Source organism: Medicago sativa, chromosome 6, assembly GCF_051527215.1.
Source record: "Medicago sativa cultivar Bolivia chromosome 6, Bolivia_mono, whole genome shotgun sequence".
NCBI lineage: Eukaryota > Viridiplantae > Streptophyta > Magnoliopsida > Fabales > Fabaceae > Medicago > Medicago sativa.
The window spans coordinates 43,888,393-43,960,481 of NC_140754.1; the positions used below are offsets into that span (position 1 = coordinate 43,888,393).

The window sequence follows — 72,089 nt, forward strand, 5'->3', positions numbered from 1 at the left end:
TGATTATGAGTCGTATGAGTTGTACACGTCGTTGTCTAAGTTGTTGGAAGTCGAGTTCATTGCATACTCATTAAAGTTGGGGGCTTTAGGCCCGGCAGCCTTTGTGCTCATTAAAGTTGGGGGCTTTAGGCCCGGCAGCCTTTGTGCTCATTAAAGTTGGGGGCTTTAGGCCCGGCAGCCTTTGTGCTCATTAAAGTTGGGGGCTTTAGGCCCGGCAGCCTTTGTGCTCATTAAAGTTGGGGGCTTTAGGCCCGGCAGCCTTTGTGCTCATTAAAGTTGGGGGCTTTAGGCCCGGCAGCCTTTGTGCTCACACGTTGAAGAGCCTATTATGCTCATTTGTTGTTGATTGGTACCACATGCATTTGCATATCAAGAAGTTCATGATGTTAAGTTGTCAAGTTGTTGTTGAGTTGATAGAGTTGCATGGTCAAAGATGAGTTGTGTCGTCAAGCTGAGTGTTAAGTTGATTATGATTTGTGATGAAAATTAGTAATGATATTTGATGATTGTATTTGTTATGAAATGAAAAATATACTGATTGTTAATTGTTGACATGTTATTAATGTTTAAGTTGTTAAATGCATTTTATTGGATTATATGCTTAATGTATTGACTATGAAATCTCACCCCTTCTGCGTATATGTTGCCTCGACCGTGGGTAATGTGCAGGTAATAAAGATTAGAGGCGTTCATGAGTGGACTCTCAGTTGGTGTCTAGGTGCTCTGATACGTAACGGGATGGGGGCTTGCTTTTACTTCTATTCCTTACGTGTCTCTTTTATGAACTAATTTTATGAGATTTTTCAATAAGGCCTGCGTGCCAAGACTTTTAAATGTTGAACTATTTTCCGCTGCAATAGTTTAAGATTTTTCATGATGTTGAATTTGAAGGATAATTATTATTATCCATTTTATGATTTAAATGAAGTATGTGACATTCCGTTGTGATTAAAATACTCTGATTTTAAATGAAATTTTTATGTTGGGAAAACTGGGTGTTACAATTGGTATCAGAGCAGGTCGGTCCGTCCGGCCAAGTAGATGAGTCGATGTGTCGTTTTACAGTTTTGCACTGTATTTGAGTTGTCTTGTTTGTTGTTTGTTGTGTAACCCTTTGTATGGACTGGTTGGAGTACAACCATGTCCATATTAATTGTTTTAGTAAGTCGGTGTATTTCTCTTCTGCCGAAGAAGAAAGTGGAGCGGAGTTTGGTCTATTAAGCAGTTGAAGCAATTAGCACGTGATGGAATTTTGATGGTTTCGTTGATGGCGTCACTATCTATTGAGAATCAAGCAGTGAGTGATAAGTTGCAAATTGTGTGAGGATTTCCCGAAGTTTTCCTGATGAGATTGTTGTTGATCTTACCGGCACATCAGGAAGTGTCTGCCGCCAGAGAGAGGGGTTGAATTTTCCATTAATCTTGTTCCGGAAATGAAGCTTGTGTCTATGACACCTTACCGTATGTCAGCTTCTGAGTTGGCTGAGTTAAAAAAAAACAGTTGGAAGATTTGCTAGATAAGAAGTTCATAAGACCGAGTGTTTCACCTTGGGGAGCGCCGATATTGTTGGTTAAGAAGAAAGATGGAAGTATGAGGTTGTGCATTGATTATCGACAACTGAATTAAGTAACTATAAAGAATAGGTATCCACTTCCTAGAATTGATGATTCGATGGAATAGCTGGCGGGTGCACGTGTGTTCAGCAAGATTGAGGTCGGGTTATCATCAGAGTAAAAGATGGAGATATGCAGAAGACGGCTTTTAGGACGCGATATGGTCATTATGAATATAAGGTGATGCCTTTTGGTGTGAGTAATGCGCCTGGCGTGTTTATGGAGTATATGAATCGCATTTTTCATGCATTTTTGGATCGCTTCGTGGTTGTGTTCATCGATGATATTTTGATTTACTCTAAGACAGAAGAAGAACATGCAGAACATTTGAAGATTGTCTTGCAAGTGTTGAAAGAGAAGAAGTTGTATGCTAAATTGTCTAAGTGTGAATTCTGGTTGAAGGAAGTAAGTTTTCTTGGCCGTGTTATTTCTGGTAGTGGTATTGTAGTCGATCCATCTAAGGTTGAAGCAGTATCACAATGGGAGACTCCTAAGTCAGTTACAGAGATTAGAAGCTTTTTGGGTTTGGCAGGTTACTACCGAAGATTTATAGAAGGATTTTCTAAGTTAGCACTCCCGTTAACTCAGTTAACATGTAAAGGTAAAACCTTTGTGTGGGATGTTCATTGTGAGAACAGTTTTAATGAATTGAAGAAATGCTTGACGACGGCTTCAGTTTTAATTTTGCTGAAACCTGATGAACCTTTTGCAGTGTATTGTGATGCGTCCAAATTGGGCTTAGGCGGTGTACTTATGCAAGATGGTAAAGTTGTTGCTTATGCATCAAGACAGTTGAGAACTCATGAACGAAACTATCCTACTCATGACCTTGAGTTAGCTGCAGTCGTATTTGTCCTTAAGATTTGGAGACATTACTTGTATGGTTCGAGATTTGAGGTGTTTAGTGATCACAAGAGCTTGAAGTATTTGTTTGATCAGAAAGAATTGAATATGCGACAGCGGCGGTGGCTCGAATTGTTGAAAGATTATGACTTTAGCTTGAATTACCATCCGGGTAAAGCTAACGTTGTTGCGGATGCCTTAAGTAGGAAGAGTTTACATATGTCTGCTATGATGGTGAAGGAATTTGAGTTACTTGAACAATTTAGAGATATGAGCTTAGTTTGTGAAATGTCGTCTTGGAGCGTTAAGTTAGGAATGCTGAAAATTGATAACGATTTCTTAAAAAGTATTAGAGATGCACAGAAGGTTGATGTTAAGTTTGTGGACTTGTTGGTTGCTAGTAATCAAACTGAAGATGGTGACTTTAAAGTCGATGATCAAGGTGTGTTGAGGTTCCGAGGTAGGATTTGTATTCCAGACAATGATGAGATAAAAAGGATGATTCTGGAAGAGAGTCATAGGAGTAGCTTGAGCATTCATCCGGGAGCTACAAAGATGTATCATGATTTAAAGAAGCTGTTTTGGTGGTCAGGATTGAAACGTGATGTGGCACAATTTGTGTACTCTTGTTTGATTTGTCAGAAGTCGAAGGTAGAGCATCAGAAACCTGCTGGGTTGATGACACCGTTAGATGTACCAGAATGGAAATGGGATAGTATATCCATGGATTTTGTGACAAGTTTGCCGAATACTCCTAAGGGAAATGACGCTATTTGGGTGATTGTTGACAGATTGACGAAGTCGGCACATTTCCTTCCGATTAATATTAGTTTTCCTATGGCTCAGTTGGCAGAGATTTATATTCGAGACATAGTGAAATTGCATGGTGTTCCTTCAAGCATCGTGTCAGATAGAGATCCACGATTTACTTCTAGATTTTGGAAGAGTTTGCAAGAGGCTTTAGGTTCTAAGTTGAGATTGAGTTCGGCTTATCATCCTCAGACAGATGGTCAGTCGGAAAGAACGATTCAGTCACTTGAGGATTTGTTGAGAGTATGTGTGCTTGAGCAAGGTGGAACTTGGGATAGTCATCTTCCGTTGATAGAGTTCACTTATAACAATAGCTATCATTCCAGTATTGGGATGGCACCTTTCGAGGCTTTGTATGGTCGGAGGTGTAGGACTCCGTTGTGTTGGTTTGAGACAGGTGAAAGTGTGGTTCTAGGACCAGAAATTGTTCAACAGACTACCGAGAAGGTGAAAATGATTCAAGAGAAGATGAAAGCGTCGCAGGGTCGACAGAAGAGTTACCATGATAAGCGTAAGAAAGACCTTGAGTTTCAAGAGGGAGACCATGTGTTCTTGAGGGTTACTCCAACGACCGGGGTTGGCCGTGCATTGAAGTCAAAGAAGTTGACTCCAAAGTTTATTGGTCCTTATCAGATATCAGAGAGAATTGGCACGGTGGCTTACAGAGTTGGCTTACCACCGCATTTATCAAATTTGCATGATGTATTCCATGTGTCGCAATTGAGGAAGTATGTTCCAGACCCGTCCCATGTGATTCAGAGTGATGATGTGCAAGTTAGAGACAACCTTACGGTAGAGACCTTACCCTTGAGGATTGATGATCGCAAGATGAAGACGTTGAGAGGCAAGGAGATTCCTCTAGTGAGAGTTGTTTGGAGTGGAACGACTGGTGAAAGCCTGACATGGGAGCTAGAGAGTAAGATGATGGAGTCTTATCCAGAGTTGTTTTCTTGAGGTAAATTTTCGAGGACGAAAATTCTATAAGTTGGGGAGAGTTGTAACGCCCGTCTTAACTATTTAATTAATTCAATGAAGTTTAGAATATATTTATAAATATATGCTTATATGATTTATAATTTGTGTAATTTATGTGATTTATGATTTGAGTAAGTTATATGATTTATGAATGAATTATGTGGAGTATTTGATGTTGTGAAGTTGTTATGTTGGTGTGACTTATTTTATTATTAAATAAAATAAGATATTAGAAATAAAATAAAAATATTAGAAGTTGGGCTGTGAGGTGGAAAGAGTAAGTTTATAGGTGAGATGAGTAATAAGAGTAAATAAATAATACAGACATAAGTGGGAAACGTTTTTACGTGAAACGCTTTTGGAGAAAAGAGAGAAAGAGTCAGAAGAGGAGAACCAGAGGGAGAGGCTATCGATTCTGCAATTACAAGGTAAGGGTGAGACTAATTCTCAATATTATTAAGAGTATGATTCTATAGGATAAATTTAGCATGATTAGATTAAGTTTTGGTGAGAATTGGGAATTAGGTTTAAGACCGAATTTGATGATTGATTCATGAAAAGATGTTAGGTTGATGTTAAATTAGTGTACAGAACTTAGATACACCATAAGATGATAATTAGATGTTGAATTGAGGATAAAATTAGGAGATTAAGTGAAAAGTTGGAATTTTTAGGTTTCTGGCCGTACTGACATTCATCGCTCGCACCTGCGAGCAAGAACACTCGCATCTGCGAGCTAGAACCCAGAACTCGCAACTGCGAGCAGCACAACTCGCAACTGCGAGTGACCTGTGAGCTCGCAACTGCGAGCAGAGTAACTCGCCACTGCGAGTAAATACGTAGGAACCCAGAATGCACACTTTGCTCGCCATTGCGAGTGAAGTTACTCGCCACTGCGAGTTAGGCTGTTAGTTGCCCAAAATTGTCCCGATGCGATCCTTTCGCACGTGTAGTCTTGAGATGACTTTAGAAGTAAGTTAGAGAGCTGTTTAGGATGCTTTCATAAGCTCCAGAAGTCTGTTATGGTGACTGAAATTAGAAGTGTTACTACATGAATGCTATAATGATGTTTTGTGCTATTTATATTGATGTAATTAATTCTTTATGTGAATGTTAACACATTCCAGTGTTGTTAATTGTTGTATGTTGCTGCTGTTTTCTGTTGTCGACTGTAGTGTCTTGAGGTTGCATGAGTCGGTCTATGTTGTTGGAATTTAAGAAGTTGTCCATGATTATGAGTCGTATGAGTTGTACACGTCGTTGTCTAAGTTGTTGGAAGTCGAGTTCATTGCATACTCATTAAAGTTGGGGGCTTTAGGCCCGGCAGCCTTTGTGCTCATTAAAGTTGGGGGCTTTAGGCCCGGCAGCCTTTGTGCTCATTAAAGTTGGGGGCTTTAGGCCCGGCAGCCTTTGTGCTCATTAAAGTTGGGGGCTTTAGGCCCGGCAGCCTTGTGCTCATTAAAGTTGGGGGCTTTAGGCCCGGCAGCCTTTGTGCTCATTAAAGTTGGGGGCTTTAGGCCCGGCAGCCTTTGTGCTCACACGTTGAAGAGCCTATTATACTCATTTGTTGTTGATTGGTACCACATGCATTTGCATATCAAGAAGTTCATGATGTTAAGTTGTCAAGTTGTTGTTGAGTTGATAGAGTTGCATGGTCAAAGATGAGTTGTGTCGTCAAGCTGAGTGTTAAGTTGATTATGATTTGTGATGAAAATTAGTAATGATATTTGATGATTGTATTTGTTATGAAATGAAAAATATACTGATTGTTAATTGTTGACATGTTATTAATGTTTAAGTTGTTAAATGCATTTTATTGGATTATATGCTTAATGTATTGACTATGAAATCTCACCCCTTCTGCGTATATGTTGCCTCGACCGTGGGTAATGTGCAGGTAATAAAGATTAGAGGCGTTCATGAGTGGACTCTCAGTTGGTGTCTAGGTGCTCTGATACGTAACGGGATGGGGGCTTGCTTTTACTTCTATTCCTTACGTGTCTCTTTTATGAACTAATTTTATGAGATTTTTCAATAAGGCCTGCGTGCCAAGACTTTTAAATGTTGAACTATTTTCCGCTGCAATAGTTTAAGATTTTTCATGATGTTGAATTTGAAGGATAATTATTATTATCCATTTTATGATTTAAATGAAGTATGTGACATTCCGTTGTGATTAAAATACTCTGATTTTAAATGAAATTTTTATGTTGGGAAAACTGGGTGTTACAGAGCCAAGTAACCTGCATATAACAAGAAGGAATGGAGGAGAGAACAGACGATGCAAAAGTCACTCTTCCTGGTTTATTTAGTAGCTTATGCCTCCAAAAGGCCAACCTGGATTGCAATTTTTTAATAATAAAATGGAAATCACTTCGCTTAGCCTTTCCCTTTAGAATAGTAGAGCCAAGATATTTGTCAAGAGAGTCGGTGCTTCTAATACCAAAGATGGAAGTGAGCCTGTTAATTTTTTCTAGAGGAGTACCTGTAGAGGAAAAAGCCTGGGATATTGCAAGATTATTTTTCAAACCTGAAGCCTGGCTAAAACTTTCAAACATATCATTGATAAACTGAAGCTGAGAGTTTTTGGCCTTGGTGAAGAGGAGAACATCGTCTACAAAAAGAAGGTGGGACAGCTGAGGTCCATTAGGTGAGAGACAGATGGGGTCCCAATTACCTTGATTAACTACATTGTTGATGGCAATAGATAGCTTCTCCATGCAAAAGATGAAGAGATAAGGAGATAGAGGGTCTCCTTGACGAAGGCCATGAGTGGGCTAAGTCTCATGGCCTAGTCATATGTTATTCCCCGTAAACATTAGTTTTTTTATCCATATAAAATTGCATTGTCGTTGGCTCACATGCATCAACGGAACATGTTGTCTCATCACTATTGTCAAAAAGACTTTTGATACAATGAATCGGTCACTTTTTGTCAAACCATTCATTATTTCATTTTGACAATAGCCTAAACAATGAAGATCATCATAATAGACCATGGGAAACCACAAGAGTGATTTGGACATCATATATTCACTCAAAACTTTAAAACCTCTCTAAATAAATTGTTGTTGTAGCTGTTGATAGAAAGAAATACACTGCTGCTTAGAAGAAGCTCTACAAGAAACATCACAAGATCAGAGGAAATCTTGTTGTTGCTCTACCTCACAAGGAATACTTGAAGATGAGCCATCAAAAAGTGATTTGGTTTCCACTATGTAGCTAAAGGGGCAATGAAATGAAGATTCAGGTTTTTCCTGCGGATTTTCATGCGAAAGGTAATCCTTAGGAAAACCTCTAAAAGCAGTTAGGTATAACATTGAACGTATCATATCCCTAAACAGCTTCTGATCTACCTTTGCTCCTGTATCTTCTATGGTTAAGGTCGTCTATTTTTTCACCAATGTGAAACTCTTACTCACACTTAAACATAAGCAAAAATATATTATCATACAAAATTATACTTACGATTTCTAATAGACATTGAAATATTTGATAAACAATTCAAAAAATACAAAATTGTAAATGTTAAGCATATGTATGAATTTTTTGTTTTAAATGGAATGTTTTTAGTTGGATTTTTTTTTATAAAACATTGATATAACATTGATATACTTGTAGATATTGTTACCAACTTGGATTGAACTTGTATGTAGAAGATGCATAAGGGAGTTATGAAGTTTCCTAGTAGTTTGATTTTTTTTATAAAACATTGATATATTTTTATAAAACATTGATATACTTGTACTTGTAGATATTGTTACCAACTTGGATTGAACTTGTATGTAGAGATATATTTTTATAAAACATTGATATACTTGTACTTGTAGATATTGTTACCAACTTGGATTGAACTTGTATGTAGAAGATGCATAAGGGAGTTATGAAGTTTCCTAGTTTGATGTATTATGTACGTCAATGTTCAAATTGTTGTAGCATTAAACCTTGTTGAAATTTGGGGTCTAACTCATCCTTACAAAACCGGTTCATAAGGTGTGGAGTGCCTCCTCTTTATAAACTATTATCACGAGTCTTATCCATCCGATGTGGGATTTGGGTTTTTCCCAATACACCCCTCCTCATGCCCAACACTCTTTTTGGCCTTGGTGCGTGGATAGGTAGTTGACCCTTGAATTCGACAAGCTTTGATATCATCTTAGAAATCGTGGTTGGGTCTAACACAACCCCACAAAACCGGCTTGTAAGGTGAGGATTGCCTCCTATTTATAAACACATTGTCAGACCAACTTCTATCCGATGTGGGGCTCTTAAAAAAAACCTATTAAATGATGTATCACTGTTAAATATCATTCCTATTGTCAAATGACAAGTTTGTAGCAATTACCCAATTGATGATGATGATGGTATTCTTTTGCTGCCTCAAAAATTAGTCATATATTGTGCGAAAAAGACCTAAGTTGTATGATAAGTTAGGGTGCCTACTAGTGACTAAAGACTCTAATTATGACGTGTTAGTAGGGCTGGAAATGAGTCGAACTGAGTCGAACTTTGGTTCAGCTCTACTTAACTCGTTAAAAATTGAACCAGTTCGAAACTCGACTCGAGTTCGCTACAAACTTTTTTTTCAGGTTAAACTTGACTCGATTCAAACTCGTGAACAACTCGATTAAACTTGATAGCTCGAATCAAATGAACCCAAATAAACTATAAACCAAAAAACAAACTTTTAGTTTAATTAACAAAATAATACTTCCAATAGGTCTCAAGACCACATAAGTAAGAAAAGCTATACTATAAATTTACCATATCATTATTAATCTTTTGTTACACAGTACGTTGAGTCATAGTATTATTAATCTTCCACGTTTATTTAATTAAATAAAAAATAAAAAAGAATTATATCTATCTATATATATATATATATATATATATAATTATTTTTTACTTTTTATATCGAGCTGGTTCATGAACCAAACGAATCGAACTATGCATAGCTCAAGTTCAACTCATTTATTTAATGAACTTAATTTTTAACTTATGTTCGACTCATTTGGTCAACGAATCAAGTTCAAGCTCAAGTCTCAAATTTTATCGAGTTGGTTCGGTTCATTGTCAGCCCTACGTGTTAGTAAAGAAAACAAAAATGAATCTATTGTCCAATCTTTAAAATTTTTTTTTTTTGTTGAGAAACATGTCTTTTTTCTAAAATTCTACAGATATTTTAAAATATATAAAAAATATAGAACCTAAGTGACCAAATGACTCATTAATTGAGCACAAGCATAATAAGATCCAACATTTAATTCTCAATACATGCCAAATCAAAACTTCAATCAACAAATAAGATCAATAATTCTCAACCGAAGATACAAAAATAACAATAACAAAAAAGGCTTTTGCAGCCGCCATCACAAAGTTTTTGTAAGTACTTTTGAAATTATAGCATATGAACTTGCAAACTAATCAATTCTTGTTTTATCACAAAAGCAAAGCAAAATCCTTCATGGATTATTTATTCTTGATACCTCCAGTTTCCTCTGCAGTTGAACCCGATGTGGAGCATATTTCTACAATATAATCATCCGCTATCATTTGATTTTCTCGGCATTTAAGAGAGCAAAATGCAGAAAAGACACTGCAATGTTAAAACTAATGGGTCAATTGACATGCATGCATATAAGAAGTTTATAAACACCACTCATCAATATGATTATACGTGTATCTGTATATAATCATGTTGAAGACAATTATTCATATATATATATATATATATATATATATATATATATATATATATATATATATATATATATATATATATATATATATATATATATATATATATATATATATATATATATTTATATATTATAATATTGGAATAGGTATTGTTGGAGATAGATCTTAAGATAAAGATTATTTGGTTTTTTAGTGATTCGAAATATAAAATTCGATCCATTGAAAAAAAAAATATAAATCTAATGTTTAGTTGGAGAATTTGATTTTTTTTTGCTCTAATTAATATTCGTCATGTATGTCTTTGATATTGGTGTTCACTTTTCACTTCACCTTTTAGATATATGCATGGCTAATGTTGTAAATCTATGAAATGTGGGAAGAAGAAAGAGAAGAGAAACAATACATACCCATACATATACGTATCCTTCTCAATCTTTTTCTTACACCAGCGACAAGCATGTAAGAATCCCTCTGGCAATGCTGGTGATGTCCTTTTGTTCGGAGCATCTAAGGCTGGCCAACCCAGTGAGAATAAGCGTTGACCTAGTGGCGCCTTAACAAGGTTTGAGGTTGGTTTCTCAATGATTTTTTGATCATTAGTATTCACATGAGCAACATTTGCATCTGAAGATAGATTATCTAGGCAAATGGTTGACTGTGACTTGTAAAATCGACGACGTTTTGGACCAGTCTCCATTAGAGTTGAGAGTTGAAAGTAGATCGTGAGGATTCCTCAATGAAGGAGGAGTTAGGTGTTTGTGATGATAAATCTATGTGTTTTCAGAATGGTATTTATAAACTCAATTGATTCCGTTTCTTTTAAGATTTTCAACAAATATTATCATTAATGTCAGTTTGACCTACGCGGTGCACATGATATTTAATATTGTAAAACTTTTAAAATTTAATTTTTATTTCAATATTAGTATGCATTTAGTTTTTTTCTAAGTAAAATTAAATATTCTTATATTTAATCACATTAAATAAATTATTAAACTTAAACTTTTAATATTAAATTATATTAAAATGCACAAGTCAAATAAAAAGAATATTCATTGAGTTAAATTAATTTTGAAATAAAAGTATTAATTATGGTATTCTCATATCATATTTTTTTGAATAAGCCAAACTAGCTTATCAAAATTTGCATTGGAGAGAATCAAAGACCTTGAGAGAAGCAGACTTTAAGGTCCTAAGAACGCCACGAGGCCAACCCAAGTGGACTTCTCCTATAAATTATGTGGGTGAGTGAAAATAGAGAGACCAAAATTATAATTAAGCTTAAAATCAATTACATTGAAATAGAATAATCTACAATTTATCTCAGTTAATTTATTTTTTAAAATAATATTAAATTGTTTCTACATAAATAGGTACATTTTTTTAGAGGGCATAATACATGTATATTTACTTTTTTTCTTGATAATTATTTTAATTAAAAAATATTAATAATTAACTTCCTTTTAATCTTTCAAAAAAAAATTTTCCTTATAAAAATTATAATTAATTTAATTTCTTAAATATGCGTGTATTAAATTTTAAAAGAATTATAAGCTTGTGCATGAACCAAATTAAAAAAACATAAATATAATAATATTATACCATCTCTTTTTTGTCACCTCGTCTTATTTTGAGGAAAATATTAATAATATTATTTTCTTTAACGAGTACATATTAAATTTTAAAAGAATAATAAGTTTGTGCATGAACCAAATTTAAAAAAAAAAAACAGAATATAATAATATTATACTATATTCATTCACAAAATAATAATAATAATAATAATAATAATAATAATAATAATAATAATAATAATAATAATAATAATAATAATAATAATAATAATAATAATAATAATAATAATAATAATAATAATAATAATAATAATAATAATAATAATAATAATAATAAGCCATATGTGAAAGTGTATTTGCTTAAATGAGGACATATTAAGTTTTAAAAGAAAAATAATATTGTGCATGAACCAAATTAAAATATAGAATTATTAATATAGATTCAAAACATATAATATATACCTTATATAAAGAAAACAGTCTTTGCAAAATTACCTTCAACTTTCAACACAAATAACGCATATAACAAATAGATAAGAGTAAATTTAAATATTAAAATAAAATTGTAAAAACACAAACAAATAGATAAGAGTAAATTTAAATATTAAAATAAAATTGTAAAAACACAATATGAGAATATATATGTCCATTTTTTTTCCTTTATCCTTTAAAAAGTGTAACAATGTAACAAACTGGATGAGTATATATTTACTTACTTTTTCATTATCCTAATTATACCCTTAAACAACTTTTTCTATAATAAAGATTGTTGTTGGTGTCAATGAAAAATAAAGAATTTAGGTTATATTTTTTCTTATATTGTTGGTGTCATTGAAATAGATAATCGTGGGTAGTTTGATTTGTTATAATTTGAAAGCAAAAATCATTTATATATTTACTTTTAATTAAAATCTAAATAATAAAAAAAAACACCGATCATAATTTTCAAACGTTAACGCAAAAAAATTACAGAAAGATGGGCACGTGAGTGCCCATCTTTTCGCTAATATAGGATAATGTGAACAAATGAGCGTGTTGGCGGTTGATCCATTCGCCAACTTAGAACCCTTATTGATCTCTACAATGTTCACTCTTCATTTTTTCTTTTTGTAATTTAGTTTCACGCCCGTTCGTGAGTTCGCTGAGTTGTGCATGTGAGGAGTGTTTGTTTGGTTAGGATTGATTAAGGATGCTCCACCTTGTTTGGTTTTACCACGTTCTATTCTCGATATGGGCTTTATATGGGTCATGTCTAATGCCCCTAGCCTCTGCATCTCTTTTTTATTTGATCTATTTCTCCTTTATGCCTAAAAAAATTGTTACTTGCAAAGTTGAAGCCTAAAAATATTAAGATAATTATGATTCAAAACATATAGATTATTAATATCAAATCTAAAAACATATTTTAATTCAAACGACTTAGACTAATAATATCCAATCTAAAAACATATTTTAATTCAAACGACTTAGACTAGTGACCATTATTTTTTTAAAATGAAAATTGCATTGACTTATACTTCTTCTTTTTTAGAGAATTTTATAATTTATTAGAGAAAGTGATGGCCATGAGGATCGAAGACATCACATTGATATGAAAAAAGGAAAACCTTGCCACTACACCATGTACATGTATGTGACAATTTTTATTTTATTTTTTAACAATAAAAAATGGCATATAATAACAGAGGGCAATCTCCAAAGCACAAGGTGTATCAAGGAGACCCCAAATAATTACATCTTGTCAAAGTTTGAAGTTTTGGTTAGCCATGCCCAAACATAACAAGGGGCTTGACCACCAATAGCTAAAACCATAAATAAAGTTGGCGTTACTAGCTTTTAGCCACCATAAGGAATAATGCTTCACTTTATCTAACAAATGAGCTATGGAATTTTCTACATTTTAAAATAATCTATGATTACGGTAATTTCATTTAGTCCAAACACTAAGTAACCAAACTAGCTGCAAAAAGGAGCGTCTTGCATGCAAGCCACCTGCCGAATGAGTAAACTGATAGAAGTGTTCAGAAATGCTGAGAGGGTCTGGTCCTGATACACCGAGCCAAGACCGCACCGCCTACCATAAAGAGCCATAGAAGTCACAAGAGATGAATAAATGTTGAAAAGTCTCCCAGTGGCCACACCCTGCCAAACACCCTGTGTCGACATCTGTAATGATACCGCAATCCACGAGGTTTGACCTTGTAGGCAACCAATCCCGCAACAGCCTCCACACAAAAATATAAACTTTCAGAGGGACTTGTTTATGCCAAATCAGATCCGCCGCATGTGCTACCTGAGGAGTATCTTGAGCGGTTAGAAGCTCATAAGCGCCCCTAACCGTGTAGCCTACAGAAGGGTCCAACAACCACCTCCAATAATCTGTAATATTAGGCTGCAAAGAAACACTATGAAGTAAAATGATACACTCTCCTAACATGTCCTCCTCCCACACCCACAACCGTCTCCTCTACCCCCACGCAGCCCCCTTCCTCCCACCCGAGAGCTGACATATGCGACACCGAACAAGAATTATCTATTGCTAGCTCATATAACCGCCTAAACCGCACACGCAACGACACTCCCTTTAACCACGAGTCGTGCCTAAAGAAGGTATCGACACCATCACCCACCTTCCGAGAGACAGTATCCTGAAACCAACCTCCACCTAATCCACCTAAACCATCCCTAATTTTTTATATCTCCCGCAACCAAGAAGAACGACTCCGGCCCCCCACCTCCAACCTCCCCACCTCCTCACCATACCTTGCAACCGAGACCCTATACCAAAACCTCCTTCGCTCCACTAATAAATGTCAAAACCACTTTCCTAACAACGCATGATTATACTCCCTCAACTGCCTCACCCCTAGTCCTCCATATTCCTTACGTGAACAAACATTATTCCAACTAATCCATGTAATTTTTTTGTGATCCTCACTTCCCCCCCCCCCCCCCCCCCCCCAATTTTTTTTATTAAAAATAGATTTAATGGAAGAAATTATACATGCTGGAACCTTGAAGAAGGAAAGAGCATAAACAGGCAGAGAGGTCAAGACAGACTTGAGAAAAATTAAGTGACCACCAAACGACAGGAACCGACTTTTCAAACCCGACAGTCTAGACTTGATGCTACGCAGAACCGGTTCCCAAAAAATCAATCGTCTTGGATCACCGCCGATAGAGAGGCCCAAATACACAAACGACACTTTACCCACTTTACAACATAAAACAGAGGCCACCTCATTTAACTTGGAATCAGAAATATTGACTCCCACCAACATACTTTTATGGAAGTTGACTTTCAGACCAAACAAAATCTCAAACAGAAGCAAAATCGCCCTCATGGCTCGAACATTTGCCTAGCTCTTGACACCCAAAAGTAAGGTATTGTCAGCAAACTGGAGGTGAGTAACTAATACCGAGGATGTTGCACCAAACTTATAACCAGCATAAATATTCTTCTCAACCAAAGACTTCATCATAACATTCAACCCTTCCGCAGCCAGCAAAAAAAGGAATGGAGAATGGGGATCACCTTGACGCAGACCCCTCTCTAATGGAAACTCATCGTTAGGGTTGCTATTTACTAACACATAAGTTGTAGCAGTTGAAATGCACTCTTTAATCCATTTTCGCCACAAAAACGGAAAAGACATTCTGGGCATAACCGAATCTAAGTATCCCCAGTCAACAGAGTCATATGCCTTCTCAAAATCGACCTTATATAACAATAATTCCTTATTCAATATGTGAGCCACATCCACTACTTCATTAGCTATCAATATTTCATCTAAAATTTGTCTATTTTAAACAAAGGTTGACTGTTCTTCCGATACAACAGAACCAATCACAGAACGTAATCTATTGGCAAGTACCTTCGACAAAATTTTATAAATGCTCCCAACCAGAGAAATGGGACGAAAATCATTCAATTTATTAGGGTTATCAATTTTTGGAATGAGAGCAATAAAAGTAGAATTAATAACTCTCGATAGTTTTCCATTCCTATGAAATTCCACTATAAAGCCCATAATGTCTGATTTCATATCAAGCCAAAAATCCTTAAAGAAACCAAAGTTCACACCGTCCGAACCAGGACTTTTGAAACTGTCGCAGTCCCATACTGTTGCCTTAACTTCCTCTTCTGAAAAAGGTCTAGTCAAACCACTTCCTTCAGCATAACTTAGAGTATTAAAAACCAAATTGTCCAAAACCGGCCTCGCCTCCCTGCTCACTTGAAAATGCACCAAAAAATGAGAGAACACGCCTGGCGGATGGATTGCACACCCTCCACCACCGCGCCATCAACCATAATAGACATCAACGTGTTGCACCGACGGAAATATTTAGATTTCGGATCCCCTTCTCGGAGCCACTGTAACCTTGATTTTTGCCAACAAATACTAAAATTTGCACGGGAAAATGAATGAATATCAGAAGAAATACCATGCAGTTCCTCAATTTCCAATGCAGACAACTCCTCAGTTTCCCCCTTGCCATCCAAAATTGCTTGACGTTCCTTTAAATAAGCTATTTTTCCGGGAAGATTTTTGGTGTAATTAAGATGCCATTCTTTTAACGCCCCTTTAATTAACTTCAATTTCTCTCAGAGGACAAACCCCTTGCCAACATTTCAACATTCGAATAGGCCGAGGACCCCAGTTTTCCTCATCCACCGACAAGGTAAGAGGACAATGATCAAAAAGACCTCGCAAGAGAGTCGTCTGAACGCAGTTAGGTCATTGAAAGCACCACTCCTCGAACAACAAGAACCGATCAATGTGACTCATGGAACTACTGTTACCTTTAAACCAAGTGTAATTACGACCATAAAGTGGTAAATCTAACAATGTATTGTCTTCGTTAAATTAATTGAACGGAACATGGTCCATCGACACATTATCACCCCTGTCTGAACGTCTTTCGTCCACACTCCGCACTACATTAACGTCACCACAGACACACACCTCTTTTCCCCTCAACAATTTCAATCAAGAGGATAACGAAGTCCACAACACATCTTTAGCGCACAGGCCACAAGGAGCATACACATTGAACACATAGAATTCTTCATTGGACATGATGAATCTGCCATGATTAAGAAGAAAATGATGACTGCTAACAGACGATCACACCTCCACCTCCAAACTATCCCACAAAGTCAGAAGGCCCCTCTGACGCCCCTTCAGAGGGATGAAAGGAGAAATTACAATTCGAATTACCCCATAACGACAAGCACAGAAAATCATCACAAACTGACAACTTCGTTTCTTGCAGCACATAATAAGCGGTAATTTCTCCCCCACCAACATGCGCACTTCTCTTCTTTTCTCGAAACCTCCCAACCCCCTGACATTCCATGATAACAACTTCATCTCCCTCACCCACCCTCACCACCACACCACCTAACCCCCTCCCCACCCATGACACCTCCCCTTCTTTCCCCACACCCTCAGCCGACCTTACACCCTTACCCACTCTAGACAACACACTAAACATGTTATTTGAATCACCTTTGAACTTCACACCTATAGCTTTACCGAATCCCCAGACATCTTCTACGACCACCTTCTCACTCCTACACAACACCACCCAATGTTTCCAGTCATTATTCACTAATGAAGAAGAAGAACTGCCATAAGAAGGATCTTTATAAACTACCTCCACCGATTGCTTCAAGTTGAGTTGACCTTGTTGTTGACGAACTTTTTTCCTCAGAATTTTCAACTCCTCAGAGCGGTCCTTACCAGGCATCCGGGCCACCTTTTTAAGGTTGTGAACTGAATGACTTGGCACACCACCTGCTTTCTTTCGAGACGAACCCTTACCAAATTCAAGACGTTTGGCAACTGGCGAGCTCGTAGACTGAACGACCTTCATGTGTTTAGAGTGATCATTTAACCACTCCATACTCCACGACCAAAAATTAGAGGAATGAGCATCCCCTAGTGGACAAGATGATTGACGAATATGTCGTTCTTTTGATATAGTTGCTTTTGATGGAATAACCGCTGAAGGAATCGGTACCTCGACCTCAGAAGTTTGCGTCACCTCAATGCCATTAACAAGCAGCCCAATCGATTGAGGAGCATCCAGCTAACGGGCAAGCTCACTAGAGCCATCATTTTGCATCGCACAAGGCAATGGTACGGCCATCTGCGACTTCGGCACAATACAATCTATATTTTGATTATGAACAACACATGTATCAAGCACATCAATATCTGCCTCAGTATCAGAAGCATGTTCCACCATATCAACGTCAAGATTCTTGATTGATTTTTTCAGTTCCTCGTCCGCCAGATCATGCGCTATTTTATCAACCGAAATTTCAACATTATTAGCCACCTTCAGATCTGCTTGCATGTCTGCATTAGCACAGTCGTATGTCTGAGACTCCTCCTCTTTATCAAATAAGCAAGCATCCTCGCCCAAATTAAATCCCCACTCCTCAATTTTTTTACCTCAACAAAAACACCATTAATCAAAATATGATCCGTCTTATTCACAATGTCCAAACAGGACATCGCGATCAACACCCTGGCATAATCAAACCTATCTCTATTTAAAGTACCACTACTAGTACGTAAATATCGACCACAATCTAGAACACAAAGCTTGAAAGAATTTTCATGCCAAGCATGTATCGGTAATCCATACACCCTCAACCAGGAACCTCTCTGAAATGGCACCACCGCCTTATCCCACCGCACAATATTAGAAAATAGAAGGTCAAAAAATTGCTTAGCATCAGTAACCAATGTCATGATATCCACCTTCGATAAACTATGAATAAATAGCTTGTCTGCCCCCAAAGGAATAATATCTAAATCATTGAAACCAACATCCTCCACTCTTGTTTGAACAACTGGTACCACCTCCCCATTGATAATTGTTCCTACTAAACCAATTCTTGCCCATTTCAAATCCTCCTCATTAGATTGATACATTCTAACCAACTTATTTGCTTGTTGATTTATTCCTAGTGACTTTAGAATCCTAGGCTGCCCCGAGCTACCTCCCACCACAACTGACCCACTCCCATTTGTAACCTCCACCACCTTCTCTCCCTCACCCGTTACATCCGTAGCCTTCTCCAACCCCTCACCCTCCCTCACCTCTTTCCCCATCGGAGCAACTCCCCCTCCTTCCTCACCCCCGTCACATCCTTCATTCCCAAGCTCTCTCTTTTTTCTCCCTCACCGTCTAACCCCTTCCACATAGCCACCGGAACAACATTCTTCCCCTTCACCCCATCGTCCTTCACAAGACCCCCCTCACCCTCCCTTATCGTCCCCTTCGGAGTCACCTTATGGAACCTTGTCAAAGTCGCATGAACACACATATGACCAAAAAATATTCCATTGACATCCCGTAAAAGCTTGTCAACATCACGTACGTTCGAGTATCGCACAAAACCATATGCCTCACTGTTCACATTTTGTTTGTTAGGAACAAAAACCTCGTCAAGAATGCAACACACCTCAAAACCTTGCCTCAATATGAAATTAGGAGCATGCATTGGAAAGTTTGTAAAATAAAATATGACGAACCATTTAATTCGTGGAGCATCCAAACCTTCATCCCTCGCTACTGAAACCGTGCACGATCGCTACTTAGGAGGTGTCGACCGATCTTAGGTTGTTTGCATAACCGGGTACTGCTGCTTGTTGTCCATAGGGATTTTGAGGAGTTTTATAAAAGTTTTGGTTTTGCCTCATCCCTTGGTTGTATTGAGCATAATTCATTTTCTCAACACCTTTAACAAAACTACCTAGTTGGCATTCAACACCAGTATAGCCAAATATACCACAGACTTCACATGGAGGTGAAACAGGAGCATGTGTGACAGCACTAATATTCATTTTGTCAAATTTTTGGGAGAGTGCGTCCACCTTAGCAGCTAGATGATCAAAGGAAGAGACTTCGTACATACCCCCTGCCTCTTTTAAAGAGGGTGAAGGAGCAACAGTAGTGATGACTCTTTCACTCGTCCACTGGTAGTGGTTTTGTGCTATGTCCTCGATCAAAGCATATGCTGCTGTGTAATTTTTGTTCATTAAAGCTCCACCTGCAGCTGCATCAACAGTCATTTTTGTGGTATACAAAAGACCATTATAGAAAGTATGGATAATAAGCCACTTCTCTAAACCATGATGGGGGCAAACCCTAAGCATTTCTTTGAAATGCTCGCACGCATCGTAAAGAGATTCCCAATCTCTTTGAGTGAATCGTGTGATTTGATCCCTCAATTGAGCAGTTTTAGAAGGGGGATAGAACCGGGAAAGGAATGCTTGCCTCATTTGGTCCCATGAAGTGATAGAACCAACCTAAAATGAATGAAACCATGCACTAGCTCTATCCCTCAAAGAGAAAGGAAAGAGGTGCAGCCTGACGTCCTCTTGGTTTGCTTTCAAAGTTCAACTGAGTCTTAAAAAAAGTTGAAATATGAAGATTCGGATCCTCCGTGGGTGATCCGGAAAATTGATTTTGCTGCACCAAGTTAAGAAGTGCAGGCTTAATTCAAAATTATTACTCTCAACCGTTGGGTACACAATAATAGCATGTGGCACGGTTTACCGATGCCTAGTCCTTAAGAGTGCGTTCCTCAGCCATAACTTGATGTAGTAAATCCGCAAGTGCACGGTTTACCGATGTAGTAATAAAGATTATCGTTCTGACAGGGAGTTATGAATTTGATTCACTTTTAAACAATGATTAGATTGAAAGTTCAAAGTTAAAAAAGTTGGGATTTTTGTTTGATTTAAAATAACAATAATAAAAACGCCTTGGGATTATCGGTTCATCTTGGTGACAAATCCTTCGCAAACCAAACCCTAAACCTAAATCTTACGTTGGATCTATTTTCTAAAGACAAGTTTCTCTTTGGCTTTTCATATCTCATTTCGGTCTCAATGAAAGTATTTCAATAGCAACCACGCCTATTCTCATGGTTGATTGCTATTGAAACCCTTTGAGAACGAAATTTTAATGTCTCAAGGTTTGCTAGACTATTCTCATGTTTCGCAATCCTTGTCTAATTTCACTTGTTTCAATATCAAAACTTTATCTTTCGATCCTTCACTTGATATTTGTGATGATGAAATAACAACTATTAAACTTCACCTTTCGGTCCTTCGATTAATACTTGTTATTCCATTAGAAAAATGGTGAAATAGATTAGAAAATAGATTTACATAAAATTAGGGTTCTAGGCTTGGTTTGATAGGGATTAGGTTATTAGACTCATCCAACAATCCCAAGACAAAGAAGTCTACTCACTCATGTTCATTGTATACATAGAGAAGAAGAAGAAAAAGAACATGAAAGTAAATAAGAAAATAAAAAGAAGAACTTTTATTAATGGAAACAATTGTCACATATAATTCCCAAGAACAAATGATGAAAGATATATGTTTGCTAGCTACTCTATTTATAGCCTAAAACTAACTTAATCCCCAAGAAATACATCAATAGAATGTTCCACAAGACACCATGGGCTTTTAAGTCAGAATTACACTAAAAAGGCAGCTGGATCAGGAAGTAAAAGCAGCAAAAGGAAAGCTGCCAGTCGCGCACGGCCGTGCCACTGGAGGCACGGGCCATGCCAACCTCTCTGGTTGTTGGCCTTGCTTCAAACTTTGGAGGCACAGCCACTCCATTGCCATCTCAAGAAATAAATATTTGTCTGTATGAATTTGAAGGTGCTAATCACATCGTTCCTGATGGTAAGATCGTCCTTTTCATCTGGATGAGAATAGCTAAAGTTGGGTCTCTTGTGCAGCACACATTGGTCTCCTTGCCTAACAGTTATGAACATTAAAAATTAGGTGTAAAACACAAACAAACAAACAAAATCTCCAAAACTAAACCACACACTAACTCAAAACTTGGATAAACAACATAATTAAATTAAGTGCTTATAATACAAATTCTTAACATGTGTTTATACATGAAGTATTTCTGAAATAAAAGTTAAAATAAAGCCAAGTGGTTTTCATAGAAGCAAAAAGCTTAACCTACCTTGGACAGCTTAAAGAAATAAGTTGAAATACGAATGTGCTTTTTTCATAAGTTCTCCCAAAGAATCTCTTATAAACATTTATCTCAATAGGTAAAGTCACTCCCTATTAAGCCCATATACATAGTATTGGTGCAAATGTGATACGATACGGATAAAGATACAAACACATAAATATGCGAAAATTTAAAAATTCAAAATTCGATACAACTAAGATACGTTAACATTTTTTTTTTTACAAAGTTAACAAAAATTATTATAATATAACCTATATGCATATAAAATATTTTAAAGAAATATATACATTGAATTTTCTTTCATTGATATATATTTATAAATGTTGAAATCGATACATATTTCTAGAATATTCTAGTTAAAATGATGACAATTTCTATTAGAGAAAGCTAGAATACCTTAAAGTTGTTGGTTGTTTCTATATTGTTCTATTAATGTCTTAAGTTGTAGCCTTGAAACATCTATAATAATGAATTTAGAAAAGAAAAACAAAAGCATAGATTATTCTAGTTCTAGAAACATCTTTAAACACCTATAAATAGATTTATATAGGTGCAATTGTATTTAAGTCTTTGAGAAGCAATGTGAATAATATTGAAGGCTTCAGCAGAATCAGCACACCATTACTCTCCTACAAAGAGTTAATTACTAATGTGTGTCCTCTTGTCCATTATACTAACCACTCCACCACTAGTTCCCACACTATATTTTTTTAACAGTCGTGTCAAAGTTGTGTTCAGTCATTCATTGGACGTAGCAAAATTTGACCTCGTGTCACCAATTATATATTCGGCAACATGAATTCTACTATCTTTTTCTAATAGTGGTGTCAGAGTTTTTGTCATACCCCAATTTTTGACCTAAGGTCCTACATTCATACACTGGCACGCGTCCTTTGACCCTTATCAGTCTCTGACTTTTCAGTGAAAAATTCGGCAGAGATGTATTTTAAAATACCTCATATTTGGTTCCGAATCGGGCCCTCTTCCCTCTATTATTTTTTATTTTCTTTAGTCTTTATTTCCATCTTTTAATTTTTAATTTTTTCTTTTTTTAATTTATTAATTTTAACTTTAGTTTAATTTAGTCATTATTTCTTTTAATTCTTTTTTTTTCCTTTTAGATAAGTCCAAGTCTTTATTTTCTTTTTTCATTTGTTTAATAATTAGAGGATAAAATCCAAAAAAAATATGCATGTTTATCTCTTTCTTTTTTTTACTCTTTATTTTTTATTTATTTATGTTCATTATTAAGTGTTTAAGCCAAAAATGGTCCAAGTTCAAAGGCACAACCGTTCATCCTCATCCTCATCCAAAAAACAATTTCACGTACATCTGCATCCAAGTCCCAAATTCAGGAACAAACACACTTTCCTCCTCCCCAAGCCACAAATTTTTTGCTTCTCTTGAACAAACCCTAACCCTACCCAAGATGCTATAAAAGAAGAAGCCAATTCATCAAGAAAGGGGGGAACCGGGTCTTATTTCAATTCCAGTTTTATTAGGAAAAATCTTAGTCTGCCGTAATTTATTTTTTTAGGTTCTCCAAACTATTTTCAATTTAATTCACAGTTTCAATTGTGTCTTTATTCTTTGCATTCATGCTGCCATTGTTATTGCTCATTCACGTTGCTATTGCTCATTTGTTTTTAACCTTTAATTCACTATAGCTATTGCATCATTTAGAACCTTGAGAATCTTTGTTTCACGTTTATTTAATTCCAATTTTTGTTAGTTTTGATTGCCATGTTAATTCATTCCCAATCCCATTGATTCCATTGCCGCCGTGCTTTTACATATTGAGTTCGTTTGTGTTGCTGCAATTCAATCCATTCATCCAATTTCAATTTCAAGTTTTTTTTTGTTATTCCATTTAAATTCCATTACTGCTGTCACGTAACTGTTCAAATCCATTGTCGTTTTATGATCTAGTTCCATATTGTTCTTTTATTTTCCATCGCTTATGTTATATTGTTGAATTCCAATTCATTCAATCCATATTGCATTGCTGCCGTGTTGAATCAATCCATTCCATTATTACTGTTTCACATGATTTGGCTTTAATAAGATTGCTTGCTGTGCATGTGTGCTACTGTCCATATATTTTCATAGCTGTAGGTTATTGTTCAGCTCCAATTGCAATTCTAATTGCTAGTTGCATCAATTCCCATTGTCCATATGTTTTTATTGTTGCCGTGTCACTATTCGGCTCTCCAATTTCAGTTGCAAAAATTGATTCTAACCGTGGCAATCATTTCAGGTTAAAGTTTCCATCATTAACAATGATGTGCTTAGAGTTACCTTTTATTTCAAGTTGCCCTTTGATAACAGAATTGGTATCTCCTTCAACTTCAATGGTTCGAAACTAGTAGTGTTGTTGTGGCTGCTCTCCAAAGTTAACGAGATTCCATCATAAAGAGAATTGGTGGCCCCTCCGTGTTTCTTTTTAATTTCTTCTTCATGCATTATAATTCCTCTTGCATTTTTAATTTCTTTTACATTTTATCATTCTTATATTTATTAGATTAGGCTGCATATTTAAAAAAATTGCATACATGTTTTATTTTATGTTTATTTCTTATCATATGGAATTTAGGATGTATATATAGGTCTGAATGTAAATAATTCATGCATGTTTATTTTTCCGTATATTTTAGAATGTATATTTAGGCCTTTATGTAATTTATCTATCTTATTGCAGACCACAGCATGTATAATGTGCGTGTGTGGGTGTATGCTTTACTTCTTATGCATTGTAGTTTAGGTCAATGGTCTTTGTGGTGATCCAACGTCACCACAAAGTGCCTACGCATTTTATTTTCTTGCTCCGTTAGTTTCAATTCTAGTTTAAACATTATTCAAAAATAACAAAAACATTCAAATATTCAAAAATCACAAAAATATTTTCTTAAATAAACCTTGATCCTAAATCAAGTGACCGTCTTTTTTTAGTTTCATTTCTTAATCAAATATCAATCCATCTAATTTATTTCGAGTCCATTTTCTTTAATATTAAAAAACACAAACAAATATTCTTTTGCCATTTGGCTTCTCCATTTTTAAACCTTTTCAAAAACATTAAAAAACACTCAACCAATCAAACGTCAATTTTTACCCCGAACTACGAGGTTTTGATCCCTCACGGGTACGTAGGCAGAGGACACTCGTCCTTCCAAATCAATTAAATGTAGATAATTAGGTCTCCTTTCTTTTATCATTTCAAACTCTATTTTTTTCAAAACAAGCAAGTTTATAGCACATTAATTAAATGAAACCAAGAGGTTCCCGTAGAGTACTACGGACATAAAGGGTGCTAACACCTTCCCTTTATGTAACTAACCCCCGAACCCTAAATCTCTTCAAAATGGGGTGTTTGAATTTTTTTTCCCTTTTCAAAAATTAAATGTTCAGTCGTAAAAAATCAAGTGAGTCAAAAGCTAATCAAATAGCCTTGATCTCCGAAAAATGACGCGACAGTTTTTAACAGTCGTATCAGAGTTGTGTTCAGTCATTCATTGGACGTAGCAAAATTTTACCTCGTGTCACCAATTATATATTCGGCAACATGAATTCTACTATCTTTTTCTAATAGTGGTATCAGAGTTGCGTTCAATCATTCACTGGACGTAGCAAAATTTGACCTCGTGTCACCAACTATACTTTCTAAAACATGAATTTTACCATCCTACTAAACTAGAAAATTTAGTTTATGACTCGAACACAAAAGGAGTATGGGTAGCCACAAGGCTCTACTCTATTTATGTTTAACCCCAAAATTAAGAAGGCAATAGAGGAGTCGAGGTAGCCTAACACCCTGACCCACTTAAGTTCAAGTCCAACTAATGTTGCAAACCTATGGCCAATAAAACTCAACTTCAGATGGAGTACAAACCCAAGCAATAAATAAAATTGAAGACCAGCAGCCTCTGATGCTCAACTTGAGTACATGCCTAGGAAGAACAATGTAACTACTTGAGCAAGAGTGAGTCTCTATCAAGATTCTTCTACAAGAGTAACAAGGAGACTCACAAGCAACAATGAAGCAGGAATGCTCCCTGTCAGAAATTTTCAACAAGATCAACAAGGAGATTCACATGCAACTAAGCAGCAAGAGTGGTCCATGTTATATATCTATAACAAGACTAACAAGCAAAATTACTAGAGCAACAAAGGAGGAAGAATGGTCCATTTCTGAATTCTTCAACGAGACTGGTAAGGAGACCAATAAAAAATATTATGGCAAGAGGTGACAGAAATTTACTATCATGGTGGAGGCAACACATGTCAAATTGATCAACTATGAAGAGTATCAATGCAGGATGAGATGATATCATAAATTTATGTTTGAGCAACTACGTACTACATTTGAAGTTTCCAAAATATGCATCAAGAAGAAATGTTGAAATTGATACATATTTCTAGAATATTCTAGTTAAAATAATGACAATGTCTAGTAGAGAAAACTAAAATAGCTTAAAGTTGATACATGTTTCTAGATTGGTCTATTAATGTCTATATTAAGATGTAGCCTAGAAACATCTATAGTAATGAATTTAGAAAAGGAAAACAAAAGCCAAGATTATTCTAGTTCTAGGAACATATTCAAGAACCTATAAATATACTTATATGGATGCAATTTTATTCAAGCATTTAAGATGCAATGTTAATACTATTAAAGGCTTCACCATATCATATTCTTTCCTCCTACAATGAACTAATTATCAATGTTTGTCCTCTTGTCCAATGCTACTAACCACTTTACAACTAACTCCCACTCTATATTTTCCAACAATAAATATTAAGTTATAAAAAAATATCTTTAATCAAAACATAAAGTAAAACTTTTAATGGTAACTGATAATATTCTATTTTCATACTCATGGTAGCACATAAATAAAAATATTATTAAAAGAACTCAAAAGAAACTTTGTGTAATGTTTACTAGTTGATTATGTTTAAAGTCACTTCTTTTCATAATCTAGAATAAATCTATGATCTTAATAAAGTGGATTGCATGCCTTTTCCTGTACCCAACTCTTCCTATCGGGATGGGTTTTGATTCAATTTTTTGGGAGTTTTGTTCCTTGGGCGCCAAGAGTTTGATGGCTAGAACATGGGGCCACAAATTGATTCATGTGTGCGCAAGTAGTGAAGATCTCACTGATTATGGTGTTTTTGTGATTAAAGTGTGCTGAAAAGTTTTTTGGAGTGGGGGAGCCTTCATCTGGTGTCAACCCTTGACTTAAGGCTGACAATTTGTTACCTTTTTTAGTGTCAGAGACTTGTGTTTATGGGTACTGATATGTTTACTTTTGTTGTATTATGCATATTTTCTTTCCTTTCATGGATCAATTTTTGGTTTCAATTAGGGTTTGAAGTATGGATATAGCTTTTGGAGTGAGGTGGGAGCTCTCTCTGGTGTCAATCGTTGTGTTAAGGCTGACAAATTGTTGTCTTTTTCCTTGTGTCAGATACTTGGGCTTATGTGTACTGACTTCTCATATTTTGTCATCTTCTGCTTATTTTCTTTCCTTTTATGGATCAGTTTATGGTTTCAATTAGGGTTTTGATTGTGCATATGTCAATTCCCTCTTATGCCCTTGCCTGGTTGCTATAAACAAGGTTCGTTTGTCACTTCTCCATCGCACCTTCATTATTTCATACCCATTGTATCCATTGTGTTTTCAAGTTATGTTGTGTTGAAGTTGTGGTAATGGCGAGCCCCTTTGATTTGATTTCAGCTGTTGTTCCTAGCAAGGACTCTTGGAGGTTGAAGGTCCGAGTGGCCAGAATTTGGGAGGTCCCAACCTTTCTGAAGCCTGAGAAGACCAACTCACTTGAGATGGTGCTCATTGATGAAAAGGTATTGTTTATGTTGTGTAGTTTTTGGAGTTTTGATATGGAGTCATGTTGTTGTCCTTTGTTCATGTTGTAATGTTTTTATATTTGGTATTGTCTGGATCCAGTCTGTAGTTCTATCTTTGTTTGTTTTGCCTAATGAGTTATCTGGAGATCAAGGGTTGCACCATACATGCAAGCGTGAGGAAGCAGTTGTTGTATGTGTTCCAGCCGAAACTAAGGGAAGGGGATGTCTACAAAATGTCCAATTTCTCTATTGCTTTGAGTGTTGGGTCATACCGTTCGACACTTCATCCTTACAAGTTACTTTTCCAAATGAAGACCAAGGTTCAGGCAAGTGAGAGTTCTCAGATTCCACAATATGGATTATGTGCGCGCAAGATTGGGGACGTTTGTGGACATACTATTAATTACGACCATTTGGTTGGTGAGTATTGAATTTGAATTACAACTTATGTTTTTAGTTTTATTGTCGTGTGGTTTTATGGTTGTTGAGGCTGGTTCTTTAATGTATTGTAGACATCATTGGTGTTATGACTGGGATTTCTGCTGAGAAGGAGTACGTTCGGGATGGCAAGGTGACCAAGATGATTGTGATCGAGTTGACTGATGATAGGTTGAGTTTTATCTGTCAGTGTTTTTTGTGAAGAGGTTGTTGTTATTTGTTTTATTTTATATTATCGTTCAGTTGTCTCATGGATTGGTTATTTGTCGTGTGGTTGTGTTGCCCAGTGGCAAGGTTGAGTGTGCATTGTTTGGCTCATATGTTTACCTTTTGCTCAAGCTCATGGGAAAATCTTTGAATGGGATGCCTATTGTTGTACTTTAGTTTGTTAAGGTTAAGATATTTCGAGGTATGGTAGTCATTGTTTGTTTGTTACTTATGACCGCCAATCCTTCATAGTGGTTTTGGTGAATCTTTGGTAATTTTTTGTAGACAAGGTGTCCCTCTAGAACGTGTTGAATGCCACCAGGATTCTTATCAACCCTGACATTGATGAGGTTGTTAAGTTTAAGGAGGGGTATGTGTCTCTTTGTTGCATACATATGTTTATTTATTCCTGTCAATTGTTTATTGTTGTATTTGATGAATTTTGTGTTTGTATTTTGTGTAGGATTGTTGTGCATGGCATTGAGCAAACAGCCCCGATGCCGGCGATTGGTCCAAGAATTCGACCGTCGCTTGAAGAGGAGTTTTTGGTTGCTGGTCATAGGGTGAGCTTGGCTGAGTTGAATGATGTTGTTGACAATGGGAATTATGTTGTTGGTGACATTGTTGATGGTTTGGTTGAGGGGGATGATTGGTGGTATCCTGCCTGTAGGTTTCATAGAGGTGTTACACCCGACTTTGGTGCTTACTACTGCAAGGGTTGCATGAAGCATGTGTTTCAGATGGTTCCTAGGTAATGCTAATGTTATCCTAATGATTGGTGTCTTTGTGTGTACAAAATGCTTATGTCTACATGTTATGTTGATATTCTTAGGTATGAGGTGAAGATCTGTGTCGGCGATGGTGATGGGTGTGTTGTGTTTGTTGTGTTTGACGGTGATATGCAGAATTTGCTAGGTAAACAGTGTAGTGATTTGGTGTCGGCTGCCAAGTTATTCTTAAAAAAAAATGCATGTGTTTGTGCAATGTCTTGCAATTTTGTTATGGATTTGTGTGTTGGTGGTTGTTTATTATTTCAAAAATGTATAGGCCAAAAATGCCAGGTTTTATCCTGATGAGCTTCTGAAGCTGAAGGGCATGTATCTGCTATTCAAAGTCGAGAAATCATCGGCTGCGAGTGTCCTCTTTGATGGTTCATACAGGGTTAGGAGAGGACTTATGTAATTTGTACTATAAAGATTGTATTTTGGAATCTAAACTTATGATAGACCTTCCTTTTCTACCCATTTGGATTTTATGGAAAATGTTATGTCTTTATTACAGGTACAAATTATAATTAGCTTAAGTTACTATAGTGTGCTTTCCCACTCAATTTTCAAAAAATATGTTGTTAAATACTAAAGTTCCAAACTATGCAATTAACTTTTAAAAGCCTATGTGTGGTGAAATAACTAAAATGACATGTTTTCAATGTGAAGATGGTTAATGTTTATGCCATGGTAAATATAGCAGGGTGTTGTAGGCCACAAACTACTTGCAATTAGAATATTAGAGAAGTGATCATGGCACAATATTTGGATTGCTACAAATGGAGTAAAGCGCCGACATTGCTTTGTTATACTTGCAATTAGAATATTAGAGAAGTGATCATGGCACAATATTTGGATTGCTACAAATGGAGTAAAGCACCGACATTGCTTTGTTATTGGTGTGACTTTTGGGAAGCTGGTGTGCTTGACAGACAAAAAAGATGATTGGCATAATCTATCAACTCTCACTGTCACCATGCATATTTTACTCATTGGGATGCATGCCTATAGATTAAAGTTGATCAGGTTTTTCAATCTGAGTAGATCATTTGACCGAAAAATTTAAAATTGGATATTTAAACTTATGAATATTCTTTAATGAGCTATTGTTGGAGTTCTAAACTATTAACCACCAGGCAAGGATAATAAGTTAGTTCTAAGTTTTGACATAACATTGTTGGAGTTTTAAAATAGACGAGGAGATAACTTATATAATTTGTGGTCAAATATGTATTAGACGTATGAGTTCTTATATCTCATTTAAGATAATATTCGAATTCTATGTTTGTAGCTGTGGCTATTATTTTTTGTTGTTGTAACGGTCTTTCGTTGCGGTTGGGACAACGTTTCGTCGTAATTTTTGCGTGTTGATATTACTTGGACTAACCTAGCATCATTGCTCTCCATTCCGACATTAATGTATCTTAGTGTAATTTTATGTGTCGGTATCGTATTTGTGTCATTTGGTTAAGTGTGTATTATTCCTAATTTATTCACTTCTCTTATGTCCAGACATCTTAGTTTAGATATTTGATTATATCCATAAATTATGTCTGATAAGTCAATGTCATCAACTTTTACCCATATAATTGAGAAGTGATAAGTCATACTCAATCATTACAGTGTTAATTGTCTCCTTCACTATGTTCATGGATTTGGCCTGCCCAAAAAGAGACTGATTTGTACTTATCAGTTTTGTCTTATAGTGGTTATATCTAGATATATTATAAAATTCATTATATATTATATATTTATAGTTCTTACATCTATACATTATACGTTGCTCCCGCCATATGGCTTATGAGGTGGTCTGTCATTTATAGGTGGGTGAATCTTACTCCCATGACCCACAAGGTCAAATGTGTGGTTGACTGACCTATCATGAGGCAGTATGTGTTTTTCCTCTCATCCTTTAATCAAGAGTCTGACAGTTTATCAGTTAAGGATTTGTTTCGCTTCAACCTTCACCGAAAGCCGACAAAAATTGGATCGAATTTCTTCTTTGCCCATTTTACTGGGATTGGATCCTGCTGCAATTACCTTGGATTGGTTACTATAAATTGAGTGGAGCTCATGGTTTCTGATGGCAGTAAAACAATCCATCTGTATTTGTTTGTTTTGCTCCAAGTATCAAAAACCCCAAGTGACTATCCTATGTATATTTGAATTAATGAATTAATTATTTGAGGTGTTGATCACATATTGGGGAACATGGAGAATGAAGAATTGAATTAAGTCTCTGCAATGAATGTAACATGCCACTATTATTCTCAGTGATCTTTTTATCTGTCCTTTCCAAATGGAGGGTGGTTACGGTCCTGATCGAGCGCTGATTTATAGGCAGAGGAGGTTGGAGAGAAGGCAAAAGTTGGATAGATGCAGGAAAGGGGTACACGAACGTCGTGTTGTTAGACTAGGAGGTTGGTTTCCTAAACTCGTGTGTTTTTTTCTATTACATTTTTTGTTTCGTAATCCGCATGTTGGAGGTAGTTAGGTATTGAATGCGGTTGCTGTTTTGATCTTCAGATGCGATGCAAGGTAGATGTGGTGATTTTTCTTCTCAGAATCCTTCTTTAGGTGAGACCATCCTTCCACTGTGTTTTGTTGTTGTTGGAAATTCGCATATGTTCCATCAAAAGTGCATCTATAACGAACTCATTCAGTGAGAAATGTTCGGTTTTGGTTTCATCAGTATTTTTCCAGTTGATTAAGCCAATTAATAAGGGCGATACCATGTCTCTCTGTGTTGAACCAAAATTTTCGACCACATCAGCATTATATGTGTTTATTGGTACAAGAACCATACTAGATAGGCCACGAAATTATATACATATGTATAGTTTCATTGTATGTCTCCTTCACAATTACATATTACTAATATATGGGCCATGAATCCATGTATATCATTTTATTATTATAGCCATATTCAATTTCCATGTAGTTTGTTTTGATTCCAATCTAATATGTCATTAATTTGTAGAATGAAATATGTACAAAGTGTATTTAGTAGGTTTTGTAGCCTGAATTGTTTTGCCCTTGGCTGAATTAGCAATTAGTATCCAATGATCTATAGACACAACTTTGCAGACTTTTTCCCACTGATATGGATAGAGTCAATGTAATGGTATGCAGGGTTTAATTTTGCGGGTTCAAGACAATAAAATCATGGTAAAATAGGTGGAAATTTAGGTAGTTATAAGGTGCAATTGAACCACTTGGCTATTGGGTGGTTGCACCAATGTGTGTGCACTGTGTGAACATTGTAGTTGAATATGTTGGATTAATTAATTAATAATTATTTCATTAATCAATTATGTATTGAAAATAGGTGGAAATCTCTTTTATTTTTTAAGCATGTTATCATGGTTCAATGCCCACCTCAATCCATCATTTTGATTTGGTTTACGTGGCATGTTCTTTGGTTTGCTGATATTTTCTTGTGGTGTGTTGGTGGTTAAACTTACCAGGTCATGTAGTGTTGCCCTTCGAAGACCGTAACGAGATTGAAACCGATGATGAGAACCAATCTATGATGGAATTGCTTTTTTTGAGTGAAAATCAAGGTGAACTATTTATGGCGAGTTTTTTTTTTGTTTTCTTCCCTTTTATACAAAATTTACTAGCACTCTCTTATTCTTTAGTCTTGGTATAACTTAAAAGTAATGTCAATTATTTTTTTTTTTGTAATTTTTATAGAGTACCCGAATATTGGTGACATGAATCTTGTTTGTCAAGTTTGTGGTGCGTTGGTTTGGTATGGGGAGCGAACGAAAAAACATCGTACTGCACTTCTTCCCAGAGTTTCGATTTGTTGTATGAAGGGGAATATATCCATTCCATTAATGATAGAGCCTCCTCCATTGCTTAGTAATTTGTTTAATGTCTTAGATCCCCGAGGTTGGGGTTTTCTTGCCAATATCCGGTCTTATAACAACATGTTCTCTTTTACTTCTATGGGTGGTCATGTGGAGTCAGGGCGTAATGATGGTCGTAGTCCACCTCAATTTATTATTTCTGGACAAAATTACCACCGCATTGAAAGTTTGCTCCCACCTGAAGGACATCGGCCTAAATTTTGTCAGTTATATATATACGATACTGAGAATGAATTAATCAATCGGCTTTCACATTTCAGGTTTTCTACAGTCGAATCATTTGTTAATTTGTTTAAGTTACCAAAAAATATGGCTTAATATTCGCGTTATTTATTTTTATTCACTTTTGTATTTATCCTACTGATCCATTTGAGAAATTTGCAATGTTGAGTGAGCATTTGAATGGGAGTGGTCTTGATGCATCTTTGGTTGCTGACATCTTGAATTTAATGGATGAGCACAATGTATTGGTAAAGAGTTTTAGAATGGTGTGTGACTTCAAACGCTCGAACCAAGATGTGCCTATTAGGTTGCGTTTGTTTCGACATACGTCGCATGATTCTCGAACTTACAATGTCCCTGAGATTGGAGAGGTTGCGGCATTGATTGTTGGTGATTTTGATAGTTCTGAAGATGGTCGTGATATTGTTGTTCGGGAGAGGGATTGAAGTCTTCAACGTATTCACGAGACTCATTCAAATTATATTCCGCTTCAATACCCTTTATTGTTTCCATACGGGGAGGATCAGTACGAAGAGCATATTGAGTTGAACAAAGTGACATAGTCGGGAATGGTAATTATGAAGGATCTTCTGTTGGGGCACGTGTTGTATTGCCATCTATCTTCCTTTACTAGTGGAAGGAGGTATATGTTCAATAATTGTCATGATGCAATGGCTATTTGCAAGAAATATGGATATCCTGATTTATTTCTCAATGTGACATGTAATCCCAAATGGGTTGAGATCCAACGACATCTATCAAAATCAGGTAATTATGCAGCTTTTAGGCCGGATATCTGTTGCATAGTGTTTCATGTTAAACTCCAAGAGATGATGGTTGATTTCAGAAAGGGGCATTTTTTTGGGAGTAATAGCAAGTAAGTTTATTTGGGGAATCTTTTTGTGTTTGTTTTGATTAAATCTCATTTTTTTTCCGACGACGTGTTCAATGTTGACCATGTTGTGTATTCTATTTTTAGGTTTGTACATTATTGAGTTTCAAAAGAAAGGTTTACCCCATGCTCATATTCTACTATGTGCTGAGTTGCCCGACGAAAGAACCTTTCTGAAGTTGTACGTTGCAGTGACCAATTTGATGATTCATGGGGTAACGCCCGTCTTAATTATTTGATTATTTAGAAATATATATATATATATATATATATATATATATATATATGATTTAAGTGATTTTCATGATTGATATGTGTGGATTTTATGATTCATGAAGTTGTTATGTTAGTATGACTTATTTTATTATTAAATAAAATAAGATATGATAATGAAAATAAAAATATTAGAATTTGGGCTGTGTTGTGAGATGAGTAATTTAGTAGTGAGAAGAGTAAAAAGGAGAGATAAATAGACAGACATAAGTTAGAAAAACAGTATGTACGTTTTTGGAGAAAAAGGGAGAAAAGTCAGAAGAGGAGAACAAGAGAGTGAGGGCTGCGATTTCTGCAATTATCAGGTAAGGGTGAGACTAATTTTCAATATTATTAAGAGTATAATTTTGTAGAATGAATTTAGCATGATTAGGTTGAGTCTTGGTGAGAATTGAAAATTAGGTTTAAGACCGATTTTGATGATTGAACCATGAAAAGATGTTAGATTGATGCAAAATTAGTGTACAGACCTTAGATATTGCCTAAGATGATAATTAAATGCTATTTGGATGAAAGAATCATGAAGATAGGTGAAAAGTTGTAAATTTTAGGTTTCTGGCCGTACTGACATTCATCGCTCGCATCTGCGAGCAAGAACACTCGCAACTGCGAGCCAGGACCCAGAGCTCGCCACTGCGAGCAATGCAACTCGCAACTGCGAGTGACCTGTAAGCTCGCCATTGCGAGCAGAATAGCTCGCCATTGCGAGCAAGGACTTAGGGACCCCAGAAATGCACACTTTGCTCGCCACTGCGAGCAAAGTTACTCGCCACTGCGAGTTAGGCTGTTAGTTGCCCAAAATTGTTCCGATGCGATCCTTTCGCACGTGTAGACATGAGTTGGCCTTAGAAGTAAGAAAGAGAGTTGTTTAAGATACTTTCAGAAGCTCCAGTAGTCTGTCCAGGTGACTGAGATTAGTAGTGATGTTGCATGAGTGATATTATGATGCTTTATGATAATTATGTTGATGTAAGTCATTCCTTAGATGATGTTAATGCATTCAAGTGTTATTATATGCTGTATCTTGCTGCTGTTTTCTGTTGTTGACTATTAATGTCTTGAAGCTGCATGAGTCGGTTTATGTTGTCAGAATGTAAGAAGTTGTCCATGATTATGAGTTGTCTAAGTTGTCCACGATGTTGTCTAAGTTGTTGGAAGGTTGAGTCCATTGCATACTCATTAAAGTTGGGGGCTTTAGGCCCGGCAGCCATTGTGCTCATTAAAGTTGGGGGCTTTAGGCCCGGCAGCCTTTATGCTCATGCCCCGGCAGCCTTTATGCTCATTGAAGTTGGGGGCTTTAGGCCCGGCAGCCTTTGTGCTCATTTATGTTGATGATTGGTACCACATGCATTTGCATACCAAGAAGTTTCATGATGGTTTAAGTTGTTAAGTTGTTGAGTTGATAGAGTTGCATTGTCAATATGAGTTGTGTTGTCAAGTTAAGAGTTAAGTTAATTATGATTTAGTGATGATATTTAGTAATGGTATTTGATGATTGTATTTGATTATTGAATGAAAATATGCTAAGTGTTAAATGTTGATATGTCGATAATATTTTATGTTGTTTAATGCATTTTATTGAATTATATGCTTAATGTATTGACTGTGAAATCTCACCTCTTCTGCGTACATGTTGCCTCGACCGTGGGTAATGTGCATGTAACAAAGATTAGAAGTGTTCGTGAGAGGACTCCTCACTTGTGTCTAGGTGCTCTGATATGTAACGGGATGGGGCTTGCTTTCTTATCTATTCCTTACGTGTCTTTATGAACTTTTCACGAATAAGAATTGAACTAATTTACGAGATTTTGATAAGGCCTGCGTGCCAAGACTTTAGTATGCTGAACTATTTTCCGCTGCATGATTTTAGATTTTGATGTTGAATTTGAGGGATAATTATTATTATCCATTTTATGTTTTAAAAGAAGTATGTGACATTCCGTTTGTGATTTAAATACTTTGATTTATGATGAAATTTTTATGTTGGGAAAACGGGGTGTTACAATTGGTATCAGAGCAGGTCGGTCCGTCCGGCCAAGTAGTGAGACAAGTTGTGTTTTTTTAGCAGTTGGAATACCATTATTATGTTATTCTAAACGTTGTGTGTTGCGCAGTGAAGAAGAGTAGACCCGGAGGCTGCCAACCTTATCTGTTATAAGAGGACTAGAATGGCTGGAAGAAATGATGTTGCGATTGCTGCTGCTTTGGAAGTTGTAGCCCAAGCTGTGGGACAACATCCAAATGTTGGTGCTGGTGGGAATGCTGATGTGAGAATGTTGGAGACCTTTCTGAGGAATCATCCTCCTACTTTCAAAGGAAGGTACGACCCTGATGGAGCACAGACGTGGCTCAAGGAGGTTGAAAGAATTTTCAGAGTTATGCAATGTACTGATGATCAGAAGATGCGTTTTGGAACGCATATGCTGGCTGAGGAAGCTGATGACTGTGGGTGAGCCTCCAACCTACCCTAGAGCAGGATGATGCAGTTACTACTTGGGCTGTGTTTAAGAGAGAGTTCCTAAACAGATATTTTCCTGAAGATGTTCGCGGAAGAAAAGAGATCGAGTTCCTTGAGCTGAAGCAAGGAAACATGTCGGTGACAGAGTATGCAGCAAAGTTTGTGGAGCTGGCTCAGTTCTATCCACACTACATTGGGGACAATGATGAGTTCTCTAAGTGTATCAAGTTTGAGAATGGTTTGCGTGCTGATATTAAGCGAGTCATTGGTTACCAACAGATTCGTGACTTTTCTGCTTTGGTGAGTAGATGCAGAATCTATGAAGATGACAACAAAGCTCATTATAAGATTATGAGTGAGAAGAGGGGTAAGGGAACAAAGTCGCCCAAAGCCTTACAGTGCTCCTGCTGACAAAGGAAAAGGAAGAGCTAATGATGAGAGGAGGTCAAATAAGAAGGATGCTGGTGCTGAGATTGTTTGTTACACTTGTGGCGAGAAAGGCCATAAGAGTAATGCTTGTACTAAGGATATTAAACGGTGCTTTCGTTGTGGCAGTAAAGGACATACACTTGCAGAGTGTAAGCATGGGGACATTGTGTGTTTTAACTGCAAAGAAGAGGGTCATATTGGGTCTCAGTGTACGAATCCGAAGAAGACTCAGACTAGAGGGAAAGTTTTTGCTTTGACCGGTACTCAGACTGATAATGAGGATCGCTTGATCAGAGGTACTTGTTATATTAATGATACTCCCTTAGTTGCTATTATTGATACTGATGCTACACATTGTTTTGTTGCCTTTGAATGTGCTTCTAAGTTGGGTCTTGCTGTGTCTGATATGAGTGGAGAAATGGTTGTCGAAACTCCAGCTAAGGGTTCGGTGACTACTTCTCTTGTTTGTTTACGATGTCCTTTGTCTATGTTTGATCGTAATTTTGAGATTGATTTAGTTTGTCTGCCTCTGAGTGGAATGGATGTAATTCTTGGTATGAACTGGTTAGAGTACAACCATGTTCTCATTAATTGTTTTAATAAGTCGGTGCGTTTCTCTTCTGCTGAAGAGGAAAGTGGAGCGGAATTTTTGTCTACTAAGCAGCTGAAGCAATTAGAACGCGATGGGATCTTGATGTTTTCCTTGATGGCATCCTTATCTTTGGAGAATCAAGCAGTGGTTGATAAGTTGCAAGTGGAGTGTGATTTTCCTGAAGTTTTCCCTGATGAAATTCCTGATGCACCACCGGAGAGAGAAGTTGAATTTTCTATTGATCTCGTTTCGGGAACGGAGCCTGTGTCTATGACACCTTACCGTATGTCAGCTTCTGAGTTGGCTGAGTTGAAGAAACAGTTGGAAGATTTGCTAGATAAGAAGTTCATAAGACCGAGTGTTTCACCTTGGGGAGCGCCGGTATTGTTGGTTAAGAAGAAAGATGGAAGTATGAGGTTGTGCATTGATTATCGACAACTGAATAAAGTAACTATAAAGAATAGATATCCACTTCCTAGAATTGATGATTTGATGGACCAGCTGGTGGGTGCACGTGTGTTCAGCAAGATTGATTTGAGGCCGGGTTATCATCAGATTAAAGTAAAAGATGAAGATATGTAGAAGACGGCCTTTAGGACGTGATATGGTCATTATGAATATAAGGTGATGCCTTTTGGTGTGAGTAATGCGCCTGGCGTGTTTATGGAGTATATGAATCGCATTTTTCATGCATTTTTGGATCGCTTCGTGGTTGTGTTCATTGATGATATTTTGATTTACTCCAAGACAGAAGAAGAACATGCGGAGCATTTGAAGATTGTCTTGCAAGTGCTGAAAGAGAAGAAGTTGTATGCTAAATTGTCTAAGTGTGAATTTTAGTTGAATGAGGTAAGTTTTCTTGGCCATGTTATTTCTGGTAATGGTATTGCAGTCGATCCATCTAAGGTTGAAGCAGTATCACAATGGGAGACTCCTAAGTCAGTTACAGAGATTAGAAGCTTTTTGGGTTTGGTAGGCTATTATCGAAGATTTATAGAAGGATTTTCTAAGTTAGCACTTCCGTTAACACAGTTGACGTGTAAAGGTAAAACCTTTGTGTGGGATGTTCATTGTGAGAACAGTTTCAATGAATTGAAAAAGCGTTTGACGACGGCTCCAGTTTTGATTTTACCAAAACCTGATGAACCTTTTGTGGTGTATTGTGACGCGTCCAAATTGGGCTTAGGCGGTGTGCTTATGCAAGATGGTAAAGTTGTTGCTTATGCATCAAGACAGTTGAGAACTCATGAACGAAACTATCCTACTCATGACCTTGAATTAGCTGCAGTCGTATTTATCCTTAAGATTTGGAGACATTACTTGTATGGTTCGAGATTTGAGGTGTTTAGTGATCACAAGAGCTTGAAGTATTTGTTTGATCAGAAAGAATTGAATATGCGACAGCGACGGTGGCTCAAATTGTTGAAGGATTATGACTTTAGTTTAAATTACCATCCGGGTAAAGCTAATGTTGTTGCGGATGCCTTAAGTAGGAAGAGTTTACATATGTCTACTATGATGGTGAAGGAATTTGAATTGCTTGAACAGTTTAGAGATATGAGCTTGGTTTGTGAAATGTCGTCTCGGAGCGTTAAGTTAGGAATGCTGAAAATTGATAACGATTTCTTAAAAGATATTAAAGATGCGCAGCAAGCTGATGTTAAGTTTGTGGACTTGTTGGTTGCTAGTAATCAAACTGAAGATAATGACTTCAAGGTAGATGATCAAGGTGTGCTGAGATTTCGAGGTAGGATTTGCATTCCATACAATGATGAGATAAAGAAGATGATTCTCGAAGAGAGTCATAGGAGTAGCTTAAGTATTCATCCGAGAGCTACAAAGATGTATCATGACTTGAAGAAGTTGTTTTGGTGGTCTGGATTGAAACGTGATGTAGCACAATTTGTGTACTCTTGTCTGATTTGTCAGAAGTCGAAGGTAGAGCATCAGAAACCTGCTGGGTTGATGACACCGTTAGATGTACCAGAATGGAAATGGGATAGCATATCCATGGATTTTGTGACGAGTTTGCCGAATACTCCTAAAGGGAATGACGTTATTTGGGTGATTGTCGATAGATTGACGAAGTCGGCACACTTCATTCCGATCAATATTAGTTTTCCTATAGCTCAGTTGGCGGAAATTTATATTCGAGATATTGTGAAGTTGCATGGTGTTCCTTCAAGCATTGTGTCAGATAGAGATCCAAGATTTACTTCGAGATTTTGGAAGAGTTTGCAAGAAGCTTTAGGCTCTAAGTTGAGATTGAGTTCGGCTTATCATTCCCAAACAGATGGTCAGTCGGAAAGAACGATTCAGTCACTCGAAGATTTGTTGAGAGTATGTGTACTTGAGCAAGGTGGAACTTGGGATAGTCATCTTCCGTTGATAGAGTTCACTTATAATAACAGCTATCATTCAAGTATTGGGATGACACCTTTCGAGGCTTTGTATGGTCTGTGGTGTAGGACTCCGTTGTGTTGGTTTGAGATAGGTGAAAGTGTGGTTTTAGGACCAGAAATTGTTCCACAGACTACTGAGATGGTGAAAATGATTCAAGAGAAGATGAAAGCGTCGCAGAGTCGACAGAAGAGTTACCATGATAAGCGTAAGAAAGATATTGAGTTCCAAGAGGGAGATCATGTGTTCTTGAGAGTTACTCCGACGACCGGCGTTGGTCGTGCATTGAAGTCAAAGAAGTTGACTCCGAAGTTTATTGGTCCTTATCAGATATCTGAGAGAATTGGCACGGTGGCTTATAGAATTGGCTTACCACCGCATTTATCGAATTTGCACGATGTGTTTCATGTGTCGCAGCTGAGGAAGTATGTTCCAGACCCGTCCCATGTGATTCAGAGTGATGATGTGCAAGTTAGGGACAACCTTACGGTGGAGACTTTACCTTTGAGGATTGATGACCGTAAAATGAAGACGTTGAGAGGCAAAGAAATACCTCTAGTGAGAGTTGTTTGGAGTGGCATTACTGGTGAAAGCTTGACGTGGGAACTAGAGAGTAAGATGAAGGAGTCTTACCCTGAGTTGTTTGCTTGAGGTAAATTTTCGAGGACGAAATTCTATAAGTTGGGGAGAGTTGTAACACCCGTCTTAATTATTTGATTATTTAGAAATATATATATATATATATATATATATATATATATTTATATGATTTAAGTGATTTTCATGATTGATATGTGTGGATTTTATGATTCATGAAGTTGTTATGTTGGTATGACTTATTTTATTATTAAATAAAATAAGATATGATAAAGAAAATAAAAATATTAGAATTTGGGTTGTGTTGTGAGATGAGTAATTTAGTAGTGAGAAGAGTAAAAAGGAGAGATAAATAGACAGACATAAGTTAGAAAAACAGTACGTACGTTTTTGGAGAAAAAGGGAGAAAAGTCAGAAGAGGAGAACAACAGAGTGAGGGCTGCGATTTCTGCAATTACCAGGTAAGGGTGAGACTAATTTTCAATATTATTAAGAGTATAATTCTGTAGAATGAATTTAGCATGATTAGGTTGAGTCTTGGTGAGAATTGAAAATTAGGTTTAAGACCGATTTTGATGATTGAACCATGAAAAGATGTTAGATTGATGCAAAATTAGTGTACAGACCTTAGATATTGCCTAAGATGATAATTAGATGCTATTTGGATGAAAGAATCATGAAGATATGTGAAAAGTTGTAAATTTTAGGTTTCTGGCCGTACTGACATTCATCGCTCGCATTTGCGAGCAAGAACACTCGCAACTGCGAACCAGGACCCAGAGCTCGCCACTGCGAGCAATGCAACTCGCAACTGCGAGTGACCTGTAAGCTCGCCATTGCGAGCAGAATAGCTCGCCATTGCGAGCAAGGACTTAGGTACCCCAGAAATGCACGCTTTGCTCACCACTGCGAGCAAAGTTACTCGCCACTGCGAGTTAGGCTGTTAGTTGCCCGAAATTGTTCCGATGCGATCCTTTTGCACGTGTAGACCTGAGTTTGCCTTAGAAGTAAGAAAGAGAGTTGTTTAGGATGCTTTCAGAAGCTCCAGAAGTCTGTCCAGGTGACTGAGATTAGTAGTGATGTTGCATGAGTGATATTATGATGCTTTATGATAATTATGTTGATGTAAATCATTCCTTAGATGATGTTAATGCATTCAAGTGTTATTATATGTTGTATCTTGCTGCTGTTTTCTGCTGTTGACTATTAATGTCTTGAAGCTGCATGAGTCGGTTTATGTTGTCAGAATGTAAGAAGTTGTCCATGATTATGAGTTGTCTAAGTTGTCCACGATGTTGTCTAAGTTGTTGGAAGGTTAAGTCCATTGCATACTCATTAAAGTTGGGGGCTTTAGGCCCGGCAGCCTTTGTGCTCATTTATGTTGATGATTGGTACCACATGCATTTGCATACCAAGAAGTTTCATGATGGTTTAAGTTGTTAAGTTGTTGAGTTGATAGAGTTGCATTGTCAATATGAGTTGTGTTGTCAAGTTAAGAGTTAAGTTAATTATGATTTAGTGATGATATTTAGTAATGGTATTTGATGATTGTATTTGATTATGGAATGAAAATATGCTAAGTGTTAAATGTTGATATGTCGATAATATTTTATGTTGTTTAATGCATTTTATTGAATTATATGCTTAATGTATTGACTGTGAAATCTCACCCCTTCTGCGTATATGTTGCCTCGACCGTGGGTAATGTGCAGGTAACAAAGATTAGAAGTGTTCGTGAGAGGACTCCTCACTTGTGTCTAGGTGCTCTGATATGTAACGGGATGGGGCTTGCTTTCTTATCTATTCCTTACGTGTCTATATGAACTTTTCACGAATAAGTATTGAACTAATTTACGAGATTTTGATAAGGCCTGCGTGCCAAGACTTTAGTATGCTGAACTATTTTCCGTTGCATGATTTTAGATTTTGATGTTGAATTTGAGGGATAATTATTATTATCCATTTTATGTTTTAAAAGAAGTATGTGACATTCCGTTTGTGATTTAAATACTCTGATTTATGATGAAATTTTTATGTTGGGAAAACGGGGTGTTACACATGGTCCTTGTGGGTTTGCCAATCTTAGTTCACCTTGCATGAAAGATCGACGTTGTTCAAAGTTTTATCCAAAGAAATTTTGTCCTAGAACTTATCGAAAGACTTATCAAAATTCCCGAAGATCTTCGTGATGAAAATTCAGGTGATGGTATTCGTGACATTTACATTGTTGAATCAACTTATCCCAATTTGTTTATAAATATGCAGGATCGTGCAATATTGGCCCCAACTCTCGAGCTGGTAGAGAAAGTCAATGATTTTGTCATCGATCTGATGTCCGGGGAATACAAAGAGTACTTGAGTTGTGATACAGTTTGCAAATGTGATAAGGATGTTGGCATTGACAAACGGTGGGTCACGACTGGATTTTTGAATGACATTAAATGTTTCGGGTTACCTAATCACGTATTGTGCTTAAAGGTGGGTGTTCCAGTTATGTTGCTTACGAACATTCATGTTTCTTCTAGTCTTTGCAATGGTACGCGACTGATTATACCATCATTGGGGAAGAATGTGATTAGTTCTCAAATTGTTATTGGCCCTCATAGTGGAGAATTGGTGTACATTACTCGGATGAACCTGGTTGCATCGGACGCCAACGTTTCAATCACCTTTCAGAGGCGTCAGTTCCCTTTGGTTTTGTGCTTTGCCATGACAATTAATAAAAGTTAGGGACAGACTCTATCAAACGTTGGACTTTATCTTCCGAGGCCTGTTTTCACCCATGGTCAGTTGTACGTTGTTGTGTCTTGAATAAAAACTAGACGTGGTTTGAAGATGTTGATAACTGATGATAATGGTAAACCAACGAATTCGACAACGAATGTCGTCTACCACAAGGTGTTTCAGAAGGTATAAGTCATTTGTGCTTCGTCTCATGCGGTTGATGTTATATGATTTCCCTGATGTGTTTTCTTATCCTATTTCTAATTTATTAGCAATATTAAAGTTTCATCTACTTTGTTGTTGTTTAATAACACAATCGGTTATTAAGGTGTGGTTTGACTGTGCGTTCCTTCATGTTATTTATAAGTTATTTAGATTATCCCAAATTCCCTATGTCTTGATGTGAACTTTGTAACTATATGTGGTTGTATCCCTTGTGGAATGCATTAAATAAATTTATCTGGGTGTTAAGTTGGCTCAAATGGTTCCTTATATATATATATATATATATATATATATATGATGTTTTAGTGTAAACAAAAGCTGATCATATAAATCAGGTGACGTATGATACATGTTTTCATATAAAAGTATCAGTTATACGTCGTGGTAATCCACGTACACTAGTTAACATTATATTAGACAATCTGTGAAAGTTAAATATAAAGTTTACTAGAGATAGCTTCGAAGCATCTTCCTCGACATCCAGTTGAATCCTCGCCTACTATCCTAGAAGATGTGACGTTGCTGCACAAGACATAGAAACACAACAGTATCCCACCTTGCATGGGCTGATGATCTCCGACTATAAGCATCGAACATCATCTTATTTAGTAGCAAGTAGTACATTGGAGTAGTTATTGACCTAATCCAGGTCTCTATCAAGGCAGATGGTGACAATCCATGCGAGTACTAGGAGTGGGAGGATGATAATTATAATGAGACCCACCAAATCTGTTCCTATTTCTTCAATATTGATGATGCTAACAATGATGTAAACAATTACAAATAGAGTGATGCAGATTAGAAAGCCTTTACCCATTTTGGTGATATTAATAAATAAGTAGATTTTCTGATAATGGTGTGGGTATTATTGAATAATGTAGTGTATTTATAGAATCTGATGTGAACAGTGTCGGCCACTGTTGTTACTGTGCATGGCAATGTTACCGTTTTTTGTCATTGTGTGGGCTATTGCCTATTAATGTTGGTCAATTATTCAAAAGCTTTGGGTGTATGTTGGCATGTGGATGCAACTTTTACCACTTTTGTTGACATAGCCGTTTCTTAATTGGGGATAAATAATGTCCAATATCACAACTTTAGGGAATGTATTTGCATGGTTAACTACTAAAATAGCCTCAACATTCTTTCTACAAGAATCTTCCATATTTTGGCCCTTTCCATTATCTATTTTGTTTTTTTATATAGCCTGGAGATGAGATAAAATGGTCATTCAAAATTCATTGCAAATCCATTATCTCTTATATATATGAATTTCATTTTAACTATCTCAATATGTCGAGTTTAGATTTCGGTATCCGTTTTTTTTCCATGAATAATATCGAATAATTTGTTAAATTTTTAAAGGCCTAGTGTTTCGTATTTATTTAGTGAAATAATGGATGGACAAATGATGTTATAAACTAAATTATTGTCGAGGAACATTACTAATGGATTCCATGTTTGAGGTATGAGAATTGAGGCGAATACATTAAATGTTCATATGGAGTGAACACTACGAGTAAAACCTTCACAGTTCACTAATTAATAAATCAGAAGAAAACAAATTAACTTTGTAATTACTTTTCCAATTTATGTTTGACTTCATCCCCTTCTTGGACAATCACCTCTTCTGGGTTTGGCATGTCCTCTTTTAAACCCCAACCATGGATTTGCTTCAGCAAGTTTAGTAAGGTGTATACACTGTCTAACTCACCTATAATGAATTTCACATGCACCTTGATTTTTGCTAAATTCCATGTTTCCATCAGATCCCAAATCCTGCGATAAATGTAATAATGCACAATTAATTAAAATTGCGAGTACCTTTTATGAACATTAATGCATGCATAAAAGAGACCACTAGGCCATACAACACTAATCGAAAAGAGATAACTATTTAACATGAGTACTGGTAGCAAAATGGAGATTGAAAGTATTGCAATCATAGACTTGATTGATTTCAAAAAAAAAAAAAAGCGTCTTCACAGCCATTAAATTTACTTGATTGGCATTCATTACGATAATACGTGTTTGATACAAGGCATTAGACTTGATTGAATTCTCACAAGAACCATGGTGAAGGTCTAAGGTCAATGACATGGTAAAATTGTTTTTTGTTAATCCACTCAAGGCCATTGGATCCAAAAATGTATGTCAGTTTATAAAAGAGGTCTAGTTGTATCAAACAGGTAGGCCACCAAACCACTTCAGAAGCATCATTACCAAAAATAGAAAGGAAAAATTAGCCAGCATAATTTATTTACTAAACAATATGGCCAAGATACATGCAACATGATAGGACTTGCATAAAATCAGTTCGCATGGCCACAGTAATGTCATAATATCATTGCAATAATGCACTCCAACCACAATCACAAACAGGACACCACAACCATTGACTGATCTCCATATATAAAGTAAATCCCATCACAACCATTGGAAACACAAAATACAATAGCCAAGGAAACAATCCAATGGAAAGTGAGGAAGAGGAGTATCCAATAGGAGGATTCACAACAATTCACATGGAAAATCAGGTAACATTCCCATGCTATTCCAGGTTTAGTATCGACCTGTTTGGCCTTCATTGTAAATTATGAGCTAAATTACTAATGAACAAGTGCTTAATTTTGACTTTCATTGCATCGTTTTTTAACACTACTATGGCGAAGTGGACCCATATTTCGTAAAGGCACATGGTAGTGTTGTCGGCCATAAATGGAAGTTCAAACGCCCGGATGGACAACATAAAATGGTCGACTTTGAAGGATGGGGTGCATACCCGCTTCTAACTACGAGATGGACAGATCTAAGACAATTCTACAAGCTAAAACTCCAAAATAAAACCACGCACATTGGATATTATGGGAGAAATGAATTTGAACTACTGGCAATAGAGTATTCTGACAATTCTGAAAAATATCCAACATTTCACAGCAGATGTACCAATAAAGGAACAACCATATACTTTGATTTAAAGCTAACTGGCATATCCGCTAAAAAAAGCAAATTGGTGAATTCTTAACCAATTGTTCCAACGTTTTACTCTATAAAATCTAATTTAAAATGTTAACATATATCTTAATGAAATTGGTCATGACACTGATCATGAAACATATCTTGCAGAAACTAAAAGGCAGATTTGAAGAATACGTCAAAGGACATGGCATGGGACAGGTAAGACTTTGTACTGACAACCGCATTGTGATATCGTTCAACGTTTATTGTAAGGACAACCCACACAGTTCAACAAAAATAGGAGATGGGTGGAAACAATTTTGCCTCTGCAACAACTTCACCCAAGATGACAAGATAAGATTTCGATACGTCTACGTTGGTGGACAATCTATATTTCGAGTATTTAAGGTTTGAAGAAATTACAAGACTATGATTATGCAATACGTTGTACCAGTAATAGTGTAATCAAACAACGCTCTGACTTTAACCTGTGCGTATGCGCATGAATACCATTTCCTTTTTTATTTAAGTATTGTTCTGTTTGAGGTTGTTAGACGTTAGCAAAGTTGTTTTATTGGATTTGGGTAGTTTGAATCTTATCTTGTGTTTGTACATTGACTTGATAACCAAACACGTGATCTATATAAACAATGCAATGCTTAGGGCAGCTTCGTATATGGCTTGCTTTATTGTTAAATTGAAGGTGGATTATTCACCATATAGACCCATTGTCAAAATCAAAAGTTTTTATTTTTGACAGTTTTTTAAATTGTTTTTTATTTTTTATTTTCCTAATTAAATATGACGTGGTAAATGATTTACACAAGTGGATGACAAAAAAAAATTAAAAATTTAAAAACAAAATCCAAGTCAGCGACACATAAGAAATTCCGCTGAGTCATATGGCTCGGGGGTTTTTTTTTGAAGAATCTTACTTGTACAAGGACCGAATCCAAAAATTTTTTTTTACAGGGGGTAAAACCAAAAGTGGCCTATATTACAGGGGGGTAAAGCACTATTAACCCTAAAATTTTTCTTCATTTTCAGATTCACCACATATTTTTTTGTCTTGATTGAGCTCCCTATTCTCAATGCAATATTAATCATTTACAAAAGAAATGCAAAATTAATCTTATTTTTATTGCTATCATTCTAATTGTATTGTAGTTTTGAATTTACGATGCTAACCGTGTATGAGTAATGATGGCGGTGAATTATGGTCTGCTCATTTCGCGGGGAATCCATGAATAAGACTTTAACAATCTTAGGGTATAAAGTTGTATTAAGAGGCAAGCTAATCGAGGGGCTGATAATCTAGCAATGGCGTCTTGTTTTCATGTTAATCTTGTGTTTTATGAATACGGGCGGACACATTCAATGGCTATGTGTGGCTAAAGCCAAGCCACACATGCACTTTCATTTTTGTTTTTAATATAAATAAAACACATGTTAATAAGAACAACAACTACAAAGGTGTGATCAAGATCTTTTGAATGTTTTGTTACTTGTCAATGATATCAAAGAAAAATTACAAGAAATGAGAAATGAGGGGTGGGAAGAATTTATATCTAAGGTTATTTAAATTTGCAATAAGAAATGAGGAAAATAAGAATGATATTGATGTGTTCGGTATGGATGCACTGTATGCGCAAAGGAAAAAAAAACAAGACAACACTCTTCAACTTCTAGTGTTTCTATTTTGCATCGCTTTAAGAATGATTGTTTGTTTAGTGTTTTAGATTTGCAGTTGCATGAGTTCAATGTTAGGTTTGGTGAAGAGAATACTGAACTTTACCATGTGTTTCATGTTTGAGTCCCGCAAAGATCATTTGCCGCTTTTAACGTGAACAAAGTATTGAGGATGACCGAGTTTTATCCAAATAATTTTATAGATGTGGTGGAAGTGGTGTTACGTCATCAACTTATGAATTATGTTATAAATGTTCAATTTGTTCCAAAATTTGTTAAGTTGAAAGGGCTTTTAAATCTTTGTCCAAAACTTGTGAAAACAAATAAGTATCGCAACACATTTGCTATGGTTTATAAGCTTTTGAGGTTGGCTTTGCTCTTGCCGGTAGCAACCACAAGTGTTGAACTTGTTTTTCCAGCTATATGAAAATTGTGAAGAGTAACCTATGTAATAAAATGGGTGATAAGTGGCTAAACGACCGTGTTGCAACTTATATAGAAAGAGATGTTCTTTTAACAATTAGCAATGACGTCGTTTTAGCTCATTTTCAAAATGGATAGGAGACAATTTTTATTGTAACTAGATTGATGACCCGTGCGCCGCACGGGTCTTATGAGCTGACGATCTTTGGATAATGATAAAATGTAACAGTTTATATGAAACAGGTATAATACATAAAGATAATATTGTATAATATATTAAAATTCAACAAACAGTCAAGCTAGTTTGATCATCACCAACATGAAATACTTCCTCATAAACGACGTTAGATGTAAAATCACTATCTTCACCATCTTCATCATTGATCAATATCTTCAACCCTTCTCTTGAGGTAACTCACGAATCAGCAACATACAGTTGTCTATATGAAAATACTGGAGTTGGTAGATATATGCCCATATTTTTAACTGACTGTCCTTGACTCTTATTAATAGTCATTGCAAATGATACGACCAAAGGAAACTACCTTCTTTAAAACTTGAAAGGAATTCTCATGTCCGAGGGTGTTAGAGATAAGCTAGGTATAAAGAGTTTATCGCCAACATTACTTCCGGATATCGCCTTCCCTTCGAGCACATATCTTCCCATTTTAATAATAACCAATCTGGTTCCATTGCATAGTCGATATTGTTGATCTAAATTCCTTAAAAATATGACCGGCACTCCAACCTTTAATAAACAACCATCAAACGCTCAAGTTCGTATGCTGATCCTTCTTGAACCTTTGCCCGGGTAATTTTCACCAAAGCCTTTCTCACCGCGGTAATTATAACAAATATTCCTCTATCATAATTCATGCGAATGTGAACAACCGTTTATGTCGATTGTATGTTCACATCTCATAATGAAAAGGATGGGGAAACCAATGGACACGTTCCTCAGAAAATGTATTATTGCGTTTCCAATTAAAGTGGGGTCATCATAAATTTCTTCAAAATTGTGACACTCTTAAATTAACATCTTAAGTTTAATTTTAACGGTGGTCTATACATTGTATGCACAAAAAATAAAAACAATAGTTAACTTACCACATAAATCATATCGATAGTTAAGAAAATTAAGTTATACTACGTTGTGTATCCCCATAATTTATGTACAATTCAGCAGTGCCAATCAACTTCCCTCTAAAAATAAGTGCCAATGAACGAAACTTTTTTTAATACTTTACGCCCTTGTTGCAAATTGCATTTCTTTGTCGTTTATTCAAGAAGGCGCACCGGTTTTACGCTATTCAAACTTAAACAAAAATATAAGAAGCCCGTACTTTGAAGGCTATTATTAATTATAAAATTGAATGGTCTGATTGTGGTGCAACAAAGGCGTAAAATATTTCGCAAAGCATATTGTTGTTATTTGGATTTCTCAATATTCAGAAAAGCCTTTTATAGACAAAGGGTTGGTCATACATATTGTTTTTTTATTTTAACAGCCAAATTATATTAAAGCCGCACAAATCCTCTCAAGGAGCGAAGGATCAGGCAAGGAGGAACACAACACATGCCCTGTAAACCTGTACACAACAGGGAAATAAAACAAAAAAAAAACTCCAACAAAAAATCAGCACAGCAGGAAAAAAAAGCCCAGCCATAGCTCAGGCTGCAACTAACGGCTCAACGCAGCACGCCCCACAAAAACTGCCCACATCACCTTAACCATGCTGAATTTATTCGCAAGAGCTTTAGTGACTTGGCCATTAACAGATGCCAAATAAAAAAAACACCGCAATTTAGAATGGATAAGAAATTTGATACTTAATTAAACTGAAATTGTCTTCATGTAAAACATAGTATAAAGCGTATAAATAGCAATTTGCTTTAGTTACTTTGCCATTAACAGATGCTAAATTAAAAATGTCACAGTTTAGAATGGATGGCTTTGCCATTACAAATCTTCACTAACCAAACAACATGTCAGTAACACTAAACAGACAAAAGCAACCAACTCAAGCTCAAAAACGATCACAACAATTCAACTAACAGCAAAAGAATCTTCTAGAACAAACTAACTCCAGCTAAAATAAATCTCATAAACAAACACGATTACACAGTAACAAAATCACAATAAAACAAAACCCATAATCAGGTTTCAGACTCATACTTCCACGAGCAAAAAAATTGTTGGAAAAGCACCAGACTTAGATTTGAACGAAATCCCAGACTCATCAAACTCTTTACAACCCTTTTGATTATCCTTTGGATACACAACGCTCCCAGCCATACTACCACCGTATTGAGGTATCCCAAAGCTGCCAATCGCGCTATCGTATGTTCCTTTGATACTATCCGGTGAAGTCACCCTCAAGCTGTCTTCTCCACCATGAATTTCGCCATTGATGAAGGCGTCAACGATAGTAAAAAACCCTGAAAATAAACCCATTGAAGAACTTAGAATTTTCATGATTTTTTATTCTTCTGCTAATGGGTTAGTTAGGAAAAGACCAGGGTAATGTCAGGGCATCGTACCTTGCATGTATATTTATAGCCATGAGGAAGGGTAGATTAATATGTGAATACATGCTTTTACTCTCTCAACTAAGACTTCGAACTCGTTTTCTTTTGTACCAATCAAAGTGACATAGCGGGTAATCTCATCCCCAAAATCAGCTGCAAAGAGGTTAGGTAACCTCACAGCACCCTACAGACAAAAAAATAACACAAATAAACGTCAAAACATTGGTAGAAGCAGTGACCCTAGAAATTTCTCTATAAAAACTGATGTAAAACGAAAATTTAACACCCACATCCTCAACATCATTTTCGACAATATAGGAGTGGTATTTCGTTCGGAGCTTGTTGACGGCCATATCCAACTCGGTACCAGGGTTACTCACCAAAGTTCCTACTAAAGAATCACGAAAAGATAGAGTTAGAATAAAAACAATAGATTACGATTCAAAAATGAAAACTAAACTTGTTTATACCAGTCAGTGCATAGTAGGACAACAGCGTTTCAGCGTTGGCTCTTGACATTTTCTGTTGATGCTAGCAATTTACAGTGAATTCCAACAACCAGGGTGATATGAAAACCAACACAACATGGCTATATATAGTAGGCCATTGGACATTTGTGGGAAACCGAAAAAATATGCTGAGTGGAGAGCTTTCTGTTTTCCATGCGGCATAGCAATATGTGAAATTTAATGCGATTCATTGTACCAAATGATTCCACTAAATGGCACGTTTTATTATTTTCTGATTGCTAACATCAAGATTTTTCAAATTCATTCGGTGGAATTTAGAAGGGATTTTTTAGGGTTAACACTAACATCAATTAATGCATCAGTTTTAGAGGGAAATTCCTAGGGTTAATTGTTTGCAGACCTAATAACATTAAGGAGTAAGGGATGTATTGTATCAGACAATGTTATTTTTTATTCTTAATATAGTTTGCATGATAGTTTCTTTAAAAATTTAGCCCCACATATACCAAATGTCTAGATCCGTCCCTAAATACATTCCACTCTATTGAGAATCTTATATTGAAAGAAATGCAATAAGTTTTTATCCTGTCAAATAAAACTTATAGTCTTGCTAAAATAACAATAAATTTTTAGCAAAGCTCCATAAAACATATCAGCAGTCCTATATACAGCGAAATCTATTTCCCGAATGCATCCCAAAACAACAATCCACCAATCAAAAAGCTAGCCCAACGGAGTTCACGGGGTGCTTTGTACGGAAATACGGAAATCCCGAAAATAGCCTTGCCAAAATACACATGTCGTGATGTATCGTGAAACTACTTTTCGGGATGAATAGTATTATTGAAAAGAGTGGTGATACATTGACACACTTAGGTGGCAGTACCTCTCTTGTACACGCTCCATTTTAATGTAAAATAATGCAACAGAGGGACACTTCTGCAAGTTTATTTTTCCCTCTCTTCCTTCTCTCACTTGTGATTCGTGAAAACAGAGAGCCACCATCGTCCTTCTTACGTCGCCGTCGTTGTCCCCCTCCCTCTCAAATCAAAGAACGATCATGCAAGTTTAGAATATAAAAGAAGATGACGACCAACGAGGGACACCGTGGTTCGCAAGATATGGGATTTCGACAGGGTGAGAATCCGAAGGCGGCGTTCTCCAGATCTCGACAGATCAAGGATGACGACGACAGGGACAATGGTGGTTGTGGATGAGGGAGCAGGTGACGAAGGTGGGGTTGAAATCTGAGGGCAATAACGGGCACGGCGGTGGTGGCGGTGACGGAAGTGGTAGCCGGCGGAGGCACGGCAGAGAAAGAGAAAAGGAAAAGAGAGTGGCTCCTGTGTGTTTTTTTCCTTAATAAAATAAATAAAAAAAAAAAGAAATTAAATGCTACATGGGAATGGTACATGAGTGGTAGGAGAAAAAGTGTGTCAACGCAAACATAACCCTATTGTAAACATATTTCAGAAAATACAACATACGTTTTTTTTAGGGAATACGACATACTTTGTCCCAAAATAATATGTTACAAAGTGATCGTGAAGTTTCAGAAAAAAAAAACTATGTCACAAACAACAACTACTCCTATATCACAACCAATGATTCTTCTTCTACAATAGAATAGTTGCAATAAAACAAAATCTACGATAGGTGCAATAAAAACATGCCATCCAAAGAAAAAACAAAAATGTTAGCATTTTCTTATTTATAAAATACAATACCATATTGTTTTAAAGTCTCTCCTTCTTCATAAGCTATTTTCTAAGAAACATAAAAATTAATTGCTTTGAACTACTTTTTCCTGCTTCAAAAAATCAAATTTAATTATCATAAAATTCTGAAATTAAAAGCATCAACCATATTTAATTTGTTTCCTACTTTTACCAAAAAAGCATTAACTTCTAACAAAAACTTAAACAAAAGAGTAATAAGTAAATCTGATATGATATGATACATCCATAAAGTATGGTTGCACATTAGTACTATGCATTTTGAAACTTAAAATACCAGTACTACTAAAAGGAGTCAAAATAATGTTGTTAGGTTAAGTCCCTAGCATCATTTCTAGACCCTTGTACTTCTCACAATCTATCGTGGAAAGTACAATTTCCTCTTCTCTATTTTGTTATCAAAATAATTATTATTCTTGGATGGAGTTTGCTTTCTTCTAAAAACTCCCCATAAATAATACCTTGATTGAAATGCTGCAAAATGAAAACTCAAGTTTAGACACAATTAATTAACAATAAAGTTTAAATTAAAAGAAGAGTTGCATAATATTTAATGTGACTTACTTCTATATTCACTTGGGAGATCTGTAGAAGGAAAAATTAAAAGATCAGCATTTACAACCCCAACCTTTATTGCAAGGTTATCACGAATCATTTCTTCCACCAGCTCGTCAAATGATCCATCAACACTGTAAGAAGATATTAACATTTAATAGTTTAAAGTTTAAATTGAATAATAGGGCTTATTTCATTTGGAATAAATGATTATGAGAAGAACATGGCTATATAGTGTAAATATATTACGTGCGAAGAGTGACAAAGCTTGCAAAAGTTAAAATTCCGCATGCATTGGCAAGAATACACAACGTGATTAGAGTTAAAATTAATTTTTATTACATAGTAATGATAATATAATTCTCTTATTTACCACAATTCATTGGGACAGTTAAAAAGTGGTGAACCAGACTCTTCGTTGATATTCGTTTAAGAGTTGTTCGCACTAATAAGATAACAACACTTAAACGAATTTTGACGAACTAGCTAATTCACTACTTTTAATTGCAACTTCCCCGTGAATTATGATAGAAAAAAATATATTATCATTACTATTTATTAGAAGTTAATTGTAACTCTAATCCCGTTGTGTATTTTCGCTAATTCATGTAGAATCTTAAGTTCTTAACTTTTGCGAGCTTTTTCACTTTTTGCATGTAGCATGTTCCCACTATATAACAATGTTCAATGATTATATTTTTTAGAAAGAAAAAAAAATTCTAAGTTAAATCGTATTTTCAAATAATTATAAAAAAAAATGTTGGACATATAATTGTTAGTATAAGTTATTTTACAGCGATATTCAATCGAAGCCGTCCATTTGTCCACATCTCATGCCATTAATCGAAGCCGTCCATTTTTTATTTATTTAATCTGTAAATTTTATTCAAATGAAACACCCATCACAAGTCGTAATTGGACGAGCAAGACAATAAACTAAGCATTTGTGTACCAAATTGTAACCAAGAAAACAAAGGGGAGACTATATCAACAAGTTCCAACCAAAATATATAACCTGCTAAAAGTGCTTAGAACAATAACAAGGCCTGAAAACCAGTACACCCCACAGCCAGAAAAATCATGACAGAGAAAAAAAGAAAAAAACGCAGTGTTATGATTCGGAACCGGCACCCAAGAAATAGGCAATCCACTCGACCAAATAATCTCTACCTTATGAAGCATTGTCCCGAATCTCAACACCACTTGTAAAAGAGACACGGAAACCTTCAATCTACTTAAATGCCATATCCATGACAACTCGTTGATCTTATCCACCATATTAACCACCACTTTTGACGTATTTTCAAAGACTTTCTCATTTATGGTATTCCAAACCAACCCAAATGATCGTATGCCAAATTAACCAATAACCTATATGCAATTTCTTATTCAGAGCATTTCCACTCAAGTACTCTAAATCAACAAAGAAATTTGGCGGAGTAATAAAACTAACACCAAGCCATATGAACACTTTGGACCATACTTGAGAAGCTACTTCACCACGAAGAAAATGATGCACCGAACTTTCTACAGCACTCACACAAAGGACACTCTCTAAAGGAGTTTCCAAAGGGATAGCTAAATGAAACAATAAATTTGTTTGGGTTGGAGTTCGATTAAGGAGAACTTTCCAAAAAAAAAAATGATGATTTTTGACGGCACGAGAATTTTCCACAATAATCTAACACACGATCTCATCCGTAACACTAAAATCATTATCCAAAACAAGCAATCCCTCCGTAATACTTGCCTCCCTCTTCCGGCTTCCACAGCCACTTATCATTGTCTTCCCTCAATGCCATCGGTTTCACCAAACACCAACAGATGATCCAATAAAGTCTCCTCCCACACGAGGAGAGTTCTACACCATGACAACGCCCAACTCCACTCTTCACCATATCCAACCCTTAATTCCCTAAAGTTAGCATCTTGAAATAGAGAACAACCGTGTAAATTGCTCACACATCGGAATGTTACCATTCCATCGACCATCAATCCCTCCAAAACAAGTTGACCCATCATTGCCAATCTTAATGTTAAATTCCCTTTTAAACCACTCTCTCCCCACTTATTCCTCTTAATGTTAACTTGGAAAAGTTTATTGATGTGACAAAATAGTGAAATTTTATTAGACATCGTCTCAAATCCACTTTACACCGACGATAAATATCCTTTAAATTGAAAAAACTTATTGTTTTTTATGTCTTAATACAAATACTTGAAAATTGAAAATTAAAGTAATATTTTTATAATATTTAGTAAAAACAAAATAACAAAAACTTTCATCAAATCAAACATATGCATGTCCTTAAGTATGTCCAAAATATAATCACCTTTGATTCTGAGGAGAAAGGAAATAAAGTCCAATGCTGAAGTTATTCGTTCCAGAATTCTTGAAACTTTCAGGCCACATGGCTGATTTTTGAAGGAAGTTTGCAGAAATCATATTAGGGAGATATCTAGCCTCTTCATGAACTTTAGGGCATGCTAAAGTAGACAAATGTCCCATTAGTTCAATGACTTTTCCAATGTTGGAAACCTTCAAACATCCCCTATTATCCAAGAAAATTAAACTTCAGACAATGTTTTTCACCCTAGCAGCTAAACTATCAATAATTCCAAAACAGCCATAGGTAACAAAAAAAATCATTCTTACCTCCATATTGGCTCAGCAATAGGTTGTGGATGCACATCAGCCGCGGCACATTCACCGTTCTCATCAGCCTACATATTCTATCATATATCATATTTTTATCCAGCTCATTAATCTATGGAGAATGTTAAACAGCACCCCAGGAGCATTGGTTAAACATCCAAAAGAAGTAAGATTCAATTTAAAAGTGGTGTAATAATTATTTGATCAAAAGTAAAGGCTTATATTTCCAAAACATAATTTCTATTTTTAGTTTCATTAACCAGTGTCCCAAGGGCACCGGTTAAGAAGACCCTTAATCTATAAATCTTTCTTAATAGTTTTTCAAATAAAATTCCCGAGGTATTTCTCTTTCCTCTAGTAAATTGAATATCCTATCATCTGAGTTATTCTTCTTACTACAAAATCTATCATCTACGAGTGTTCTCTACATATTCAAAACTTTTCTCTGATTATGTGCTACCCTAGCTAACTCCCTAATTTTGTTATTTTTAATCTATTTTGTATAATCTTATCACACATCCAACAAAACAAAGAATGAACATTGTCAAAAAAGTAAAAAGAAAAAAAGAAAAAAAAAATCATCAAACCAAAGAAAGAAAGTATCCTTCATGGTGTCGGTAGGGTTAAAAATAAAAACGATCACAAAACCAAAAGTAGAATCGATTCAGAACTTAAAATCCCTTTTCAAATAACCAAACACAAATACTAACCTTCATGGTGTTTGTAGGGTTAAAAAAATAAAGATCATAAACAAAACAAATAATACTAACCTGCATGGTGTTTCTAGGGTTGAATGCTTCCTTAAAGTAACGAATTCCGGCGTTTAACAAGAGGATCTCTCTCTGAAATTGTATTGTTGGCAAAAATATTCTTCATGCTTAAAAAAGGAAAATCGCCGAGTCAACACCTAAAAAATTGGAAGAATTGCTGGGCAGTGTTGAATTTTTATGTGAAAGATTTAGTCAATCTTTTCAATATATTTTTTTTTTGGCTTAAATATGTTATTCGTCCCTACAAATAGGGGTCGCTTAAAATTTCGTCGCTAATCCTTTTTTTTTGCCCCTACAAAGTTTAATCAGTTAAAAATTCGTCCCTTGACCCAGTTAATGACTGCCACGTCATCAAAATTACCATAATGGCATGGGAATTGACGAAAATACCCCTGGGCTAATATATTTTTTTTCCTTCAAAAATTTTTTTTTTCCAAAATTTTGAAAATTCTTTTTTAAATTAAAAAAATCTGAAAAAATAATTAAAAGTCAAAAAAAAATTCGGAAAAAAACTGTTAAAATTAAAACTGAAAAATTTTCGGGAAAAAATGTAAAAAAAATTCGGGAAAAAACTGAATTTTTTTTTTGAAGGAAAAAAAAACAAAAAAAAAACAAAAAAAAAAAATAAGCCAGGGGTATTTTCGTCAATTCCCATGCCATTTTGTTAATTTGATGACGTGGCAGTCATTAACTTGGTCAAGGGACGAATTTTTAACTGATTAAACTTTGCAGGGGCAAAAAAAAAGGATTAGCGATTGCAGGGATGAAATTTTAAGCGACCCCTATTTGCAGGGACGAATAACATATTTAAGCCTTTTTTTTTTAATAATCTTTCATCCTATTTTATTATATCTGGTGTAATTTTTACAAGTGGATTTTTCATTCTGTTTTAATTTTCTTAACTAATTTTTTTTTTATCAGCAAAATTTTATTAAAAATCAGGTCTCTGGACAAGACGAACAGAGACCGGTGTTATAGAAAGTAAAAACTAAGGTGCCGTATATAGGCGGAACACCCGAAAACAAACACCAACACCCAAAAGGACAACACCCACCACCTTGGCATGTTCGCGGTGCGATTTGGTTTCGTTTTAAAGCTAAAAATCATTCGAACCGAAAGATAAAAATGCATGCGGTTTGATATTGTTCGGTTGACTTTTAAAATAAAATTCAAATCAAACTAATGCGCTTTGGATTGGATCGGTTGATGTGCCTTTTTTTCAAGACAATACAATTTTTTATTTCCGACATTAAAATCGATTTAAAAAGATACTACATATTTCCAGCAATATTTTCGACACCATTATAAATTTTATCCAACATTACAATTTTATTTTCTCCAAACAATATAGACGAAATTAAAAACGTGGACAAAAATTAATTCTATTATATAAGAAATGTAAAACAAAGAGATTTTTTAACCAAAAAATCTCTTTGTTGAGTTCCTTTTTTTTCCATCTGTCTTCTTAACCAAAAAATGCCTAATTAATTAAATTGAGATTCTTTTGTAGCGTCGAGCACAAGTTTCTTTGTTCAATTGTGTTACCGGAGCAATGTCAACCTGTGAAGGCGAACACTAAGAGCATGTGTGTACTGAGCAGCAACAGATGCTCCTCCATGCGCCACTTGTTTAGGGACATTTTCCACCTCTTATAGTGTTGTCTCCACTGTAGCGGCATGTTAAGGACTACATTATAATCCTGCACAACGGGATCCAAGATAAATGGAATGTGCTCTTACTATTCTGTGACGCAACTATATTATTAATAATTGGTGATTTTAATGCTTTGGAGGAGCCAATACCATTCGTATTTTCATTTTCCACATATTGATGAACCGTGTGCGTGCTTCGTATCCACACTTGATCATGAGTTTGATGTTGGGAGTGGGTGTTGATATCTTTCATCAACTAAGAGAGTCGAAGAACTTTCAGCTTCATATTTTTTGTGCCCAACCCCAAACAGATCGTAAGTCAGCGAACATGAATTCAAAAAATCTAGTCATAGAGATCATCTTCCATGGACCGGTGGTTGTTTTCCATAACTTAAGACATTTTCAACCAATTTTCCTTTGTTGTATTCGACTTATCCCCCTTATATATTGAGAACCAATCTTCTATGGAGTTTTCGTTGACAATCTGCCAATCCCTTTTCATATTCTTGTTGTGTTATTTTGATGCAAAGGGTATCACCCTTGATATATAGCTGGATATGGCTGAAAATTATGTTGTGCAACCTCCACCGAGGAAGTCACCACCTGTGTGAAGGATCGAGGGGATGATGATGATACCTGGTGCCAATTTCGCTGGGTTGGATCAGTTTGAGTCACCGTGTTGAATGTACCCATAATCAATTGCACCAAATCAAGCCACGTACTTAAACATTATAATTTGTTAAAGCTTCTTAAAATGCATGTCGCTAATACTCCAAACAAACACTTTATTAAAAAATAATTCAATAAACCAAAGGTGTGGTGTTGGTGCATACATCGGTGTGACTAATTTGGAAGGTTAGGAATTATTAAAAAAAAAAGTCTAGGAAAAAAACCTAAGGCTTCAGAGGTCTTATGATGAAAATTTGTTTGAGCAGACACAATTGAACCTTGAGTCTGGTGATGAGTGTTTTTAGAGCAGACTCGAGGTTCATTTGTGTTTGTAGAAAAGCCAGTAAGAATGGTGGGAATATGGAAACGTATGTGATGCATGTGCGTTTCGAAGTTTTTTGTCACATGATTGGCACATGACTAACTTAAGTTGTGTTTTATCACACCCCTTACTTTTAATCTAATGGCTGCACTTTATTTTACAACTCTCACATACAAATGTTGTTTTCATGTGATATGCCCTGTGGTTGTGTTTGTTTAAGTTTTTCTATAGAATGTTCAATGATACGTAATATTCAATTCAGATTATATATTTTCAACCATAGTTAAATTTTCCCTATGGTAGGATTCTCATTTTAAACATTAAGTCGCTTTGGCCCAATTTTTTGTGAAAAAGTAATGAAAATTACTCTTCACCCAAACGTTTTTGCTCACTCTCACTAGAAAAGACCAATGACCAATGTACTCATGTGTGACTTAAGTCACGTTCGGTACTTACAACGTGAGTTAAGTCACGATAAGTCTAACGTGAGTTAAGTCACGATGAGTCTAACGTGAGTTCACTCACATTGCGTTCTGTTATAGAAAAAGAACAAACAGAAACACAAACCATTGTGTTTCAAAACATCCAAATACGATATTGCTCCCAAATTTTACGATTTTCACAAAACTTAACCAAATCAACATCAAATTCTACTTCAATCACAAGTAAGTGTTCTCTAACCTTTTGCATTAGGTTTTTTTGGTTTAAATGTTACATTTTTTAGGATGAAATTGTGAAATTTTAGGTTTTAGAGTTGATTTGCATGTTTGATTTTTTTGATTTTTTTTTCCAGGTAGCCTAGTGGCTAGAATTCACCTTATAAGGTGAATAAGTTGGGTGTCCGGGGTTCGAACTCTGGCCCCTGCATATAATAATGCATTGTCCTTGTTGGAACAAAATATGTTTAACAATGAACCTTAAAGAGTTTTGATGATAACAAGGTTTTAAAAATTGTAAAATTGGACTAGCTAATATTTGTTCACGTGTACAGGACCACAGTTAAAAAGTTACATCATTGATTGGTTCTGAATGAGCAAATAAAGAGCAAAAGAACATGAAGCTTAGATGATTCTGAAGGCAATACGCTCCTGAAAGTAAAAGCGCTCCTGAAGTCAAGCTGCTCCTGAAGAAATAGCGCTCCTGAAGTCAAGCTGCTCCTGAAGATAGTAAAAGCGCTCCTAAAGACAAGAGGTCCAGAAGCCACAATTATCAGAAGCTGCACCATCAGAATCTGCAGTAGTTGCTTCATCAGAAGCTGCATCATCAGAAGCTGCCTCATCAGAAGCTATTTCACCAGAAGCTGAATATCAACTGGATTTGCAAAGATTCAAGAATTGAAGAATTATCACTGCAAAAGCTGTCTATTGGATTCGAAAATGCTACAAAGGATTAGTGGAATTTTGCAACGGTCATTTCAAAGGTGTTTGAAGGCATGTGCTTGCAATTTGGACGAAAGCGTTGACATTTGTACGAATTGTACAACCACGTTCTCCACTACTCTGTTTTATGTCCACGCTACAAGACAAGAAAACAGCTCCAGAATACGGCTTCGCCTGCATAGATGTTCCTTTGGATAAGGAATGGATTTCAAATTAGTTCTTCATAGGACAACAACCAAATCAGGCAAAAGATCAAAGGTGAAAGATCAAGCTTCAACAACGACTCTTTGGGTGCTGGCAATTTCACAACGTCTCTTTCACACCTCTATATAAAGGAGTGAAGATCTAGAGATTTTGGTAATGTTGAACAACAGACTCTCAATACTTTTACAAGTGCCAAATCTCTGCTGAAATTGTTCTGCATTCACTTAGAATTTCTGTGTCTCAAAGTCATATCTTAGAAATTCTTAAGTCCATTGAGTCTGTATCTGATTTGTATTGTGAGCACCTCTGATTGTATATCAAGTGTTCAACCTTAAACAATTTTCTGTGTAATTTTGTTTAGTTAGGAAGTCTCTTGCAGTTGTGCTTGAGCAGGAAGTCTCTAGCTTGTGTGCTTGAGCAAAGGAAGTCTCTTGCTTGTGTGCTTGAGCAATTGTAATCAGATATTACTCTTAGTGAAATCTCCTTGGAAGTGCAAGGGGGACTGGACTACTTCCGGTTTGTGGAAGGAACCAGTATAATTGCTTTGTGTCGTTCTTCTTCTCTCTCTCTGTTTTATTCCGCTGCATTTAGATTCTGATTATCACTTCAGAAGCTGTCTCACTTAGCTTCTGATCAGTGTGTTCAGTTTTTAGGAGAAACGAAGAATTTTTCAAAACACAATTCAACCCCCCCCCCCTTCTTGTGTTTTTTCTCACCTTCAATTGGTATCTAGAGCCTTGGTCTGTTGTGTAACACTTAACCGTGCAACAGTCAAAGATCTGAGAAAAACATGTCTACTCCTCCTCCTAATGGTTCTGGTGATACTAGCTATAAACATGTCTCACATGATTATAGTGATAGTAAGAAATCCAGTGTTGGAAAGATTCCAAAATTCAATGGAGATGCTGAAGAGTTCTCTTGGTGGAAGACCAACTTTTACAGTTACATCATGAGCCTAGATGAAGAATTATAGGATATTCTGGAAGATGGTGTTGGTGATTTAGTCCTTGATGAAGAAGGAGCTGCTGTGGATAGAAAGAAACATACTCCAGAACTGAGGAAACTCTACAAGAAGCATCATATTATCAGAGGAGCCCTTGTCACTGCCATACCCAAAGCAGAATACATGAAGATGAGTGACAAATCCACTGCTAAAGCTATGTTTGCTTCTCTCTGTTCAAATTATGAAGGGAGCAAGAAGGTCAAAGAAGCAAAGGCTCTCCTGCTTGTACATCAGTACGAGTTATTCAAGATGAAGGATGATGAAACTATTGAGGAGATGTACTCAAGGTTTCAAACCTTAGTTTCTGGGCTACAGATTCTAAAGAAGAGCTATGTTGCTTCTGATCATGTAAGCAAGATACTCAGAAGCTTACCTGCCAGATGGAGACCAAAGGTGACTGCCATTGAGGAAGCTAAAGATTTAAACACTTTAAGTGTCGAAGATCTTGTTAGTTCTCTCAAAGTTCATGAGTTAAGTCTTAATGAACATGAGTCTACTAAGAAGAGTAAATCAATAGCTCTTCCATCCAAAGGCAAGTCATCAAAAGCTCTCAAAGTGGTTGAATCTGAAGAGGAAGAACACTCAAGTTCAGATTCTGAACCAGATGCTGCTGAAATGGACATGCTCTCAAACAGACTTCAATATCTGGCCAAGAAGAACATAAAGTTTCTCTCCAGAAGGGGTAACTCCAGAAGCTCAAAGAAAGAAGATCAGAAGGGATGCTTCAACTGTAAGAAGCCGGGACACTTCATTGCTAAATGCCCTGATCTTCAAAGAGAAAAGTCAAAGGACAAGTCAAAGAGGTCTACATTCAAACCAAGCAAATTCAAGAAGCAGATTAAGCAGAGTTTAATGGCAACCTGGGATGATTTGGGTAGTGAATCTGGATCTGATAAAGAGGAAGCTGATGAAAATGCAAAGGTAGTTGTTGGGTTGGTAGCAACAGTAACTTCAGAAGCTGGATCAGATTCAGACTCAGAAGATGAAAACGAGGTATATTCCAAAATTCCCAGAGATGAACTTGTTGAGTCACTTAAGGAACTTCTTACACATTTTGAAGTAAGAACCAATGAGTTGAAGGATTTAAAAGAAAAATATGATGAGTTGGTACAACAGCAAAAATCAACTCTATTGGATCTGAAAGCTTCTGAACAAGGACTTAGGGGCTTTGACTTCATGTGTAAAACATATGAAGATCAGCTCAGGTTCTTATGTCAGAAGCTACAAGAAAAGTGTAATGAAAAACCTTTAAGTAACCATGAAATTGCTCTTGAAGATTTTATTATATCTGGCATTGACAGAAGCAGAGTAGCTTCTATAATTTATAGCATTTACAAGAACAATGGCAGAGGAATTGGTTTTCCAGAAGTGAAACTTGAGAAAACCAATCTAAAATCTTGTTGTGAATGCATCAAGGAAGGACTGAAAACCTTCTTTGTACCAGAAGGGGCTGAGTTGGAAACTGTTGTTCAATCAGAACCTGAAGCTTCTAGTTCTAAGGCTAAGGTTACTTCAAAGCCAAAGAACTCTAAGTCAAAGGCTATGATCAAATCTGATTCCAAGACTTCAAAGGTTAGGATCCTGAAAAGATCAGAACCTATTCCTCAGAGTCTGGTGAAACCAAAATCTGGGGTTCTGAAGTCTAAGTTTCAGAAGAAGACAGTTACTGCTTCTGAAGTACCAAAACCTAAGGTGATGGTTAATCAGAAGCAACCCAACTCACAGCACAAGGTACAAGAAGTGAAGAGTAAAGCCTTAAGTACTAACCTTCCAGGACCCATAGAACAATGGGTACCTAAATCTAAAAATGTCAATGATGCAGGTATGTCTAAGAGAAGTGCCAAAGCAAAGATCATGGTACCTAGACAGCGGTTGCTCAAGACACATGACAGGAGACAAGTCCATGTTCCTCAGCCTAACAATGAAAGAGAGAGGAAATGTGAAATTTGGAGGCAACCAGTCAGGCAAGATCATAGGTACAGGAACTATTGGTAATTCCTCTACCTCAATTAATAATGTATGGTTGGTAGATGGTCTTGAACATAACCTTTTGAGCATTAGTCAATTCTGTGATAATGGTTATGATGTGCTTTTTGAAAAACCCAACTGTACAGTAATCAACAAGGAAGACAAATCCATTGTGTTCAAAGGAAAGAGAGTTGACAATGTCTATAAAATCAATTTTTCTGAACTGGCTGATCAGAAGGTGTTTTGCCTACTATCAGTGAATGATAAGAAATGGATGTGGCACAGAAGGTTGGGACATGCTAACTGGAGGTTAATCTCTAAGCTTAGTAAGTTACAACTTGTGAAAGGGCTACCAGACATTGACCATCATTCAGATGCACTCTGTGGTGCATGTCAGAGAGGGAAAATTGTGAAATCATCTTTTAAAACCAAAGACATTGTTTCAACCTCAAGACCTTTAGAATTACTCCATATTGATTTATTTGGACCAGTGAGTACTGCATCCTTATATGGAAGTAAATATGGATTAGTCATTGTTGATGATTACAGCAGATGGACTTGGGTGAAATTCATAAAGAGTAAAGATGTTGCGTGTGATGTATTCAGTAGCTTCTGCACTCAAATTCAATCTGAAAAAGAATCAAAAATTTTGAAAGTCAGAAGTGATCATGGTGGAGAATTTGAAAATGAGCCATTTGAAGCTTTTTGTGAAAAACATGGAATTTTCCATGAATTCTCTTCTCCTAGAACACCACAACAAAATGGGGTTGTAGAGAGAAAGAATAGAACTTTACAAGAAATGGCCAGAACCATGATTCATGAAAACAATTTACCAAAACATTTTTGGGCAGAAGCAGTGAATACGGCATGCTATGTTCAAAACAGGATCTATATCAGACCTATTTTGGAGAAAACAGCATATGAACTCTTTAAAGGAAGAAAACCCAATATCTCTTACTTTCATCAATTTGGATGTACATGTTACATTCTGAACAACAAGCTCTACCTAAAGAAATTTGATGCCAAGGCCCAAAGAGGAATCTTTTTAGGTTACTCTGAAAGGTCAAACGCATACAGAGTGTATAATTCAGAAACACTCTGTGTTGAAGAATCTATGCACGTTAAATTTGATGACAAGGAGCTTGAAGATAAAACTTCAAAGCAAGATGAAAGTTTTGCAGAGATACAGGTTCCTGAAGTTACTCCAGAACCTGATCAGATAGCTGAATCTGAAGATAGTCCAGAAGCTGAACCCACATCAGAAGCGCAGGATGAAGCTGCTTCTGATGAAGCACAAGATGGCTCACATCAAGAAGATCCTCCCAGAAACACATTCTCAAGACACATGACAGGAGACAAGTCCATGTTCCTCAGCCTAACAATGAAAGAGAGAGGAAATGTGAAATTTGGAGGCAACCAGTCAGGCAAGATCATAGGTACAGGAACTATTGGTAATTCCTCTACCTCAATTAATAATGTATGGTTGGTAGATGGTCTTGAACATAACCTTTTGAGCATTAGTCAATTCTGTGATAATGGTTATGATGTGCTTTTTGAAAAACCCAACTGTACAGTAATCAACAAGGAAGACAAATCCATTGTGTTCAAAGGAAAGAGAGTTGACAATGTCTATAAAATCAATTTTTCTGAACTGGCTGATCAGAAGGTGTTTTGCCTACTATCAGTGAATGATAAGAAATGGATGTGGCACAGAAGGTTGGGACATGCTAACTGGAGGTTAATCTCTAAGCTTAGTAAGTTACAACTTGTGAAAGGGCTACCAGACATTGACCATCATTCAGATGCACTCTGTGGTGCATGTCAGAGAGGGAAAATTGTGAAATCATCTTTTAAAACCAAAGACATTGTTTCAACCTCAAGACCTTTAGAATTACTCCATATTGATTTATTTGGACCAGTGAGTACTGCATCCTTATATGGAAGTAAATATGGATTAGTCATTGTTGATGATTACAGCAGATGGACTTGGGTGAAATTCATAAAGAGTAAAGATGTTGCGTGTGATGTATTCAGTAGCTTCTGCACTCAAATTCAATCTGAAAAAGAATCAAAAATTTTGAAAGTCAGAAGTGATCATGGTGGAGAATTTGAAAATGAGCCATTTGAAGCTTTTTGTGAAAAACATGGAATTTTCCATGAATTCTCTTCTCCTAGAACACCACAACAAAATGGGGTTGTAGAGAGAAAGAATAGAACTTTACAAGAAATGGCCAGAACCATGATTCATGAAAACAATTTACCAAAACATTTTTGGGCAGAAGCAGTGAATACGGCATGCTATGTTCAAAACAGGATCTATATCAGACCTATTTTGGAGAAAACAGCATATGAACTCTTTAAAGGAAGAAAACCCAATATCTCTTACTTTCATCAATTTGGATGTACATGTTACATTCTGAACAACAAGCTCTACCTAAAGAAATTTGATGCCAAGGCCCAAAGAGGAATCTTTTTAGGTTACTCTGAAAGGTCAAACGCATACAGAGTGTATAATTCAGAAACACTCTGTGTTGAAGAATCTATGCACGTTAAATTTGATGACAAGGAGCTTGAAGATAAAACTTCAAAGCAAGATGAAAGTTTTGCAGAGATACAGGTTCCTGAAGTTACTCCAGAACCTGATCAGATAGCTGAATCTGAAGATAGTCCAGAAGCTGAACCCACATCAGAAGCGCAGGATGAAGCTGCTTCTGATGAAGCACAAGATGGCTCACATCAAGAAGATCCTCCCAGAAACACATTCTCAAGACACATGACAGGAGACAAGTCCATGTTCCTCAGCCTAACAATGAAAGAGAGAGGAAATGTGAAATTTGGAGGCAACCAGTCAGGCAAGATCATAGGTACAGGAACTATTGGTAATTCCTCTACCTCAATTAATAATGTATGGTTGGTAGATGGTCTTGAACATAACCTTTTGAGCATTAGTCAATTCTGTGATAATGGTTATGATGTGCTTTTTGAAAAACCCAACTGTACAGTAATCAACAAGGAAGACAAATCCATTGTGTTCAAAGGAAAGAGAGTTGACAATGTCTATAAAATCAATTTTTCTGAACTGGCTGATCAGAAGGTGTTTTGCCTACTATCAGTGAATGATAAGAAATGGATGTGGCACAGAAGGTTGGGACATGCTAACTGGAGGTTAATCTCTAAGCTTAGTAAGTTACAACTTGTGAAAGGGCTACCAGACATTGACCATCATTCAGATGCACTCTGTGGTGCATGTCAGAGAGGGAAAATTGTGAAATCATCTTTTAAAACCAAAGACATTGTTTCAACCTCAAGACCTTTAGAATTACTCCATATTGATTTATTTGGACCAGTGAGTACTGCATCCTTATATGGAAGTAAATATGGATTAGTCATTGTTGATGATTACAGCAGATGGACTTGGGTGAAATTCATAAAGAGTAAAGATGTTGCGTGTGATGTATTCAGTAGCTTCTGCACTCAAATTCAATCTGAAAAAGAATCAAAAATTTTGAAAGTCAGAAGTGATCATGGTGGAGAATTTGAAAATGAGCCATTTGAAGCTTTTTGTGAAAAACATGGAATTTTCCATGAATTCTCTTCTCCTAGAACACCACAACAAAATGGGGTTGTAGAGAGAAAGAATAGAACTTTACAAGAAATGGCCAGAACCATGATTCATGAAAACAATTTACCAAAACATTTTTGGGCAGAAGCAGTGAATACGGCATGCTATGTTCAAAACAGGATCTATATCAGACCTATTTTGGAGAAAACAGCATATGAACTCTTTAAAGGAAGAAAACCCAATATCTCTTACTTTCATCAATTTGGATGTACATGTTACATTCTGAACAACAAGCTCTACCTAAAGAAATTTGATGCCAAGGCCCAAAGAGGAATCTTTTTAGGTTACTCTGAAAGGTCAAACGCATACAGAGTGTATAATTCAGAAACACTCTGTGTTGAAGAATCTATGCACGTTAAATTTGATGACAAGGAGCTTGAAGATAAAACTTCAAAGCAAGATGAAAGTTTTGCAGAGATACAGGTTCCTGAAGTTACTCCAGAACCTGATCAGATAGCTGAATCTGAAGATAGTCCAGAAGCTGAACCCACATCAGAAGCGCAGGATGAAGCTGCTTCTGATGAAGCACAAGATGGCTCACATCAAGAAGATCCTCCCAGAAACACATTCAAACACAAGTCTTCACATCCTGAGGAGCTAATCATTGGAAACAAAGATAGTCCAAGAAGAACTAGATCACATTTCAAACAAGTAGAGTCAATGATTGGACTAATCTCAATGATCGAACCTACAACAGTTGATGAAGCACTTTCAGATGATGGATGGATCCTAGCTATGCAAGAAGAGTTGAATCAATTTCAAAGAAATGATGTGTGGGATCTGGTACCCAAACCTCAGCACAAGAACATTATTGGAACAAAATGGGTATTCAGAAACAAGCTGAATGAGCAAGGTGAAGTAACAAGAAACAAAGCCAGGCTTGTTGCACAAGGGTATAGTCAACAAGAAGGCATTGATTACACTGAAACGTTTGCTCCAGTTGCAAGATTGGAAGCAATCAGGTTACTTCTTTCCTATGCAGTTAATCATGGCATAATATTATATCAAATGGATGTCAAGAGTGGATTTCTAAATGGTGTCATAGAAGAAGAAGTGTATGTCAAGCAACCTCCTGGATTTGAGGATATTAAATATCCTGACCATGTTTTTAAACTGAAGAAATCACTATATGGCTTGAAACAAGCTCCCAGAGCTTGGTATGATAGACTAAGTAATTTCTTAATCAAGAATGATTTTAAAAGAGGACAGGTTGATACTACACTCTTCAGAAGGACCCTTGGGAAAGATATTCTTGTTGTGCAAATATATGTTGATGATATAATATTTGGTTCTACTAATGCATCTCTTTGCAAGGAATTTTCTGAGTTAATGCAGGATGAATTTGAAATGAGCATGATGGGAGAGCTGAAGTTCTTCCTTGGCATTCAAATCAATCAATGCAAAGATGGAGTCTATGTTCATCAATCAAAGTACTCAAAGGAGCTTCTGAAGAAGTTCAAACTTGAAGATTGTAAAGTGATGAACACTCCAATGCACCCTATGTGCACCTTAAGCAAAGAAGATGAAGGAGCTAAAGTAGATCAGAAGCTGTATAGAGGTATGATTGGTTCTTTGTTATACCTCACTGCATCTAGGCCAGATATTTTATTCAGTGTATGCTTGTGTGCAAGATTCCAATCAGATCCTAGAGAATCTCATATGACTGCTGTCAAGAGAATCTTCAGGTATTTGAAAGGAACAACTAATCTTGGACTCCTTTATAGGAAATCCTTAGATTATAAGCTAATTGGATTCTGTGATGCTGATTATGCTGGTGATAGGATTGAAAGAAAGTCAACCAGTGGCAATTGTCAATTTCTGGGTGATAATCTTATATCCTGGGCTAGCAAAAGACAAACAACTATTGCTATGTCTACAGCAGAAGCAGAATACATTTCAGCTGCAAGTTATTGTACACAACTACTTTGGATGAAACATCAGTTGGAAGACTATCAGATAACTGCTAACAGTATTCCCATTTATTGTGATAATACTGCTGCTATTTGTTTGTCTAAAAATCCAATTTTGCATTCAAGAGCTAAGCACATTGAAATCAAACACCATTTTATCAGAGATTATGTTCAAAAAGGAATTTTAGATATACAATTCATTGATATTGAAAATCAATGGGCTGATATATTTACTAAGCCTTTAACTGTTGAAAGATTTGATTTTATAAAGAAAAATTTGAACATGCATTACGTGTCTGATTAGATGTTTGCTTGCTCCTGAATAGGATTTTAGGTTCTGAAGTTAGTTCAGAAGCAGTAGTCCATCAGAAGCTCTTTATTGAGGTTCTGAGGAAAACTCGCTTCTGATGATGACGTCAGCATCTAAAGTCCAGAAGCTGGATTTGTTGCTTCTGAATAGTTGAATTAGTGGAAACGTTGGGAGTTACTTTTTAAAAGTAACTTCTGGCCCACTAACTTGGTAGTTACTCTGTGAACTTCTTACGTGGCCTGTATGTGTTGGTGTATAACTAAAAGGGCAATGATGATTTTAACTTTGAAAGTACTTTTCACGCTCCCCCAATTTTGTCATTAATGTTATGTTTGTTTGTCTCTTTTGAATTGCAATTGTTTTACTTTTAACACTTTGTCAATTCACACACTACTCACTCACAACAAACACATTTGCTCTCAAACTTCTTGCGAAGTAAGCGCATTCTCTCAACCTTAGAACCCTAAAATCTTCATCTTCTTCAAATCTTCGTCAATCATCAAATGGCATCATCAAGTTCGCAACGAGAAGATTCAGTATCTACTTCACGAATGATCCCTGAATATGACTACAGAGGAAGAAGCATGAAATTGGAAGAATGGGATTTACAAGTTCAGATAGAGAATCCAGTAGATTTTGATTCTCTGGGTTTTCATAAGTGTTGGATCAGAAGCTACTTTGAAGAGCAAGGACTCATGCATTACTTCAAAATGTTGAATGGACCAACATACGAAGCTCTGGTTAGACACTTCTGGGTAAGAGCAAAATTTTACAACAGAGCGGCATCCCTTGCTGAGGAAAGTCAGATGGTGTTAATGTATCCTGAATTAGAAGGGAAAACAAGAGAAGAAATGGGTCTTGTGCCGTTTGTTGATGATGAAATCAGATCAAGTATCTGCTGTATTCCAGTAAGAATTACTCAATGGAAGATAGAAGCTGTTCTTAAGGTTGAAGCGTCTGGATATTACTCTGGAATTGATCTTTCAAGTGCTGCTGAACAACGCATTTGGAAGGAAAGAGCTAACTTGGTTATATACAATTCTGAAAAGGAGAAGAAATATGTTGAATTAAACATGGAAACCAAGATGCTTCTGAAGATTCAGAATGAGGATTTGTTTCCATGTGGTGATAATGAGAAACCAAATTTGGCTCAGAAGGTCTTTCTCCAGCACCTCATCAAGAAGGAAAAGGTGAATGTGCCCAAATACATGTTCAAGTACTTGGTAGAGTGTCTGAAACAGAGTCAACTGCAAGATAAACCAAGACCCTGGGTTCCTTATGGAAGACTCTTATCAGAGATATTCTATCAAGGAGGTGTCTTGGACAGTTTAAGCAGAGCTCAAGGCTACACAGATCAGATGCTGGATACAAAAACTGGAGCATTCATAAATGCTCAAACTCTCAAGAACATGAAGCTGATCAGCAAGGTCACCAAACTTAGAACTAATCTAAGTGAATCTCATGTCGTGTCTGATCTTATGAGGGATTTTCCACCCATCTGCAAGCAGGATCCTATTGAAGTACAGATGAGGTACATCAAGGAACACTATGTGGCAACCAAAGAGGTCATCAGGTTGGATGAGGTACCTGAGGAAATGTATGGTGGTATTGTGCCTCTGGCAAAAAGCAGAAGTGTTAAGAGGAAAATGACCAAAGAAGAGTATCTGAAGGTTGAAGAATCTGCTAAGAAGGCAAGGCCTGCTTCTGTCAAGCTTAAGATTGGTGGTTCTGCAATGCCATCAATTGAA

At 36.2% G+C, this 72,089-nt stretch overlaps 2 protein-coding genes, 1 non-coding gene and 3 pseudogenes across 3 annotated transcripts; 5 read left to right on the plus strand and 1 right to left on the minus strand.

Annotated features, from left to right (window-relative positions):
* The first annotated feature begins 19,664 nt into the window (after positions 1–19,664).
* On the plus strand, positions 19,665–19,771 carry LOC146915345 (small nucleolar RNA R71). Its single transcript, XR_015017195.1, has one exon. It is a non-coding gene; the product is annotated as a small nucleolar RNA R71 (small nucleolar RNA).
* Positions 19,772–27,264: 7,493 nt separating this feature from the next.
* Positions 27,265–29,350, plus strand: LOC146915346 (replication protein A 70 kDa DNA-binding subunit B-like; annotated as a pseudogene).
* A 3,414-nt stretch (positions 29,351–32,764) lies between these two features.
* Positions 32,765–33,489, plus strand: LOC146915347 (uncharacterized; annotated as a pseudogene).
* A 108-nt stretch (positions 33,490–33,597) lies between these two features.
* LOC146915348 (uncharacterized) lies at positions 33,598–43,297 on the plus strand. Its single transcript, XM_085721328.1, has 3 exons — positions 33,598–33,694; positions 33,906–34,033; positions 42,833–43,297. The coding sequence occupies exons 1-3, from the start codon at positions 33,598–33,600 to the stop codon at positions 43,295–43,297; spliced, it is 690 nt and encodes a 229-aa protein (XP_085577454.1).
* A 3,382-nt stretch (positions 43,298–46,679) lies between these two features.
* On the plus strand, positions 46,680–48,743 carry LOC146915349 (uncharacterized; annotated as a pseudogene).
* Positions 48,744–53,490: 4,747 nt separating this feature from the next.
* LOC146915350 (PHD finger-containing protein 1-like) lies at positions 53,491–57,370 on the minus strand. Its single transcript, XM_085716396.1, has 5 exons — positions 57,303–57,370; positions 56,533–56,600; positions 56,210–56,428; positions 53,886–54,010; positions 53,491–53,795 (listed from the first exon to the last, which is right to left on the minus strand). Exons 1-5 carry the CDS (start codon positions 57,306–57,308, stop codon positions 53,680–53,682), a joined length of 534 nt encoding a protein of 177 aa, XP_085572522.1. The 5' UTR covers positions 57,309–57,370; the 3' UTR covers positions 53,491–53,679.
* Positions 57,371–72,089: the final 14,719 nt, after the last annotated feature.

Excerpts from the sequence above, each read along its gene's own strand:
- LOC146915348 (XM_085721328.1), top strand. The coding sequence starts at position 33,598 with ATGGCTATTTGCAAGAAATATGGATATCCTGATTTATTTCTCAATGTG. Across the intron at positions 33,695-33,905 it reads ACGACATCTATCAAAATCAG|GTTTGTACATTATTGAGTTT; the intron begins GTAATTATGCAG and ends TTCTATTTTTAG. Across the intron at positions 34,034-42,832 it reads CCAATTTGATGATTCATGGG|GATCGTGCAATATTGGCCCC; the intron begins GTAACGCCCGTC and ends ATAAATATGCAG.
- LOC146915350 (XM_085716396.1), bottom strand. Across the intron at positions 54,011-56,209 it reads CTTTCTCCTCAGAATCAAAG|TGTTGATGGATCATTTGACG; the intron begins GTGATTATATTT and ends ATCTTCTTACAG. Across the intron at positions 53,796-53,885 it reads TCTCCCAAGTGAATATAGAA|CATTTCAATCAAGGTATTAT; the intron begins GTAAGTCACATT and ends TTCATTTTGCAG.